The following is a 72089-nucleotide window of genomic DNA, read 5'->3' as shown; positions in this document are numbered from 1 at the left end:
CAGTATAACTTGTATAATTTCTTTGTTCTGCTGACTTTAATAAAGAATTTAATAAGAGATCTGGGACACCATTCACTTTATTTTTTTTCTTCCTATGGAAGTCAATGGTTCCCCAGATCTGCTTGGTTTACAAATATTTTGATTTTTGAGTACAAAGTCCAACATGTAAATGTGCCAGATTTAGGTTAGCCATACAGGCTAATTTTCATCTGCAGTCACTTCATATTCGTCAAAATTTCTTCCTAACACACTATAGTGTTCATCAGAACAAAGAAAATTATACAGGTTTGACTATTTGAGTAACTGATGACAGAATGTTAATTTTTGGATGAACTATCCCTAAACATTTTGTAATACAACCAATTATATACAATACATGTATAACGTTATACCGTTAAGTTTTCTGTGTTTAAAACGGTTATACTGGTTGTCCGTTAAATGGCGCTATGGGGTGATTTTCCCTGAGAAATTGCGCCAAAATAACACTAGTGAGTTTGATTAAAATCTTCAATTTAGTTTGATATATTTCTTTATTTTAACTAGAAATTAAAATGAAACTGAATAACATTAATTAGCTAGAATTAGTAATGAATTTTAGTTAAGAACCACTGATGTAAATAATTAAAACGATTATAGCTTAGCCCTTATATCCATAAGCCAACTAAAAATACGTTTTATTACTATATTGTTACTAAAATAAAAATGAGGAGGTAGAGGTAAAAACAAACAAAACAAATATAAACCACAAATTGTTCTTGTTTTTTTTCTTACCTTTTTTCAGTGTTCTGAATCCAATCAATTTTGCGATCTTACTGTCGATAGAAGAGTCATAAAATGAGCTCAAACCTTATTATGACACACTACACTCATTATGTTATCGCAGATATCAAGGTTTAAAGTTATTTTGACATTTTATTTGTGACTTAGGCCTACCTAAAATATTTCCTGTCCATCCTCTTGTAGTCCATCAGCTGACATCTCGCGAGTCGTGCATCAAAGTAACGGTTTAAACGTTTTTTTTTTTGTTTTTGTTTTTTTGCACAGACCATTGAAGATTTTGTGACTTACTAAAAATTCTATTAAATTACTAATGAATTGTTATTATTTAGTATTGGCACAATTAAAGTGGCTAAACAATAATGAATATGTTATTGAGCCGAGGTTTATGTGTTCTGATTTTTTGTGGAAACAAATACATTGTTACAATTTTCAAAACTTTTAATAATAATAGGTAGGCTATACATGTTATTAGCCTACTATTAATATGGGGAAAAAAATAGTAGGCTATTCAGAACAGTATTATTGTTATGCATAATAAAAAATGATAATAATAATAATTATTATTGATATTATTATTTCTTCTTGGATGTCATTTTTGCTAAGAATCCAAGAGTAATTAATTAATAGCGGTTCAACGGTTAAATAACGGTTCAATAGTCTAGGCCTATATATATATATATATATATATATATATAAAAAGAGCAAAGGTTTGTAGTTCACTTTGCAATTTACAGAAATTCTTTTTTGATGTTTACTGAATTATAATTATTGACTTCTCTATATAAAAAAATTCCATTTATCAACCTGAAAGCAGGGGTGTTTCAGGGCTGCAGTTTTGCTTATAATTGTGCAAAGTATTTTTAAACTAACAGGTGAACAACAATAATGGAGCATCTTTAATGATCAAGTGCTATGAATGTGTATACATTTAAAAGTTCCATTCTTGTATGTTCAGGGCCTAATAACAAAATAGTCTTTTTTTTTTTACAGTCCATCTTATAAGGTTCAAAAAGGAGCCTTGACAACAGCCCAGGTTCTTATATGAACCCTTCTGCCACAACAGAGGTTCTAAAATGAACTGACAACATGTGTCATTATAACAGTTCTGTTAAACTGTAAAAAAAACGGTTATGACAGCCATTGATCCGGTTGGGACTATGTTACGTGGACTGGAACTGAATATTGTGCCAAAACGCTCTTATTCAGTTCCAGCACCTCTCTCCCTGCGGCATATTGATGGCAACCATAAACTCATCCGGTAATCATTTTCTGTCAGAGCGCGAGAGCTACATCATGGGCAAGAGCGTCCATAATCAACGCATAGAGAGGCTATGGCGGGACTTATGGTGCACAGTCATCCATATTTACTATGCGGCCTTCCGGCACCTGGAGGACATTGCAGTTCTTGACCCGAACAGTGATGTTCATATCACATGCCTACACTATGTGATGATTCCGAGGCTGAACTGGCATCTGAAGTTCTTTTCTGACAGCTGGGCCCGACATCCCCTGTCTTCGGAGGGCTACAGGTCTCCCCAGCAGTGTCATGACTTCGGTCTGATCGGCTGTGTTCTTGTCTTTTCCCTGTGTGCCTTGTTGTCTATGAGCGCATGTGCTTGTTTTGACAGCTTGACATGTGCTCCGCTGTTACTGTGGTGTCTTCCCTCCCACTCGTTAACTATAACTTAACTTATGATTTAACTATCCTTGTTCTCTTCACACCTGTTGTGAATTAATCCCTCATTATCTACCCTATTTTAGATCATTTTGTGTTCAGTCCTTTGTCAGACTGTTTTTGTGAGTAAGGCTTTTCCTGAGTTTGACTCTTGCGTTGTCTTGCGTTAACATCAGCAAAGGTCAAAATCTTGACATCAAAATTGACATCGACACTTGACTTTCATTTTTGACCTATTTCGTGACATAATTTTGACATCAATGTTGATGTAATATTGATGTTAAATTGACATCAAATGCCCACTGGGGTATTATGGTTGGCTGGGTCATTTATGAGACGTGCTCCTGTTCATGTGCCGGCGCCTCCGTGTCGTGCTTTATCTATAATCTGCTATATTTACTTATCTATTAAATCCAGGTAATTGGTTGATAAAACATTGATTAAAATTAAGATACAATTCATACAAAATGAAATTCACTTTAAAGATTTCGGTTTCATGTCGCGTAGGCCTATCGTTACAGCCCTATTAATAAACATTGTATTTTTTTTTTTTTTTTTTTGTTCATATATCAATACTTTTAGCATTATTTATTACAGTTGTGTATCTGTATGTTCTTTGTATAGTTGGTTTTGTCAACATGATTGGAAATTAACTTTTGTTATACAATGTATTTTCTTTGTTGATTAAATTTATTTTACTATATTGGTTATAATATATAATATAATAAAAGTTCTAATATATTTTATATTGTTTTTTTTTGTATTAATACATTTTTCTTTTCTTTTTTGAGTACACTTTTGTTTTTTGGACACCTTTGCTTGAAGGAAATTTTGGTTAGTTACATAATGGTGAATTAATAAATCAATCCATAACTTTGAATGTAATAAGTTAAGTAAATTCAGTTCCTAAGAATGAACTTACCTCTATATTTCTTGTCCAGTGACGTTTCAGTGTTTTTAACGGGTCGACTACGCTTCACAATGGAATCACAAAAGACCATGTCGAACACATGCAGTGTGTGAGGAACACTTCAAGGTCATTTACATCCAAAGCACAACCTGGAAACCTCGTTTTGGTGATTTCGTGTGAATGTGTTAGAAACCAAGAGGCCATCCAGAAGGTAAGACGTGATATTTACATTTTAAGAATGTTGCATTAACAATGTTAAACAACGTTTATGCAACGTTGTTAAAAACTTATTTATAACGTAAAAAAAACCCCTGACATCTCTCGTATTAAATATGTCAGATAAAAACGTTATCACAAAACTTTTCACAACGTGAAATAAATGTTTTTAAAAAGTTTTTGTGTTTGCTGGGATGTCAGCACAAATTTCGTTCACCAATTTTATTAAAGTTTGACATTAAAGTGTCATTTAGAAGAAAATATTTCAACCATTATAATTTAAGTTTTCCACTCAGACAGTCAAAATGAATTGTTTTAAACCTACAATCAGTGTAATACTTTACAGTCAAGGCCATTTTAATAAAATGCACTTTAACGAAACAAAGCTGAAATGTGCTTATGTGGATAAACTGAGATGAAATAAGATGATATATTCATCATGATAAGGATTCAGTTTTAGTTAATAAATTAAACAGTAGATCTTTCTCTGCAACCACAAACTTAATTGTTTAGCTTCAAATGCTCAGTATTTGGTATAATTATACATAATATAAATATATATAGTATAATAATATTTAGATATAGGCCAGAAGCTTTTGATAAAATCTCAGTGGCATTGAAAGAATCTGCACTGGGAATCTGCGATTCTTACTTTGAATCCTTTATCTTATCATTTGAATGTGTTTTCTGTGTGTGAATTTCTATTTCGTGTGAACGGGACTTTTATTTTGGCGTGACAACATGACGTCATAAGGCTGCGCCGCTCCTGCATCTGTGATTCTGCTGAAGAAAGGTTTGTTTTTTTAATCATTTAAAGTATTTAAACCAATGTAACCAGTTCGGATAATTATATAGAAATTAAATATAACATGTTATTTTTTAAATGTAACATTACTTAATAACATTAATGAACATAGTTTTTATGAGTAGAGTGCATAGATAACATTAATGAAATTTTTTTGTGAGTAAACATGTATAACACAAAAAAATGCGTCTCATTTCGCTCCCTATATTGTGAATCAGTTCATCATAAACACGCTGTTTGTTCTCTGGAGAGTAATGATAGAGAAGCGGAGCTTTTTGAAACCGGTTAAGATTCAAATGAATCAAATGATTCAGAGTTTGTAAGCGTTCGAATCACCGAATCCCGCTGACGACTCCTGCAGTTCACCAGTGTAAATGCAGCAAGAACAACAACACACACACACATGTGGAATGACAACTGACAGTTTTTTCCACGGTGTAATCCATTAAATATTATTTACAAATGCCAAAATATTTTTTTGTCTGTATAATATGTGTTCCTTTGTCCAGTTTTCAGTCTAATCAAATCATTTAAGTCCATTAACTCTCTCTCTGACTGACTCTCTTACCAGTGAACTGAACTACTGAACTAGATCTGATTGACACACACTCAGAGATTTAGTTTAGTGTGTTTTTCTTTCTGTTAACTATTCTCCTCTTAAACAGGACAGAGTGTCCAAACACACAGAAAAACTCCTGGTGAAGCGACTGAGATCCACGTGACACACTATTATAAAGATGGCGTTTATTAAAGAGGAGAGTGAAGACGTGAAGATTGAAGAAACATTCAGAGTCAAACATGAAGATACTGAGGAACAAACAGGTTAGTTTGTGTGTTTCATGTGTGTGTTTCACTCCTGTCGATCCCACAATGTGTGTTTCACGTATTCAACCGAAAACTTCTGTTAAAAGGTGTTGTGTAAATACCCCTAAACATTCAGGGGTGCATTTCCCAAAAGCAGGACCGGTGTTGTGCCGAATTTCGACTCCCTGCCAGAATCTGACTCCCCCTCACGTGCATGGGCAATGACGTCGGTGCGACTGTTTTATTTTTTGTCTGTTTGTGTTACTTAATAAAGTTTGGTGTCTTTTTTATTTATTTATTTTTTATTTTTATTATCAGTGTTTTCCGGAAAGCGTTGCGAAAACTGATCACTGGCATACAGGACATTATGTTTAAGTGCACTATACTTACCAAGTCAAAAATGAAATGTTAATATTTAACATTTATTCCCATTGTGCACCGTTTACTACTATAGACAGTCCAATAATACCATGTGCAACAAGTTCTACTTAATTCTGCACATAGATTATTCTTAGATATACTCTGCCAGTACATTTATTTAAATCAAACCCCAGGATTATTAACAGGTGTAAGCAAATTATATAAATCATAATTACCTAATTTTTCAGGTTTGCAAAATCAAAGACACATGAAACTCATGCTGGTTAAACCTCTTACTATGGATGCTAAAAAAAATTCTCTGTTTTACACTTGATATTGTATTGTGATAAGCACTTTCAGTTCATTCTGGCTGATAATTGCCAGTATAACTGGGTGGCTAGTCATCTGAAGTGGACATAACACTTGTTGTCCATTTTAACATTTACCTACAACTTTAAATGTATTTTAAAAAGTGCACACTTTCTGTTTTCAGGATGATTAACTGCATTTTGGTGATAAAAAAACAAATACATGTAAAATGCTTATAACTGTGAAATCATTCAGGAATGTTATTATTATTTAGCCTAGAAATCTAGACGCACCATAGCGGCAGCAAAATGCATTTTGCAGCCAGGGCAGTCTAGAAACTCTCCATGGACTTTCGAGCTGCAAAAACCTAAATTGGGTCAGGCCAATCACGTTGCGTATAGAGTAGGCGGGGCGGGCTTAATATATGACGACAGAGTTGCGACGGTTACCTGGCTGCGACTTGAAAACACTGAATGACGGCTGCTGGAGAACAGTCTTTCGAATCGGCTTTGGCCGCGACTCTGGAGGACTTGGAGTTAAGTTTTTCTTTGAGAAAAGAGCAAAGAACGGCACTTAAGTCATTCTTAAAAAAGGAAGATGTGTTCGTAGTTTTGCCGGCCAGATTCAAAAGTTGAATCTATCTAACGTTAGCTCCGCTGTTGGGAAAACGCTCTGGTTGGTTGAAGCGCTGTCCTATTGCATGCAGAGGGAATTTGAAAGACAGTCGTTTATCCCGCCCCTCAGATTAAACCGCGTCTATGGTGAGTTTCCAGACCTAACATCTTGATGTAGGTCTGGCTTGCCAGGCTAATTATTATTATTAGCTCAATGAAAATGTCATTTCATTGCATTCACTATTGGTCCCCCTTTTATGTACATGTGTCACAGTAAAATAATAATTTTTATTGTATGTGCAAAGTTGTTGTCTTTAATTGTGGTCTCCAATGAGCTGGTCAAAAACGCATAAGTTGGAGAATAATAACTTAAAGGGATAGTTCACCCAAAAATGAAAATTCTGTCATCATTTACTCACCCTCAAGTTGTTTCAAACCTATAAGAATTTATTGTTTCTGCTGAACACAAAAGATATTTTGAAAAATGTCTGTAACCAAACAGTTGATGGACCCCATTGACTAGTAGGAAGAAAAAAATACTATGGAAGTCAATGGGGTCCATCAACCCCTGGTTACAGACATTTTTCAAAATATCTTCTTTTGTGTTCAGCAGAAAAAATAAATTCTTACAGGTCTGAAACAACTTGAGGGTGAGTAAATGATGACAGAATTTTCATTTTTGGGTGAACTATCCCATTAAATAGGATTACAAACTAAACCATAATAAAAAAAAAGAGAAACTACTGCTCAACACTTGAAAATAAATACATTTAAGCTTTATTTAATACATATTTAAATAAAGCTTTAATTAATATTATTTAATACAAGCTGGACACAAGTAGTTGGTAACTTCCATCTATGTTTTTGCGCAGTCACAGTGGTACCACCGAGGGCACACGCCACAGCCAATCTTAAAGGTCCCGTTGCATGCGATTCCATGTTTCAAACTTTAGTTAGTGTGTAATGTTGCTGTTAGAGCATAAATAATATCTGTTAAATTATAAAGCTCAAAGTTCAATGCCAAGCGAGATATTTTATTTAACAGAAGTTGACTACAAAAAAACGGCTCGATTGGACTACACCCCTCTACATCTATGAAGGTAAAACAGTAGCAAAACTCGAGAGCATGTAAATGTGAATTTGAGAACTTGTACAATAAATATTCGTACTTGTACATGAACATTTACACTCACAGCTCCAATGTGAAAACCTGTAAAATAAAAATCTGAAGTTGAATGTTGAAATTTGCACTCGCAAACAATAGTCACAAACCTGTATTCTGAATCTGAAGCTGCAGACAAGTAGACACAAATGTGTAAAATGCCATTCACAGAAATACAACGACAGACACAAACTTGTAATATATATTTTGCGTTTAATCTTACGTTCACATTCGCGGTACTTCCTCAATTAAGCACTTGCAGCTTCTCAAATCTGTCACTGCAATTTCAAATTTCGCGCCTTGACTTTTGCTACTCTTTTCGCGACATATCAGGTGCAAAACTAACTTGTGCACTTGAAACTCAGAGGCGGTGAGAGGGAAAGGGGGGCGGGAGAAGGGGGGGTCAAAGGAGCCGTTTTATTGGTTGGCACCTAGCCAATGAAATGGGAGTTCGATGATGTCACGAAACCCGCGTGCACTGAAACACTAACATGGCTTAATGCATTAGACTGATATTAAAATAAATAAACGAAATTATCAAACTCAGTAGGCACAATGCTAATGCATACTACAGAAAAGCAGATGAGCACAGAATATGACGTAAAACATATGACGTATGCCATATATATATATGCCCTATATATGGTATATATACCATATAGACTGTAAAAGAGTTTTGTGTGTCCAACAGTTAGGCTAGGGTGAATATTTAAAACATTTACATTTTTCCAAAGCGACTTACATTGCATATTAAGGTATACATTTTACATTCTTATCAGATAATTTAGGTGCATTTTCATATTGCAATGGAATTGGCACACACACACACACACACACATATATATATATATATGTATATATATATATATATATAGGCTATATATATATATATATATATATATATATATATATATATATATATATATATATATATATATATATATATATGAAGAGTTCAGATGCAAAAGCCTCTAAATGCCATTTGAAATTTTCTTATAGAATGATCATTTTTATCAAGCTTGTATATTTAAGTTCAGTAATTTCACTTAAATGATAATTAATAGGTAATCTTCACTGCCATTTAAGTGAAATTATTGAATTTAAATATATGAGCATCTGAACTCTTCATTATATATATATATATATATATATATATATATATATATATATATATATAAGCAAATGTGTGTTCAGTGCAAATAAACTTGCTGCCTAGTGTTTTATTAATAAAGTAACAAATTATGTGGGTTTTTTATTGTTTTTAATTTTTATTTTATAACTGTTGGTCCATTAAGCCTCATTAAGCGTTTTCTTGGGTTTCGAGGAAAACGTACAATTAAACGCGTTGCGTTCATATTCTGTGCTCAATTTTTTTCTGTATAGGCTATGCTTTATGGTGTTTCCTGTTTGGTCTTTTAATACCACTGTCTCAATTAAACGCGTTGCGTTCATATTCTGTTCATTGGTGAGGCATCGACCAATAAAATGACTTCATTCCGACCCCAGCCCCGCCCCCGACTCTGCTCTCGCAAGTCTGCATTTACAAGTGCACGAGTGAGTTTTGCTACAGGCATATCGCAAAAAGAGTAGCAAAAGTCAAAGCGCTAGGATTTGAAGTTGTACTGCCAGATATGAGAGGTTGTGAGTGCCGACTTGTGGTTGTACAACGAAACTGAACTAAAGCACAAAGATAAATGTGTAGTACACAATTGTGCCTGTCATTTTGTTTATGTAAATGACACTTTACACATTTGTAACTATTAATCTGCAACTTCGAATTCAAAACACAGGTGTTCTGAGTATTGTCTGTGTGTGCAAATCGATAGATGCAGCTTTTCACATCAGAGCTGCAAGTATAAATTTCAACTTACAAATACAAATATTAATTTTACAAGTTCTCACATTCAAATTAGCAAGCTCTCGAGTTTTGCTACTGTTTTACCTTCATATACATCCTGCATTAGTGACATCACCAGAACCGTTTCTTGACTAACCTCCGCCCACAGGAATGCTCCCTCAACTCTACTGGCTACCTGCACACTTCTTATAACTTAGCCTACTGTGTTTACTCAGCTCTTACGGTGATTTTCTGAAGTAAAACTGACGCTTCATCTTTTGTGTGATGTACAATAAACTTTATTAAACTCATCAGTACATGTTTGATCATCATTCAGACAGCAGACTTGTAGGCTATTAATAAATAATGGATACATAGCCTACAAGCAGATGACAAATACGTTATAATAACCGTAATTAAACTACTAAACCATACCTGTTTCATCTCTATACAGCACTCTGACTCTGTAGGCATTATTGTCCGACTCGAAATGAACGCCGTTACTGAGAGTTTCTGATATTATCATCATTCTGTGAGATGAATTTTTCCTGACAGACTGAGCACGAGCTCATGAAGCTCCGCCCCCTGTGTCGTCCAGCAGCACCTCATTTGCATTTAAAGGGGACACACTGAAACGGCTCGTTTTTCTGAGCCCCAAAAAATGTCAATTTAAACATGCTGTAAAATATGATCTGTTGGGTATTTTGAGCTCAAACTTCACATACACACTCTGGGGACATCAGAGACTTATTTTACATCTTGTGAAAAGGGGCATAGAACGGGACCTTTAACATAGGGACAAAGTGAATATTAGTATGCAACACAATTATCTTTGAAAATCCATTATGATGAAAAAATAAATATGGTGTACTTAAAGACTACTCTTTTCAACAACAAAAAAAAGGATCAAATAAAAAGTACAGTTAGAGTACTCACCCAGTCAGTGCCATTGTCAGGACTTTCACAGAGAAAGCACAAATCTTTTAGATCATCTATGACAATGCCAGGGGAGAAGAGCCAATATAATATGACACAAGGCCAAACCTCACAATTACTTTAAAGGCACAATATGTAACTTTTTTGCTTTAAAAATAGCAAAAATCACTATATCTATGTTATATATATTTTTTTTTTAGCGGTGTACTTACATTATCCTGACTGTTTCCAACAACTTTCAAACCAGGAGAAATTTTAATTTAATTCGAAGCACGTTTCTTTATTTCCGTTTTGTCGCCATCAATGGCATCATATCCGCATTGTCCCTGGTTTCCGCTCGTACTGCCATGGTAACCAGAGCTATGAACCAGAGCCCTCTGATAGTAACCAAGGCGACAGACATGGACCACTGTGTAGTTCGTAATGTCTATTTGCACGCTGTTGTTGTTTCGTTCAAACATTACAGACCATGGCAAGCAGACATTGGATAAAAAAGGAGAACTAAACGAGAATCAATATCAGCGCTGTGTTTTCGAGATGCCGAGAGCTCCCATAGACATTATATAAACGAGAGCTCCACGTCCGAGACTTCGACCGCTCCTACATGTACTTTATTAAACAGGTGAGTACATTTACATAAAACTAATCAATGTTATATAGTCCAACAATGATAAAATGTTAGAATATGATCTGTATGTTATTCTAATATTGATCTAGCTTACTGCTAGTCTTATACAGACAAACTCTCACAAGTTTAATTTGTCTAATAAACTGACCTGTGAGTTGTAATTCTGCACTTGCGTGTAGTTCGGTAGAATAAAATGTCCATATTCCTTTTATATCCGCGGGAATCGCGTCGCTTGTGGAGCTGATAGCTGTCTCTTAGCAATCCCGACCTGCTTCATGTCACAGTCATGATAAAAACATCGATGTATTCACTCATCCATAAACATTATTAGATTGGTCGGCTTGACGTTGACGACAAGATCCATAATTCTTAGCAAATGTTGCGTCATCAAACTACGCCTTTGTTATTGTATGAGGTTAGCGACCCCTAGTGGCGAAAAAATGACATACTGTACGTTTAAACAGGCTGAATATTTGGATTTTTTGGCAAGGTGATAGTATTCCACACTTACTTGTGTTTTGTAGGAGGCAAGTAGCTATGGCCAATCTGATAGAATTCACATTTGTTTTGCTTGTTGAAAACAGAACTGGCTTTTTGTCCAGCAAACTTCTGTTAACTGTCAGTGAGTGGTGAATGTGGTCAGCATATTAACGCTGGAGTTTGAACTGATTTTTATGCCATTCATTAGGGACTACTGTCTTTTTAATCAGTACTCTTAGCCAATTCCTTTTCCAAATCCAAATACTTTTCCGACAAAGGCCCCACAGGAACTGCTGTCCTTTTGGTCTGGGTGTGGCAGTGTGTCATATGCCCACGTGGACACATGGATGCCTTTTTGATTCATGAATGACCTGTAATCAAAAAAAAAAAAGCTCAGAACAGCACCATTTTTTTTTCTATTCAACATTCATTGATAATTTGCCCCATCATAGGACTTGTTTAGAATAGAATAGAATAGAATGAGGCATTTATATAGCGCTTTCATATGTACTACTGTACACCCAAAGCGCTTTACAATCATATCAGGGGTCTCTCCTCAACCACCACCAGTGTGCAGCATCCACTTGGATGATGCGACGGCAGCCACAGAACAACGGCGCCAGTGCGCTCACCACACACCAGCTATAGGTGGAGAGAGGGTTTAAAAGGTGTAATTAACTTGTCACTTCCTGGCATCTTTTAAGGTCAGGTTGCCTCTCCCCAAGAGGATCCAAATACAGAACCCACTGTTCCTTTGGGATCATAACCTTAAAGGTCCCATGACATGAAATTTTCACTTTCTGAGGTTTTTTAACATTAATATGAGTTCCCCTAGCCTGTATATGGTCCCCAAGTTTCTAGAAATTTCAATCGGTGTAAATCGAGCTTTTGCTATCTTTCTCTGCCTTTGAGAAAATGGAAGCTCAATCGCGCTGATCTTGAATCTCCTCCTTGTGACGTTATAAGGAGGAATGTTACCTCCCCTGTCTCTGCTTTGCCCGCCCAGAGAATATTTCCGCCCATGAGAAAATGAGCTAGGAAGGAAGTAGGAACGCGCGCGCGCGATTTTAGTTTGTCCACGAGAGATATCATGGCTTTTGAGCGAGCGAAGCATAACAATTGCTCAATAATTGGATGTACAAATGAACACCGAAGGGTTAATACAGAGCTGGGCTTGCTGAACGTCTGAAACTAAAGTCTGGATCACTCTCTTTGGCTCAGCTACACACCTCGGAACAGTAAGTCAACTAATGATATAAGTGTGTTGCTTTACTGTTTATGTTTGCCTAGACTGTTACATGTAGAATGTGGCTGTCACATTAGCTATGCAGCCATGCAGTTTATGTGTGTGAATACACACACTGTAACGCGAGTGTTGTACACTTCTTTGTTATTTGGATAACCGTTTTCCTGTTGGTTAAATGGCGCGCGCCATATCTGCATTTCAAGATCGCAGAGCTTGATGATGCAATTGTAATAAGATAAATTACAGACGTTACAGATCTCCCGTGAAAAGGCAACAGTAGGTTAGCGTTAGCTACATGATATTAACTGTAAACCATCCGAATAAAGTACCGTATCCAGACATAATATTTTAAACTAACCATTCGTAAATGTCCTGCTGGAACTGCTGAGTTGTTGCTTCTCCATCCGGATCAGATTCTGGGTCAAACTGAAATGCTTGAACGACTGCGTGTCCTCGTGCCATTGCTATATCCAACGTTAACATGCACGGACCGGTACCGTTGCGCAAGATGGTCAAGGCCACACCCACCCTCCACCTTGCTCCGCCTTTCTCCTCCTCATTAGTATTTAAAGCTACAGACACCGAAACGGCCTGTTGGAAGGAAGCTCATTCTGGGACTGGCTTGTAGTGGCTATAATTCTGCACCGAGGCTGAATTTTTGAAAAGAGATTTCAGATACAGTACTAGGGGCCACTAAGGCCTATATTAAAGCCTACAAAAAATAGCATGTCATGGGACCTTTAATAATTGGATTAATAATTGGATTATTACAAATGTTTTTTTACAAAATCCACAAAAAAGTCCCACCTACTCACACATTAGATGTTGCATTATAGGCAAAATTATTATTTAAGCTGTATATATAATATATAAAGTTACCAAGTTGCTACAAAATATTACCAACAAAGTCCAGTGATGACAGTCATTGATGATCCCAAATATATATTGGTACAGCATTGGATCCATCTAAAATTTAAACAGTTGTAATCTTACATGTAGTTCTGAAATGTCTAAAAGTTACAATGAAGATTTGAGAGTTTAATTAAAAAAAGAAATCCACCAACCTTCACTTTTGCTGTTTCCCCTTCCCAAATGCGCGTCATTTCAAATGAATCAATTGCTGAAGCCCTTTCTGTTGTCTCCCTATTAAATTTTTGTACTAGATAGTACATATAGGCGTTCATGACCTTACCGGAATCAATGGAGTAAGATGATCCGTTTCAGGTAAAATAGGATAACACACTACCCTGGTAATCCAGAGTTCTCGTGAGAGCACAAGTTGAATTTGCTCAGAGAGTTACTCTGGTGTCGAGCAATGGAGCTCATTAAATATGCCCCTCGATCTGAGCTGCACCAATCACAGTGGGTTATCTGATATAGGCGGGCCAGAGGCAAGCTAAACAGAAACATTGCAAGATGGCTATGGATGAATAGCAGTTGTTTGAAATGGCTTTGGCCACTACAATGAACGAGTTAGAATTGGCTTTTTATCTAAAAGAGGAACAGAAGATGGCGCTCGAATCGTTCCTTTGCAAGAAGGACGTTTTTGCTGTTTTGCCGACCGGATATGGTAAGAGTCTAATCTACCAGTTAGCTCCGCTGGTAGCTAAGCGTATGGGGTTTATTGTTGTGGTTGGTCGTAGTGTTATCCAATTGCGTGCAGTGAGATTTTCAAATGCATGCTTGATGCCGCCCCTCGAGCTGGGCGATTTTCATTGACCGATGCCAGACCATTAACCTTTTAGATTTAGGTCTGGATTTCCAGGCTAATAACACACAGTAATAGACAGTAAATAAATAGTAGATTTTGATGATCTTTGCAATAGAAGTGAATTAATCAAAACTAACTTTAGCTGGACAATAACTTTATTCTAGAGCTGCTGTAAAGCCAAAACAATCTCTGTTACTGTAATTTCCTATTATCACTGTAAAACTGCTTTGAAACAATCTATATTGTTAAACGCGCTATATAAATGAAGGTGACTTGACTTGATACATTTTACGTTTAATGCTTTGGAACAATTTATGTGGATGCAATAAAGGCATTGCACCAAGTACAAATATGAATACCAGACCCATGAAACAGCTAAGACTAACCTCACTTTCAATTTGTAGAGAGGGAGCAGTTTTCCATATGTCTTCAAAGAAAATTTTAAATGGCCCCAATTTTGAGAGGACATGAACATTCTTTCCTTCCCAGGCTTCTCTCACACCTGTAAAATTAATAATATAGAGAAGCATGGTCTTCCTCTGTACATTTTATGATACTGAATATGAAAGGCAAGAGAAAACAAATGTTGGTCTTACATCATTTTGTTTTTCACTTATGGTGAAACAGTGCCATAACGACAAAAAAAACAATTCTACAAAAATTAAGATGGATCTCGTTTCACTACTTACATACATTGGTCGATGTCAATTGTGGAGTCTGACAATGCTGGGGCTGGTGTGGAGGCTGGAGCAACAGGAGAGGGACTTGCCAGAGAGGAGCAGACAGTGGAGGCTGGAGCAACAGGAGAGGGACTTGCCAGAGAGGAGCAGACAGTGGAGGCTGGAGCAACAGGAGAGGGACTTGCCAGGGAGGAGCAGACAAGAGGGAGTCTGTGGTGACAGGAACTGCAGATGGGTTGGAAGGCTTTTGTAATCTTTGGGGAACTCTGATCACTTGAAGCACCATATTGATGATCTACCCAATGTTAATTTTGGGGAAAGTCACACCCCTTGCATTTTCAAGATCGGCACTCTTGCCTTCCAAGCAAGGGATTGTAAATGGCCCAAAGTAGTTGGATTCAGGTTTTCTCCCTTTCCGTTGTTCGGCTCTGATGTTTCTCCTCCACACCTTGTCCCCAACTTTGAAAGTTGTGAGAGGTTACTTTAGAAAAAGCCATGAAACTGTAAAAAAAAGACTAATGTTCCCCTTAACATCCATTAAAATTTTACTTAAATTAAGAGTGGACTCTGTAACCTCCTCAGTGGACACCGTGTCCTCCACAGTCTTGTCAATCTGAAAAGAAAGTTCTTATCTTGGTTAGTATATTGAAACATGTAAGGTGATCGTTAACATATCTTTCAAAAGTAAAAAAAAAAAATGTCCAGTTACCCTGTAGTGCTCTGCAATTTGAGAGGGATAACGTGCCTCTCTCCCAAACATTGAAAAAAAATGGCGAGTATTTGGTTGTCATTTGAACTTTTGTTCGTAAACCAAACATGACTGTGTCCAGGTGCCTGTCCCAGTTTTTGGCTGGTCTTTCACCAGTTTGCAGATAGCTCTGTATATCAATACAGTATATTATTACATTTAAAACCTTTCAATTTTAAAACATTTAACGCTTGCACCATGCTCTCTGATTTTATAAATTTTAAATGTGTTCTATTATGAATGCATAAATCTAAAACATTATAAATACATTGACTTAGAATGAGTCTTAGATATGCCATTCCATGTTGGAACTAAGCTGACCTCCAGTGTGCGTCCTGGGAATCAAACACATTACCTTAATATCATTCTTCATCTGCTAAACTACAGCAATGTACACAGCTGACTTATGCAGCAGCCAGACAAGGGCAACATCTGCACTGGCAACTTTTAATTACAATCAGTATACAATATTTAAAACCCACCTCTGGATCGTTCCATTCATTCTTTCCACGAGTCCATTGGTCTGCGGGTGGTACGGGGCGCAGAGGGACCTTTCAATATTCAGCACCTTGCAGACATGTGCATTAAGCTGCAATTTTAAAAGAAAGATGTTTAAAGGGACAAGGACAACACTTCATGAGATCAGTGTATTTATGTAAATGTTTGCATGTAAACTAACCTCATTGACAAACTCTTTTCCTTGGTCGGTGAGTACCCTTTGAGGGGCCTCAAACTGATGCACAAATTTTAGTAAACAGTCTGTGACTTCTTGCGCTGTTTTTGTTTTCAGTGGGTATGCCTGGGGCCACTTTGTAAGGTAGTCGATTATAACGCAAATATACTGGTTTCCATTACTCGTAACTGCGAGCTTGCCTATCAGGTCCATGCCAATCAATTCAAAGGGTTGTGTAACCTAGTAAAGAAACCAACAACCATACTTTAGTAATATTTTGAGCATTATCAACATCATTAGGCCTACAGTCTGTCTCTTATTTAAAATGTTCATATTTCAATATTCAATTTTCTGTTTAATCTGCATGTACATATATAGAGCTTATTTCTGTAGCTTCTTTATGCTGTATTATTCATTATTAGTTATTTAGGGTTGTGATAGGGAAAAAAAAGCATACCACAATAGGCGTGTACTCAGTCTCCTTTTTTATTGAGGATCTGCTGGCCTGGCATGGTCCACACTGCTTCACCTTGCCAAAGCATACAACATTTAAATAGTAAATAAATAAATAAATAAAGAGAATACAAATAATGCACTACATATGAATCCACTTCAACTGGACATCAGTAAATACATGATTAAACTCCTGGAATCAACAACATAACATAAAATATTAAAGTACTGTGAAGTAAACTCTACAATATAATATACAATATTACTTTGACAATATCAGTAGATGCGTTACCCATCTGACATGCCAGGCCAATAAAATCTTCTGCTGATGGCATCTCTGGTCTTCTTTTGGCCAGTATGAGCTCCATGGCTGCTGGCATGGAAGTCTTTGAATATTTCATCTGCCTGTTGTGCTCCACAAACAAATTTTGCTTTTATTTCGGATGGAGTGCCTTTGTGGCGTTTGTAAAGCAGTTCACCATCTAGGAAAAAAAATCTATTTGACATTTGTAAATTACCCTCACTGACACTAATGTGACTCACACTTCACCCGACACCTATATTACTATCAAATCAATCTTACCTTGAATGTCAAATGTGTTTGCTCTTTTTCGTGTGAAAAAGTGTTTTTTTCCGTCTTTGTGAATCCATCAGGGTATTTTCCAGTGCTCTTGTAATTTGTAATTTGTCTATAAATGGAAGGATCCATGTCAATCAATGAACCAAACAAACAAGCACAATAGATAAGCACACCTAATTGTACGTTGACTATAAGGATGAGCTCTCCTCCGCCCTTAAAAGCTTTCCTAAGCAGATGCAGGTGCTCTTCAATTACAAAATAATCAAATAATTAAATAATCAAAATCAGAATCACTTTTATTGCCAAGTACCTTGGGTTTGCATGTACAATTAATTTGTCTTGGTGTACTAATGTTTCCAATAGTAGCAGAGAATCAAGGGATGATATCAATAATAATAAGATTAATTCAGATGAATCAGACATCTGTGAGATAAGATAGTGAGTGAAAGATAAAGTTATGAAAAAAAATATATAAGTACAAATAATCACGTAATACGAGTTTCATGTGTTTTTTTCTTGCAAAGCTGACATTGGAGGGGGAGTATAAATTCGGCAGGTGCTGTGATTAAAAATTATAGCGATTTTATGTGTGTCACTGCATAAATACATATAGTTATAATTTATGCTGCCCCCAACCCCAACCAAACATTTTCCTCCCAGCCATTAGATATAATAAACAGGTTATGTTTATATCAGTTTCACTTCCTATTTATATGTGTCACTGCATAAATACATATAGTTATAATTTATGCTTGTCAGGAATTACAGGTATGGAAACTATAGATGAACAGTAAAGGATTTCGTTTTTTACTTTTTTTATTAAATGCCAATCAAATTACAAATAATAAACATTACAATAGTCTAACACATATACAAATGTAGTCAACAACAAATAGTAAAAGAACATGTACAGTATAAAATAATAATAGCCTATAAGTAAAAGAAAGAGATAAAATGATATAAACAGAAACAGGAACAGGTGAGATCATCATATAAATAGCATAAAAGCTTCACATAGAGACCTAGTTCGTTTTGTTTTACTATTTATTGAATCCAAGTAGGCCTAGTAACTCAATATAATTTGTCATATCTATCTGAAATAACAAAAAGTTGGGATTTCCTTTAGCCCATTTTTGTTAATGGTATTTCCCCATAATCAAACTAAGATTAACAATAAAGGCCACATTTGGTGGTTAACTTTGTATATCAAAATAAAAAAAATACATATTATTCAGAAAAGTAAACTTTCATGCCTAAGCAATTTACAAAGCAAACATATGAGCAGTAAAGTAATTGACCGCCGCGTCTAGTTTGCACGCGAGGGGAGTCAGATTCTGCCAGGGAGTCGAAATTCGGCGACTAGTGAGGTGACGTCATTGCACGTGTACGCGAGGGGGAGTCAGATTCTGGCAGGGAGTCGAAATTCGGCGACTAGTGTGGTGACGTCATTGCGCGTACACACGAGGGGGAATCAGAAATTCGGCACAACACCGGCCCGTGGCTTAGGAGACGATGGTCAATCAGAGGCATTTAAGTTAGTCAAATTCCATTCACCGCTCAAAATGCTGGGCTTCCCGAGTTCTTCCTGCATGTTAAATACTATATGTTGAGTGGTGATTGCCTAGAACTGTGGTTAATGAACAATGTGATTAATGAATGAGAGTCTTCTCGGCAGAACTTGCGGTAGAGCTCCCATTTCCTGGAGGGCCACAGCCAGGCAGAGTTTAGCTTAAAGCCTAATTAAACACAACCTATGCAAGGAATCAAGACCTATTTGAAAACTACAGGGGTGTGTGTTGAAGCAGGAATGAAGCTAAACTCTGCAGGGCTGTGGCCCTCCAGGAACTGAGATTTACAACCCTGTTTTAAGGGAAACGCACCTCAGAATTACAAACATAAAGTATTACATTCAATTAAACAACTGGACCAGTTCACCTACAAAACCCTGGTCCTCACTTACAAAGCCCTCCACCATCTGGCCCCCTCATACCCCACTGACCTCATTTCCCCCTACCAACCCTCACGGTCCCTCAGATCCACCTCAGCCGGTCTCCTCTGCATCTGCAAGTCAAACCTCCGCAGTTTTGGGGACAGAGCCTTCTCCAGGGCAGCTCCCAGGCTCTGGAACTCCCTCCCCCAAGAGATCCGCACCTCTGAGTCCCTCACCATCCTTTAGTCCCGCCTCAAGACCCATCTCTTCACCTCTGCCTACCCCTAGCCCCATACCCCCTCCATTTTCATCTATGCCTGCATCTTGTTTTGTTTTGTTTCTTTTTCTTATTATCTACCTGCCCTGTAAAGTGACTTTGAGTTCGTGAAAAGCACTATATAAATTCAATTTATTATTATTATTATTATTATTATTATTAGGTTCAGATATAACAGGTTATTAGGTTCCGATATAGCCGGTTACACCTTTGTTAGTTGTTTAGTGGATATAGGATTCAGCAAACGTGTTGTAGGATTTGATGTTTTACATGTTTAAATGTGTTCATGTCTCTGTGTCATTAAACTGGTATTAACTTGATTTGTTTCTTTTTACCCTAGACCTGATGGAGCTGAAACAGGAGAGTCAAGAACTGAATGAAATGAATGAGAAATATTGTGATTTCATGACTGGGGAGAAATCTTTTAGTTGTTCACAGACACATAAAACAGAAACTAGAAACCTCCAGATGAGAGTTCACTCTGGAGAGAAGCCTTTGACCTGCCAACAGTGTGGAAAGAGCTTCAGTAGAAAAGACAGCCTTAAAATTCACTTGAAAATCCACGCTGGAGAGAAGCCGTTCATATGCCCTCAGTGTGGAAAGAGGTTTACACAGAAAAAAAACCTTAATGTTCACTTGAGTGTTCACACTGGAGAGAAGCCTCACACCTGCCAACAGTGTGGAAAGAGATTCACACTACAAGCAAATCTTACGACTCACATGAGAATTCACACCGGAGAGAAACCCTTCATATGCCCTCAGTGTGGAAAGAGTTTCAGATATAATGAAAGCTTTAATCATCACATAAGGATTCACTCAGGAGGGAACTGTTTTACATGTAATCAGTGTGAAAAAAGTTTCACAGACATGAATCACCTTGAGAATCATGTAAAAATTCACACCGTAGTAAAGCCTTACATATGCCATCAGTGTGGAAAGAGTTTCAAACACAGAGCAAACCTTGAGGATCACATGAGAATTCACACTGGAGAAAAGCCTTTCACCTGCCCTCAGTGTGGAAAGAGCTTCACGGTTAGGGGAAGCCTTAGGATTCACATAAGGGTTCACACTGGAGAGAAACCTTACAAGTGTCTTCAGTGTGAGAAGAGTTTCAAATATCACTCAGACCTGAAACGACATTTACAAACTCATTCTGAAAAGAAAATGTTGTTTTCCTCTGTGTGACAAGAGGTTTAGAAAAAGGAGAAATTTCAAGAATCATCTGCGCATTCACTCTGGAGAAAGATGATTCAGTTGTGATCCGTGTAATAAAAACATCACACTTACAAACATTAATAAAAATACATAAAATCATGTAAATGTGAGACCCTGTTTGTGTTCTTTGTTAAAGAGTACGGCAATAGATAATGTGTATCTGTTTGAAATCAAGGTCATTTTACCGCAGCTGAATGTGGGCTTCATCTGACTGTTAACCTTCATTACCACTGCTTTTATTTGTATTATTATTTGTTATTTATATTCTTCATCTCTTTATACTTTCCCTTGAGGCTTTTTCTTTTCTTTTTGTGGTTGAGGTAGACGACCTTTAATTTAGACTGTGTGGGGGCATTACGTCATTCAGTTGTAATCAAAGTAATTAAAATTGTGGTTGAGTACGATTTGACTTTTCTAACTTTAGTTAGTGTGTAATGTTGCTGTTTGATCATAAACAACATCTGCGAAGTTACAACGGCCAAAGTTCAAAGCAAAGGGAGATATTTGCTTTTAAAGAAAATTTTTTTAAGGACTACAAAAAAGTCAGGTAGGGACTACACAACATTTCTCCTGGGTTAGTGACATCACCAATCCTAAAATTTACATAAACCCTGCCCCCGGGAACACGCAGTCCATGTTAAGAGTTGTTGTAGTCTAGCACATTTGTGAGTCAGCTCAAACTGTAGCATCCGTCTTTTCACATGCAGTAGAAAGTCACTCTGTGTGCATCTCCCAACAGTTCCTATACGAGCGATTTCTAGATTATCATGACAGAATACGCTAATTGAAGATAGTTAACTCCACATAGGCAACATAAATTCAACATAACCATTCAGAGACGTCCTGTTGCATTCTGCGTGTTGTCACTTCTTGAGTCTCTCCATCTTTGTCTGACTCCGTTTAAACATAAAAGGCAGAGCAGTTTCTGTCATTTTAGCGTGTGTCTGCGAGAGGTAATCAGAGCTGCTAACACACTCAAACTCTTGAAGCTCCGCCCTCTCCGCCGGGAGCAGCAGCTCATTTGCATTTAAAGGGACAGGCACAAAACGGTGCGTATTTGCTAAACCTCAAAAAGTGACATCTTTAACATGCTATACTTTATAAACATATCTGTGGGGTATTTTGAGATAAATCTTCTCACACACACACTCTGTGTAGATGTATTTTACATATTGTAAAAAAAGGGCATTATTCCACCCATTTAAACCCCCATTGCAAATAATGTTTATTTGCTACATTTACAGACTTTCAGCTGTTTGCATTTAACAAATCAAGCAAAAGTAATTGAAATACCTCCACACAACAAATGTTCAAGTGGTTTCACCAAATTCAACTGAAAATGCAACTTTTAATGGCTTTTTCAGGCTCAAAATTAATTAGCCCCTTCATGGCAAGCATCTGTAGTTCTTAGTAGAACACCCTTTTGCTGTTCTGACTTGCTGCAAGCGAGATGTATAACCAGACACCAGCTTCTGGAAGCATTTCTGAGGAATCTGAGCCCATTCTTCATGAGCAATGGCCTCCGGTTCAGGAATATTCTGGGGTTTGCGTGCTGCAACCACCTTCTTCAAATCCCACCAGAGGTTATCTATGAGGTTCAAGTCAGGTGGGTTTGATGCCACTGTATCTTCCAGGACTTCTGCAACCAAGCCTTGGTAGAATTTGAGGGATGCTTACACAGTTGAGTTTGCTTCACATACTTCAACTTTGCCCAAATCAGAGTCTGTTCAAACTGACACTGTGACTTTTCAACAATGATTGTATGATTTCTGAGATCCATCTTTTCACACAAAGGGCAACTGATGACCTGATGGACTCACACATAACTATTACAAAGGGTAAAAACCATGGGCATCGGAACCATCTGTGGGTCCTCCCCCAGAAAAATTGTATCTTTTAACCCTCTGGGGACCAAGCTGTTTTTGGGGTCCTTGAGATGTTCTGACATGCCTTGACATTTGTGCTTTTTTCAGTAATTTATAAACATGTTAATGGCAAAGTTGTAAATTCACTCTATATAACACAAACAGGGCTACCATAATATGCGAGCAACGTGTATGTAGATGTTTGTATTTTTAAGAGAATAATGTTTATGCGTGGTTATTGGAAAAAATTAAAATGAAAGTTGCTGAATTAAGACCACAAAACACACATTAAATATGTGTCCACAAGACTTTTGACTAATGGATGTTGTCCCTTTGAGTTCTAGCTTCAAAATGATGTAAAAATAGTCTTGCTTTATCGTTCACGAAAAAAAAATACATTGATTTAAATGGTGTAAAACAGGTTTTGCTTGGAAAGCCAATATGCGAGGGGGAGGAGTAGTTTACACCTTAGATTACAATGTCCCACCCACTCTGCATAATGATGAGCCATTCACTCAGGTGTGACACTGACTGAGCCACAATGCAAGGACAAAAGATATATTTAGAAGAAGACTTATATTGACCATTTAAGATTTCGCTTACATCTCTCTTGTAAATATGTTTTGCTATTTTATTAAAAATGTTACAATTACAACAATAATTACAATTTCAACAATATTTCAAGTGTACTCTTTCTTTGTAAAAAAAATAAATAAATGTATCATATGTATTCATTAGTTTGAATATAGCCAACATTGGAACATCTAACATCTTAGTCTATGAATTTATTTTTGACAAAAATTTTATTTTTTTTGCAGTTTAATACGTTGCTTATACAAATACATTTTATTTCAACATATTCCAGTCGATTTTTACTCATCTCAGTAGGCTATAGCAAAGCAGTTTATTCTTTCACACACAGACGCGCGATTCATATTTAGGCTGAACAGTCTTTACAAATATGTCCCCTTCATTCATCTCACAGAAAGGCGAGTCATATTATAGAAATGCGATTCATCTTTTTGCGGTTTACATAGGCCTACACTAACGTTATTCCATAACGTTATTCCACACGTGAGAAAAGAAAACAGCCTACCTCACTCCTCAGCGGAATCTGCTCCTCATTTCAGGAGATATTGCTCCTCATCAGCACTGTTCTGAGGAATCTTTTCTCCATAAGGTAGGCTATAATGTCTCACTCGCGAGGAGTCGCGACGCGCTTTGTTTACAGCTGATGTGGGCGTTTCACAGATCTTCAATAGTTCTCAGAATTTGCGTTTGAATAGCACGCGCTCTCCGGGGAGTGGTCACATTACTGTGAATTAGCTCGTAATGAGCTTGACAGGAGTCGCTCTCTTTTTATACAGATTACAGAAGCTGAGAATATTTGTTTTTTATATAAATGACTTCATTTAAAAGATGTGATCTCAAGCTTTATGCCCGTGGGTCTGTTTGCCTGTTTGACTGAATTTTCGAGGAGTTATAGATCAATTTCGAACGCGTTTCAAATGGGAGTTTACTGACGGAGAGAAGGCAGAAATCGCATCATGTTAATTTTTCTTTATTTGTCAAAAAGCAAAACACTTTATCTTTATTGTGAGTATACAGAAAAAAAAAATAGAAACTGAACAGGATCGATTGATGTATTACACGAAAATGAAAGATCAAAATTAACAGAGCATTTAGTGTTTATTTTCATTGCTAAAAAAAAAAAAACGAGCAAAACGCGCGGGCGCGTTTGTGGTCCCCAGAGGGTTAATTAAACAAGTAAACTAAACTCCGCTTAACGTCAGGCGGTTCTTCGCCTCCACGTCGTGCATTAAATGCACAGCTATCCGTAGATTATCCCGCTGATACCATGGTCATTTGCCACTGACAACTTAAAGCTGTTATTGATGTTTGCAACGCAATATTTCACTAAATATTTTGGTCAAATATTTCCCCATGACGTTCAGTATTCTTCGGTGGATTTTCATATATACCGTGGATTATCTGAGCCCACCAGATTATAATCTGTACCAATCCAGATCAGTAATCTGTACTAGTCACCACAGTGTTCTCTTGATAATCCGTACCAGACCAGTAATCTGTGCTAGTCACCACAGTATTCCCTTGACCGTCATGAGTCGATCCCTCTCAAACTCCTCCACAGAAAGGTGAGCACTTGCTCACAAATTTGGTCATCAGGACCATCAGGGTTTCCCCCACTACTACAATACCCTTCACAAAATGCCGGTTATCAATCAGTGCCATTTGAGTTCAGTTTAGAGTAAAAAGGAGAATGCAGAGATAAAATACAGTGTAATCAGTCGGATGAATATTGGCACAGTGCTCATTCAGTAAATGCACAGCTAAACAGAAGTGTTTTGAGTCTGGATTTGAATGTGATACTGTAGGAGCACATCTGATCTCTTCTGGAAGCTGGTTCCAGCATAATAGCCCATGCTTTGAGTGAACCCTTGGTATTTCTAGCTGATATGATCCTAATGGTCTGAGTGATCTGTTGGGTTTATATTCAGTGAGCATATCTGCAATGTATTGAGGTCCTAGGCCACTGAATGATTTATATACCAGTAATAATACTAGGGATGCACCGAAATGAAAATTCTTGGCCGAAACCGAAAACCGAAAAAGAGGAAACCAAGGCCGAAAACCGAAAAACCGAAAGAAATTATGCCAATTATTGTTAGTACCATTGCATTTATGGCTATGACTGTGTACTAAGTTTACTAAAATCAAGGCATTGCAATTGCATAAATTAATATTAAAGTTTCAAAGAATAAATCCATTAAAATTTTATGCAAATATTTATTAAGCATTTGCAAAGTATAAAATTAAATGTTTAACTTGACCCCACTCATGTGTACATTAAATAATAATGTAAAAGCCTACTGGCCTGGAGAAAGGTTTAAAAATTAAATGTTCTCTCATAAAAACAAAGTGCATTTAGGTCAATACTGCCATAGCCTAAAATAATATCTGCAGTTATATGCTCATGGACGTGAGTTGCAAAAACCATGAACAGTTTAGGTAAACCTCTGAGAAATGACGGCTGCTCTGCACACACACGCAAAGGTCTCTCGCTCCCTCTCTCTGACGCTCCCTCTCGTATGCGCGCTCATGCTCGCTCGCGATTCCGGGAGATTTAAACTAATTTGCGGGCATTAGGGAGCCGGTATCAATACGCGGGAGACTCCCGGAACTTCCGGAAGACTTGGGATGTCTGTTTTGAAAATCGCTGTCCGTGGGTCACTCTTAGATATATTTAAATACGTCCACACCGCAGATATGTAATGTTGCTTCAGACAAGCACGTGCAGGTCGCGGTGTCTGCTGTTTACGTCATCACAACATTTCGGCCGTATTGTTTCGGTGATAAAAGTCTTTCGGCCGAAAACCGAAAATGCACTTTTGGGCCATTTTCGGTGGCCGAATATTCGGTGCATCCCTAAATAATACTTTAAAAGCAATCCTAAATCTAACTGGGAGCCAGTGTAAAGACCTGAGGACTGGTGTGATATGTTCATATGTTCTGGTTCTGACAACTGACTCTGTCTTATGGTCTTTATAATAGATCATTCCTCAAGTGGAATGGATTTGACTGACGGCGCTCTGAAAAGTGAACAAACATATGCACTGAATTACAGACAGTAAAGTGAGTGGGTAAAATATCATTGGTCTTAAAAAGTGATATTTGCTTCATATTAATTAAATCCAGGCAATTGGTTGATGAAAAATGTATTAAAATTAAGATACAATTTATACAAAACGAAATTCACTTTAAAGAAAGGTTTTCTACAAAACAAAACTTAATGAAGTGCTCAAAATCACGTCTATCGACCCACTCCATGTCTCTCGATATATTGCGTATACTTTTCACAATCAACATAGATGGAAAAAAATAACATAACAAATATGAAACTAAATGCACTTATTTAATGGCTACAACACATATAGTAGGCCTACAGACTCTATTTGTACAAATTGCTGCACATTCATTTAATTCAGAATTTTGCACACATAAGTTGAAAGGCATTTGTTTGTGCATAGTAAACATATCTGCAACATTTATCAAGTTCACAGATAATTGTGAATGGATTTATTAATCATTATGATACTAAAATCATAATAAAGTAGGCTATGCTATGTACAAAATATCAGCTGAGCCCAGAATATGAATGCAATGCGTTTAATTACACGTTATTAAGCATTTTCCTCCCATTGAAAATCATTATAAGAACGCTTAATGTGGTTTAATGCAGATTAGAATGTCCCGTTATTATGTCAAAATAACGAGATATGTCAAAATAACAGATAATTATGTCGAAATAACGACTTATGTTGAAATAACGACTTAATATCTTGAAATAGAATGTTTTCTTGTTTTTCCTGCACCATTTGTTTCAGGGCTTCCATTGAACACATAGCCTGAATATAATTGATTCCAGAAATAATTGTTGAGGGTGCTATGGGGGTGCTTTGGTCTTTCTTGGGGGTGCTGAAGTACCTGCTAGCCCCTCCCTAGCGCCACCCATAGTTCTGAGTTTGTCACCCCACAGAAAAATGTGTTATTAGTCACCCAGCCAAATCTGAGTGATAAAAAAGCCGGCAAATAAATAAAATAAGCTATCAAAATCTTGAAAAAATGAGCTGTATTCTTTACTGCTCTCAAGCGCTGGGGGCGTGTCCGCTGGCTGCGCTGAAACCACGCCCACTCGTGGGAGGATGAAGCCCGAGGAGGGAGATAGTTGATTCTCCAGTAACAGCGGATTATCAGAGAATCCCAGTTGTCTCCGACGAAAGTTTATAAAACTACCCTGTGTAAAATGATTACTACAGAGGCGGGTTCTGGTGGTGATTCTCAGCTCTCCATCAAGGTGGCTCTTCACAATATGAATCCACCTCTTCTTGATGTGATCGTTTTCAGAAATTTAAATAAGGACACCGATCTGTTTTGTAAGTGATCGCATCTAGGTAATACGAATTTCCGTGATGAAGGCATAGCTAGCTAGCAAACTGTAGGCTGTAGTAATAGTAGGGGAGAGCCGGAACGGTTGAAACACTTTTCAGATGCACGTCGTTTTCTAAGATAAGGTTAAGATAGATTTTTTTTTTTAATTAACAACTCACATATGTGTTCTCTTAGTATCATGTGTTATTCGGTACAAATATAGAATGATTTAAGTAAAATTTGACTTTGAACGGTAGTTGTGCTTTGTTTCAATCGCAACACAGGGGTGGGACGGATGAAACATAACAGTTTAAACGGCTCATTATTCATCTAATGCTTGTTTTTGTGAACAATACCTGACAAGTAACTTATGTACATATTGTTACAAACATATTTTGTAATTTATTTTAATTTAAAGGTTCATATTAACCATTTGTGTTCTGTCACAAATGCACATTGCACATTTTGTGTAATCTTTCTAATGGGCTATTTTGACGAAGACAGACAAATCCGTTTACAATTCATATTCTTACATTTCTTCCTTGAGTCTTATTGAGTATTTGCTATATACTATATAAATAACAGGTTCAATTCATGTCACAAATATCACATATGTAGTGCTCTGCACCATTAGTTAGGCCTCATGGGACCAGTGGAGGCAGAACAGGCATTGCACCCACACTTCCCCAGGCATGGAGGAATTAAAGGCCTCGCCACACACCACATATTCCTCCTCCTGAAGACCTGCGGTGGCAGAAGCGGTGGCCGGAGCGGCTGCAGCAAAGGCGGCGTTGTCAGGGATGGAGAAGAGTCTCTTTTGACAGCGGCGCTTCTTCAGAGCCGGAGCAACTGCTGCTGGGGTGGAGGCAGGGGCGACTGCAGCAGTGGCGGTGGCAGGGATGAGAAGTCGCTTCTTCTGTGCTTTGGAGGACTTCTTCAGAAGACGCTGCTCCTCTTCCTCCTGGACAGGGAGGTATGGCACGCTGGAGAAAGGATGTCAGCCAGTCCTTCCCTGCCATCTCCTTGTTCTTCCAGGAGGCAGGGCATCTGCAGTGAAATCGTTCTGCTAGCTGGTATGCAAGCCTGCGTACCTGAGCTCATGGAACATTTTTATAATGAAACAACATTTTTATTACTTATCTTGGTAATTGTGCGTTTTGTATTCATATTTAACTGTATATGGTTCTGTATTTATTGGTGTTCATGTGTGAATGTAGGATGTAGTTTAATTTTGTGTTTCCCTGTTTTCTTCACACTGACCTCTTTAGGGCTCAAGCCAAAGTAAATGGCAGCTGCTCTTTTAAGATAGGCCTGCAGCTTGCCCTCCTGCTCTGGGTTGAACACCCTATTATTCGGGTTCAAGTAGCCTGGAGGCCTAACTCGCCGTTGAGGCCGTGTATTTCAGCTGCACACCTAATGTTGACCTCCCTAGACACTATATCTAAACAGGCCCTTTCATATACCTCTGGCTCAACCTCTCCTCTCCTTGTAGGTTTTCTCCTTGTTCTTGGCATTTTCTGTAGGTTCATATGAAAATAGTTAAACAGGGTTCTCAAGTCTCACGCATTGGCCGTGAGACACACGCAATTCAACCAGTTCACACGCTCACACGCCACACCGTGTATTTCTCACGCTGAAAAGGCAATGTCAACCAAGTTGTCCTACAAGCTTTATATATAACGTTGTATATGAGGCGCGGGCACACAAAGTGAAGTTTCCTGCCGCCAGCACGTATCTCGGCCAGATTGCGTTCGTTAATAGGCAACATAGATGCGCGAACACACGGAAGTTGACGGAACATTCTCGGCCACCGTACGTTCGTTACTAGGTAACCAACAACATCGCACGAACACACGTCGTGATGGAGAAGGTAAGTTGGACGAAAGCTCGTCTAACATTTTTAAGGCTGGAACATTTCATATATAGCCCATCGTATACATTATTATTGATGCAGTCAAAAACTCTACAACTACTTTGCAACCAGGCCAGAAGCTTTGGCTCAGTTTGGCTATCTTACGTTATCTGAAACTAAGGGAAATGTTAGTGGGTATGGGAAGGAATGAAGATGTATTTCTTCATTTTATTTTAAATAAATTTAAATGTATTTATTTTATTTTGAATTATATTATATATTATACTGTATTAATAGTATTTCTGGTTACATTAAGGCTACATACATATTACAGCAGAGTGCTCTGGGTAATATTTTATATCCTGTCAAAACACAACGTTACTTTAATCATTGATTGCCATGCATTTGTATTTTTCAAACACTAGCAACACAAAACACATTTCATAAGCTGGAGTGTGTACTCTTGTGTACACACACACACACACACACACACACAAACACACTAACATACTTTAATAATATGTCATTTGTTCTCAATGTCCCACCACACAATAAATCATTATACCATTTCGACTAGACACATTCAAAATGCAAAAATATTTGTTTTGAGCAATTTGTTATATTTTTGTAATTTTTGTAACTTAGTTGTAATTTTGAAATATAACATTAAAGAGTATATTTGATGTGATTAATTGCTCTGTCATTTATCAGATTTACCAATTGTTATTTTTAATTTGTGCTGGTTAATTATGAACAATGGGTAAAATTTGGGGGCGGGGGACAGGTGGGGGCGGGGCTCCATTAGGGCTCCTCCCCCAACCGCATGTGATCTCACTCCAAGATTTTGATAAAACTTGAGAACCCTGTTAAATATGATAATATAATAATAATATAATAATATAGTATGACCATGTTTAACTGGCCGGAGGCAACACTGTTCCAACAGTCCCGACAGCGCCTCCTGTCAGTTAAACCTGTTTTGTCCTTAAAGGGGGGGGTGAATTGCTGTTTCATGCATACTGAGTTTTTTACACTGTTAAAGAGTTGGATTCCCATGCTAAACATGGACAAAGTTTCAAAAGTTAAGTTGTACGTTTGAAGGAGTATTTTTGTTTCAAAAATACTCCTTCCGGTTTGTCACAAGTTTCGGAAAGTTTTTTTCGAGTATGGCTCTGTCTTACGTAAGATAGGGCGGAATTTCCTTATATGGGTCCTAAGGGCTCTTCTTCCGGAAGGGCGCGCGCGCACTCGTAGACCACCAGAGCGAGAGAGCGAAAGCAGTACCTCAGCGCTGTGCTCGCTGCAGTCACAGGACTTTGTTTGTTCCCTGCATTTCGACGATGATTGTTTTATAAACAAGGCCCAGTTCAATGCCGGATTTTGCAGTCCCAACGATAAAGGTTCACGGTCGTGCGTTGGAACCGCAGGTAGTGAGAAACTCATAGACAAACTGCTTCAAATGTCTCTGTGTTGTTAGATATCGGCGCGTTAGCACCGCCTACACGGCACGCCTCCAGCTGCTCGTTTTTTTCCGGAAAGACTCGGTACAGCCTATCTTTCTTTTATAAATATAATAAAACTAAAGACTTTTTGGAGATACGAAGGATGCAGTAATACTCTACAGCAGGGGTCGGCAATAGGCGGCCCGCGGGCCAAAAGTGGCCCGCCAGCAATATTTTTTGGCCCGCCGGATTATTTTGGAAGTCCGTTTTTTTTTTTTTTTTAATCAGCCTATTTTTATTTTACAATAACGGTTTGCAAATAGTAACAAGGGTATGCTAAGGATATGCCTGCCCCACATATCATTCGTTCAATCGTATTTTTTTTTTTTTTTTTTTTTTTTTCAAATTAAAACTAAAAATAGAAAAAATGAAAAACAACTTGTTTTTCCATTATTTATTTCCTGAACTAAAATGAAAAAACGAATAACGACTCGTTTTCCGATTTTCTGATTGTGCGTTCAGATCAAAAATATAAAAAATAAATAACAGGTTTAGACGAATTTTAATTATTCGGGTATAACACACTGATAAATAATGTGTATTATAATATATATATATATATATATATATATATTTGGTTCAAACACGCGCCGCTGCACACCACACATAGTACTTAACAGTGTTAAATTTGAAAAATACTGTTCGATAGAACTGCTTTGTTATCACAATTATCTGCGTGCTTCCTGCGGTGAAGTTCCACATTTGCGGCTATCCAACACGAAAATGCAGCAAAGCCTTTCACAATATTGTTTTCTTCAGATAACTCCAAATTTCTCCCACTGGACTTGATTTTTGATGACTATTGTCGACAACTTTACAATCTCCACCAGCTATTCTTTTCTTCAACTCCTCAGCATCCATCTCGACAAGTGCAGATCGCGCGCGGTTATGAGGAATTTTTAAAACTGAAAGTAGGTAACGTTATAGATTCCTGGGAAGGCGTGGCGCGTGGGCACAAATAAACTGATGTGGATTTTAAATTATTTTATAAACTTGAAATACAGGCATATTTTTGTAGATGTCTTCCTAAAAATATGCATAGGCCTATATTTTTACGTTTGAATGTTATTGTTTTAAACCCCTTGTTTCCCCCGTGTCTGATCTGACCCGCACCCGTATCCGACACAGTTGGATATTTTTCACCCAATTGAGCAAAAATTTGCGGGTTACCCGTCGGCTACCCGAACCCGTGCAGGACTCTATTTTAAAGTATAAGTAGCGGTCAGAACTCAGGTGTAGTTTGGACAGAGCGGGCGATCTGACTGACAATAGCCCACTCCCGACATGTTTTGACAGCGCATCCGCACTTCATTCTGATCACCTGTAGCCTACACCTAGATGTGAGGAGCTGAAACCATTGTCAGTCAGCAACATTCTTTCTTTTTTTTTTGCAATGATGTTTGAAATAGTTTGGCAGAAAATAGCCTTCTTCATTTGTCAGTAGGGCAATATGTTGCTTGAGTGATTTGTTATTTATATTTCATTATTTTTTCTCTGCTGACAGTTGGCTACAATGTTAAAATAGCCTAATATTTATATTGACACGAACACAATATTTGTATAGCATTTATAATTGTTATAGGCTACTTAATCTCTCTCTTTCCGTTAGAGACATTTTAATGTGAGATTCTGGAAGTGAGATCTAAATTTTGCGGACCGTCAGGTCGGAATATAAAGCGGGTGAATACAGAGTGTATTTTAAGCGTTTAATTTGTGTAGCTACGTGTAGCTGGCCCGGCACCTACTGGCTAAAAAAAATATTGGCCCGCGGCCATAGTTATTTGCCGACCCCTGCTCTACAGGTACTCAAGATTAACATGAGATTGACTGAAACTGAGTGTTTCACCCCCCCTTTAAACTAAAAAACTCTGATATTACACACTTAAAGGTGAACTAAGTAACTGTTTTACCTTAACTGAACAGCTTCGGAGTCATTGGAATGGTTATATTACTTATTTCGGGTTGAATGGTGGTCGTTTCGCACCCCCCTGGTGCCCGTGAGCGGAAAATACGCACTTGCAACTTTGAGACGGCGGGCCGCCGGCCGCCGCGGCAGGAAGTCTCGCGTGATATCAGGTCTCGCGATGTAAACAATTGCTTTACGGCCAAAAGAAATCTGCTCAAATATTGTCATTATTGCGCTCCCTCACGCTGTCCGAACCCGAATGAAGAAGACGTTTTAAAGGATGTCCCATCTGCTTTGATGTCGTTGATCTACTAGCCTCTGGTGTCTGAGAATCACCAACGAGTTTTTACAACAGTGTTGTCAAATATCTATTCCGAAGCTGTGGGGGGAGCTCTAGAGAGAAACCTGCGAGCAAAAAGCGAGAATACAGCAAAGAAATCCCAAAGCTACTGAGTGCTGCTTTAAGGGTGTGTTGCAGTACTAATACACCTTCCATATTATCATTACAATGGCACATGAAACAATAAATACAACTTGTCAGTCAAAAAAAGGTACTGCACGAAATAATTCACTCACCACATTCAAAATCAGCTTTCCCGCACTAACTATAAAACGGCACAACGTAAAGAAGAAATGTTTTCGCGGGTCGGGTAGGCATTGCGTGCTGTACGTGCTGATGAAATTTGACGTACATGAAGTGAGTGTTTTTCAAAGAATTCTCAGTGTTTCATCTATCCCGCGTTTCAATCGTCCCGGCTCATTACCAGCATGTCATTATTAGGTCATCCGTGTCAGCTGTGTTAGTTTATCTTGTTTGAGTTTGTGTATATATGTCACCTTATCCTGCACTTGTTGTCTAGTATGGTTAACACTATGGTGTGTGTTTTCTGTGTATGGATCGCTACCTGTTGGATTATTATTAGTTACCCGTTTATACCTACATCTTCTGTGTCTCCGTCTTCCTAACAGCATGCACTAGGGATGAGCAAATGAAGCCTCATGAAGCACTGAGGCTTTCCCCTGAATGTTTCGGGAAAAGATTCGAAGCATCAAGAGTGTTGAAAACAGCGCCATTTACAGCAGCCATGTGTATGAGCAGCTGAGTGCGCAGCGCCGTTGTTTTATCCATTAAGCACAAATAAAAGCCTGACAATGCTAAATGTTCAGTTTTCTGATAATATAATTCACATATTAAAGTGTGGCAATACATTAAATGTAACAATAATACTAATGATAAAAATACCAACCATTGATTGATGCAAGTAAATGTTGGTCTAATTATTTTATGGTTTCTTTGCTGTTTATGTGTCAGAATATATGAGCATGTAACATAGGCTATAGACTTATATATATATATATATATATATATATATATATATATATATATATATATAAAAAATGTTTGTAAATGGACTTGAACTTCCAAAACACTGTCAGTTTACAGTCAAGGCCATTTTAATAAAATGCACTTTAACGAAACAAAGCTGAAATGTGCTTATATTATGTAGATAAACTTGTAGAAATAAGATGATATATTCATCATGATAAGGATTCAGTTTTAGTTAATAAATTAAACTGCAGATCTTTCTCTGCAACCACAAAGTTAATTGTTTAGCTACAACTGCTCACTATTTGGTATAATTATATTTAGATATAAGCCAGAAGCTTTTGATAAAATCTCAGTGGCATTTAAATAATCTGCACTGGGAACCTGCGATTCTTCATTTGTTTTCTGTGTGTGAATTTCTATTTCGTGTGAACGGGACTTTTATTTTGGCGTGACAACATGACGTCATAAGGCTGCGCCGCTCCTGCATCTGTGATTCTGCTGAAGAAAGGTTTGTGTTTTAATCATTTAAAGTATTTAAACCAATGTAACCAGTTCGGACAATTATATAGAAATATAACATGTTATTTTTTTGGTAACATTATGTATTTAATGACATTAATGAACATACTTCATAGTAGAACATAATAGAGTGCATAAATAACATTAAAGAACAGTTTTTGTGAGCAAACATGTAACGTTAGAAAAATGCGTCTCATTTCGCTCCCTATATTGTGAATCAGTTCATCATAAACACGCTGTTTGTTATCTGGCAAGTAATGATAGAGAAACGGAGCTCTTTGAAACCGGTTCAGATTCAAATTAATCAAATGATTCAGAGTTTGTAAGCGCTCGAATCACCGAATCCCGCTGACGACTCCTGCAGTTCACCAGTGTAAATGCAGCAAGAACAACAACACACACATGTGGAATGCCAACTTCTACAAATCAACTGAAAATGTTTTCATCACAGTTTAATCTAGAAATAAATGCATACCACATGTAAATCATAATTCCTAAATATTAATTGCCTGTATAGTCTAATCTGATCATTTAAGTCCATTAACTCTCTCTGACTGACTCTCTTACCAGTGAACTGAACTACTGAACTAGATCTGATTGAGACACACTCAGAGATTTAGTTTAGAGTGTTTTTAGTCTAATCTGATCATTTAAGTATATTAACTCTCTCTCTCTGACTGACTCTCTTACCAGTGAACTGAACTACTGAACTAGATCTGATTGAGACGCTCTCAGAGATTTAGTTTAGAGTGTTTTAGTCTAATCAGATCATTTAAGTCCATTAACTCTCTCTCTGACTGACTCTCTTACCAGTGAACTGAACTACTGAACTAGATCTGATTGAGACACACTCAGAGATTTAGTTTAGAGTGTTTTTAGTCTAATCTGATCATTTAAGTATATTAACTCTCTCTCTCTGACTGACTCTCTTACCAGTGAACTGAACTACTGAACTAGATCTGATTGACACACACTCAGAGATTTAGTTTAGTGTGTTTTTCTTTCTGTTAAATATTCTCCTCTTAAACAGGACAGAGTGTCCAAACACACAGAAAAACTCCTGGTGAAGTGACTGAGATCCACGTGACACACTATTATAAAGATGGCGTTTATTAAAGAGGAGAGTGAAGACGTGAAGATTGAAGAAACATTCAGAGTCCAACATGAAGAAACTGAGGAACAAACAGGTTAGTTTGTGTGTTTTACTGTGTGTTTCATGTGTGTGTTTCACTCCTGTCGATCCCACAATGTGTGTTTCACGTTTTCAACTAAAAACTTCTGTTAAAAGGTGTTGTGTAAATACCCCTAAACATCCCAAAAGCAGGACCGGCCCGTGGCTAAGGAGACGATGGTCAATCAGAGGCGTTAGTCAAATTCCATTCACTGCTCAAAATGCTGGGCTTTCCGAGTTCTTTCTGCATGTTCACGAATCCTTTCATTATAACAAAGTGTTGACACTATGTAAATAAGAGATTAATTATGCAGTGTAGACATCTTACCCATAACGCAGGCTCTGTGTGCACGCACTAAACAGCGTGCAAGTTCCAGTCTTGTTCTTGCGCTTGATGTTTAAAATGACAGGACTTGCAAAAACACATGCAAATGATAAACTTTCACTCCACGATGGGTAAACTTTGCAATTAATCCGCGAATCGCATGCGTTCCAAACCTAAACCGGTCAACTTACATATGTGCATGACATCACTCATCCTGTGATGTGACTTTTTTGCGGATTCGCACATCGTGATATTGATACTAAAATGTTATATTGTGTTGCCCTAATCATGATTGCTATATTACCAGAGATGGAGAAAAATCTTACTCCAGTAAGTAAACGTGTCCTTGTCCCCAAAAATGTTGGTACTCAAAACTCCACGTTTTCTGGTGCGCATTGTTAATTTTTTCAGTTAAAAAAAGGTCTAAAGTACCATGACGATTAGGCAAATTAGTCTGATGATGTAGGACTGCGTGCTTTTTTACAGTTCCCACTGGATTTCATCCTCTGAATTTAAGCTTAATAAAGCCTGAACCTCGTCGTAAGCCCCATCCGTAATCCAAATCCAGAGGGTAGCAGATGCTTTTCATCCATTCATTTGTCACGATGGAACTTCATTCAAAGCAGAGCTCCACCAAAGAGCCTGCACTCGTTGCGGAAGGTTATCTAAAGTGTGCTAAGAATTTTGGACGTGTGGGGCAAACTGTTTCTTTTCTTATCTGAAGCCGACAACAGGACAAAATAAACGTAAAGAGAGACATATTGGGGTTTCTATTTTCGTTTTGACAAGTATAATAAATTCTGTTGTCTATCCCCTAACATGACCTGGCAAGTGACATTATTCTAAAACGCATAAGAATAACTCTCCCGACATAGTAAGAAAATACTGCCTCTAGAGCCAGCTGCACAACAAGAAAATGTCATGGCATGATCAGAATAGCCTACGGAAGCCCTGAACCGCAACCAGAAACAAAGAAATCCGAGGAAAAAAAAATTATTTCGAGAATAAAGTCGAAACTATTTCGAGAATAAAGACGAAACCCATTTTGAGAATACAGTCCTCCGTAGAACTTACGCGTGTGCTTGCCGTTGTTTCACGTTGCCGCACAGGCATTCATAACAGTGCGCGTCCACTGGCGCAGAGCGAGTGTTTCCAATTCATTACTCACGAGCGTGTGTGTGTACGTGTGTAAAGAAATGTGCTTGTGAAGTCGAACTGCCTCGTACATGGCTCTACACAAAATAATAGCTTTTTACTTTTATCTGGGCTTTCAACAAAGTGGTTCCTTATTATATCTGAGGAAACCACGGGATCCGGCCAAATGATTGGACACACACACACACACACACACACACACACACACGCACAATTACGTGAGTAATGAATTGGAAACACGCGCTCGGCGCCAGTGGATGCGCACCAACATGAATGCACACACACACACTCGGCTGTCGCCGCATCATGGTAGGTGCACTGTATATTTTTCTGCTTTTTTGTCCTTTGGCTATCACACCTATGATCACGTGTTTCGTGTTTATTCTCACACCTGCAGTTCCACTAATGCTCACAAATCTGTTTTAAAAACAGTAAAGCTCTTTTCATGCAGTCACGATGGTATAATGTGTCATAAAGTGGCTGGTGGAACAAGTGCCTACCGAAAACTTGAGAACCGCCACGCGCTGGCTTCCTACTCAAGGGTCTCGCTCTGCTCGGGCCTGGGGCTCGAGAACGTGCGGCCGCACGTGAGATCAGAATCAACAATATGATTCTGTGTCGTTATGGTTGCAATCGAGACGCGGGTGAGTGAATGTAGGCATCAGTTTCTGCGAACATAGTAAGGGGTGTTAACCGGACTTAAATACTATATGTTGAGTGGTGATTGCCTAGAACTGTGGTTAATGAATAACGTGATTAATGAATGAGAGTCTTCTCGGCAGAACTTGCGGTAGAGCTCCCATTTCCTGGAGGGCCACAGCCAGGCAGAGTTTAGCTTAAAGCCTAATTAAACACGACCTATGCAGGGAATCAAGGCCTATTTGAAAACTACAGGGGTGTGTGTTGAAGCAGGAATGAAGCTAAACTCTGCAGGGCTGTGGCCCTCCAGGAACTGAGATTTACAACCCTATTTTAAGGGAAACGCACCTCAGAATTACATACTTAAAGCATTGCATTCAGTTAAACATACCATTAGATAAATGTGTTTAAATTAAAGAACCACGCATGACAAATGACTTGGGCCTACACTGCAAAAAATGCTGTTCTTACTTAGTATTTTTGTGTTGTTTCCAGTCCAAAAATCTAAAAATTCTTAAATCAAGAAGTATTTACTAGAGAAGTAAAACTACATAAGAAATTATTTTTTGTTTTCAGATAAACAGTAAGTAACTTAAGTAATTTTTGCTTAAAACAAGCTAAATTATCTGCCAGTGCAGTAAGAAAAAAAAACTTAATTCAAAAAAACTTAATAAAAACATGTTGTTCTTAAAACAAGATTATTTTCCTTACTGCACTGGCAGATAATTTAGCTTGTTTTAAGCAAAAATCACTTAAGATACTTTCTGTTTATCTGAAAACAAAATAGAATTTCTTATGTAGTTTTACTTCTCTAGTAAATGCTTCTTGATTTAAGAATTTTTAGATTTTTGGACTGGAAACAACACAAAAATACTAAGTAAGAACAGCATTTTTTGCAGTGTAGTAGTGGGCCTCAACTTTTTTTAGGCTACAACAGTTTGGCTGCAGCGGAGCCTACAAAACATAATATTAAAAGTTATGTGCAATAACACACACTTATATTTGACAAATAACAATAACAGTTAAACTCTGTGATAACACATTTCTCAGTAGTATTTTTAGTATGTGGAAGAAGGAGGAAGGATTAGGTTACAACAGTTTGGCTGCAGCGGAGCCTACAAAACATAATATTAATGTATGTTGTATTTCTATACCACTGTAACCAATAAATCATACTCAGACATATCCATAATCTGCTGCAATTAAATATTGCTCTTACCTGTTATATCAAGGATGTAGGATGTCGATTCAGGGTCCTCGGCGGAGCCTCTAACCAGATCAATCATGAATTCGAATGCACTGGGTGTTTGCCAGTATTAATATTTCATGACCAAAATCATGAAATATTTATAGTAAAAAAATGACTCTGAGACTTATTGAAAAAAGTTTTATGAATCACAACATGATTTTGTTATTTTAAAGATTCAGAATAATACAAAGACAAAATTTTCAAAGGCAAAAATAACATAAACACGTAAAAGTCTTCACCCGAAATGCAGCCCCGAAAAAAAACCCTTCTAAGCTTTTTATACTAACCCTATTTTCTGGGCCGCCTTCTAATTATGGGCTGTCATTATAGTACAGCTAATTCCCTTATAAGGTTAATACTTGGGACTTATCCTAGTCCCTCTATTAGCATTAGCTTGCACAAGCACATGTTCAAGTTATCTGTTATTTTTTCCACACATATTCTATGCAGTACGTACATTAAAAGCTTTATATGGTAAGTTCCTCTATCACAGCCCTTTTGACCCCTCTCTAACCTCACACATTTTCTATGTTTGAAGCAAGAGACGTCAAAAGTTCTCTTCAAAACTATATAGGATTTTAACACCCCTAAACATGTCATGTCCATATAGCTACACACATACATCACACTTCTAACAATGACCCTTAAGTCATGCCGGCCAAGCTCAAACTAGGGTTTAAGTAACTTGAGCTTGCTCTGCAAATTCAACACATCCTCATTTGAACATTTTATTTCATTTTCAACCTTAAAACTGTTTGCAATGTCTATTATCTTCTTATTTAATCGTTCGGCTTGTCTGATCATTTGTATGGACGATGAATTGGTTCGTCTCGAGGGAGTTGAGCCTTAGTGGAAGACATTTGCCAACATTTTTCTCTCCGTCTTGCGAGCTTGCGTTGTCCCTCTGGAGGTGTTGAACTATAAGATCGTCCATAAAAATCTCAACTTTACCTGTGACCTTAACATTTTTGTTTTTTGTTTTTTGTTTTGACCTTAACAAATTTCTGTTTCATCTTCATCTGTTACAATCAATGCATTCAACCAGTCTTTAAAGGGGCATTCCACCCATTTGAACATTGTTTTTATTGAAAGTGGGTCATATATGTAGTCGAAATGTAAAATAAATTTTGAATTTGGTGCCTTCGTGACCGAGGAAAGACAAAAAATAACTTCAGGACGCATTTGTATGAAAGACAACAACTCCCACAATGCACCACATTGCACAGCTCCGCAAGCCACTCCCACTAATCCAGAAAAGAAAGATGAGGAACGAGTGTCTGTAGTCTCAACAGAAATCCCCCCCCTCTTACACTTCCTCCTACAATGACGCAAAATGACGATTTTTGCGTCATTGTAGGAGGAAGTGTAAGAGGTCAATAACGGATTTCTCCCGTCTCAGGGGAAAATGAGAGAGTGTTGCACGACCATTCAATAGTATGACTGGGTTTCTAACAATGCAAAGCTTAATGCAAATGGGTGGAGTGTCCCTTTAATATATTCAATTTCTGGGGGGGTTTCAGAAGAAGATTTATCAGAAAAATTCATAATCAATTGTTCCCCAAGATTTATTACAAGTAACTACTGGGAAATTTGTCAGAGTATCAGACTTTTCTTATTTTGGTTTTGTGTAGTAAAAACACGCTTTCATATTTTCGGAACATTTGTTGACTAAATAGTTCTTGTTAAATCCCTGGACCTGCTGTATATTTTTGACCTCCCACTCCCACCTGCAGCAAAGGTAAAAATGCCTGATCTTGCTAGATTTGTGTTGGGACCAGTGGGATCCCAAGCCAGTGTTCTATTGTGGGATTTAAAACTGCCAGCTTGTAATTATTTGGGATGTGTCCTAAAGAAAGCAAAGAATTAACAATATTGACAAGAGGTTCTCATTTCACTCTACACTGTTACTGTGTGTCATCAATTGAGTCGTGTCTTTCAGTATTCTTGAGAGGACGCTGGCGCTGTTTAATCGCCGCTTCTCCGTCTACTATTGCCTCTTGTGTTCCTGTTTCTTTGTGTTCGCTGTACCCCTACCTCTGGACAGCCTCTCTGCTGATTCCCAAAACTGCTTGGGCCCTTCTACTGGACTGTCACCTCGTCAGTTAGCCACTATCTGGCTGCCCTCGTTCACCCAATGCGTGGCGGCTAATCCTAGCTGCTTCAGCAGCTAACCCGATTGCCTACCTCCTTCTCACAGGCTACCTCCACCAGATGCAAGCCGTGACCTAGACTGGACTTTCATCTCCCCCTGTCATGCCATGGATCATTTTGGCACTCACATCAGTTATCCACCTCTGTGCTTCTAGTCCATGACTAACTGCTATCACGGAGCTCTCAGTCCCTCTATCATGTTCAAATATTCAACTCTGCAACTGGTCGAACTAATTAACTACTCCACTACATCCCAGTCATCAAACAGCTCAGACTTCTTCGTCGACCCCGTTACATCCCCAGAAGCTTTCGGCGCAAGTTTGTTTACTTCCATCACGGACAATCCATTCCATCAATCTGGTCACCTGCACGCTCTGTCGCACCTCTCCCGAGTCATCAGAATCCTTCCCCCACTGGATCACATAGGGCTGAACGCACCGTCAGGCTGCACAGTAAACCCAGTCTGGACTACAGTGCTATCCGCACTTCACATACACCTATTCTCCAATCATTTGCAAATTCACTCACTGTCCACACGCACTGTGAATTGGGACAACCTCAGATCTTTCCAGCCTGCCATTCCTGATGGAATTGAACATCCACCCTCTCACCGTGCCAACTTTGCCCTCCTCAACACTTAATCGCTCAACAATAAAGTCCCTGTTTTCCAAGAACTCATTCTTGGAAAACACTCTGGATTTCCTTCTGCTCACCTAAACCTGGCAACAACCCAATGATTTCTTCTCCCTCAACCAAGCATCCCCCCCCTGGCTACAACTACATCTGCAAACCCTGCCCCTCCCGCCGTGCCGGTGGCCTCGCCGTTATTTTCAATAAGGGCGCTTTCACACTAGCACTTTTGGTGCGCACCCGGGTTTGAATGACGTCAGAGTTCGGTTCGTTTGGATGATGTGAACGCTGTCTTCTGAACTCGGGTGCGCACCCACGAACCGTACTCGAGTCCGATTAAAAAGGTGGTCTGGGGTACGGTTCATGTGAACTCGGGTACGGTTCGCTGCTGATATGAACACAATCGAACCAAACCGTGGAAGTGAACCGCTATTGATGTCGTATAATGTGTCTTCGGCAGACAGCCCGCTGTCTTTGAAACATTTTCTGAATTTTTGCGGCAGACAGACACAAGTGTGTTTCTGTATGTCTATGTTAAAAAACAAAGGATCAAAAAATCGCGGATCGCAGAACTCACCCTCCCCTCAGTATCATCATTTGAATATCTCGCCTTCACAGCTGTTTCCTCCTTGACAGTCATCCTCATTTTCCGGCCACCTAAACCAAATCCCTCTTTCCTCTCTGATTTTACTGAACTCCTTACACTAGTCTCATATTTCTTCACGTCTGCAGTTACTCTGTGACTTAAACATCCACATAGACTCTCCCACCTGCAAGCTGTCATCAGAATTCACCATTTTACTCTCACCCAACATGTCACATTCCCCACCCATGAAAAAGGATACATCCTCGACCTGATCTGCTCCACAAACCAACCGGTGCTCGACCTCCATCCATGCCTCTTTCCCCTCTCTGATTACAAACTGATACGGTTCACCATCCATTCTCCAAACCCACGCCCCCACCTCCTCAGAAAAATCATCTTCCGCAACCTTAAATATATCGATCCCCGCCATCTTTCTGACCTGCTCTCCACCACTCTCCACCTAGACTCAACCCTCACCTCACCTGATGATCTCACAAACCACCTTAACTCCACCTTGTCTACCTCCCTCAGCACTCTGGCCCCCCTCAAAACAAAAACCGTCACTTTTAACACCTCTTCACCATGGTACACACCTGCACTCCGGAAATGAAAACAAACTGGCTGCCAACTTGAACGTCTGGCAAAAAAATAATCTCTCACATGATTGATCTCCACCATGAAGCCTATAAACTCAACCTTATTGCCAACAAAGACGCCCTCATTGCTGCCAAATCTGCCTACCTCTCCACCATCCTCACCAACCTCTGTCAAAACCCCAGAACCCTCTTCTCCACAATAAACAACCTCATCAAGCCTCGGATCAACACCCTCCTTACCTCTACTCCGGATCTCTGCAACTCATTCCTACACTTTTTCGCTGAGAAAATCAACATCATTTACCAATCTCTATCCCCTGTACCTGACCTCCCAGTATCTACTCCGGCACCTACCACGGCCCCTCTTCTCCCCATCCTTCCTGACCTGGTCTGGATCCCTTTTCCCTCAACACCTCCCGGCCAATATCCAACCTCCCCTTTCTGTCTAAAACCCTGGAACATATAGTCACCTCAACTACAAACCCATCTTCATGCCAATAACCAATTTGAACCTCTCCAATCTGGTTTTCACCCCCTCCACAGCACAGAAACCGCTCTCCTCAAAGTCCTCAACAACCTCCTCATCTCCGCTAACACTGGTTCCCTCAATATCCTTATCCTCCTCGACTTGAGTGCAAGCCTTCGATACCGTGAGCCACAACATCCTGCTCACCAGACTCAAAGACCTTGGTATCGAAGGTACTGCACTCAGCTGACTCCTCTCCAATCTTTCAAACAGATCCCACTTCTTCTTTCTCCATAACCACATCTCTACCACAGCCACAGTCACCCAAGGTGTTCCCCAAGGCTCTGTACTCTGCCCCCTCCTCTTCATCATCTACATCTTCCCCCTTGGTCAGATACTTCGCCACTTCAACGCCGATGACACCCAGATCTACCTCAGCACCAAATCCCCCCACAATCCTCCCCTCTCCCTCATCAATCCTGTCTGTCAGCTATTAAAACCTGGATGCAACACAACTTCCTCAAACTCAACAGCGATAAAACAGAATTCCTCCTCATAGGCTCTAAATCCACACTCAGCAAAACCAATAACCCCACTCTCACCATCGACGGCACCATTGTCTGCCCATGTCCCCAGGCCCGCAACCTTGGCGTGATCTTTGATTCCACCATCTCCCTTGAGCAACACACCCGTCATGTCATCAAAACCTCCTTCTTTCATCTCCGCAACATCGCCAAACTCAGACCCTGCTGCTAAAAGAGTCATTCATGCCTTCATCTCCTCCCGACTGGACTACTGCGACTCACTTCTCCTTAGCATCAGCTCTACCTACATCAAACGACTCCAACTGGTCCAGAACGCAGCTGCCCGACTCATCACCCGCTCCAAGTCCTGGCACCACAACAACTCCACTGGCTTTCTATCTCCCACCGGTTCACCTACAAAACCCTGGTCCTCACTTACAAAGCCCTCCACCATCTTGGCCCCCTCATACCCCACTGACCTCATTTCCCCCTACCAACCCTCACGGTCCCTCAGATCCACCTCAGCCAGTCTCCTCTGCATCCTCAAGTCCAACCTCCGCAGTTTTGGGGATGGAGCCTTCTCCAGGGCAGCTCCCAGGCTCTGGAACTCCCTCCCCCAAGAGATCCGCACCTCTTGAGTCCCTCACCATCTTTCAGTCCCGTCTCAAGACGCATCTCTTCACCTCTACCTTTTTTTTTTTTTTTTTCATTTTTCTTATTATTGTAAGCTTGCGCTTATTCGGCCCAAAACTGGCATCCGACCAGCACGGAAGGTCTCTACGTGTTACTGTCCTTTTCTCTAGGCAAAGTATTTTTTGATGAAATGCAATACATTTGAATGTGTATTCTCTCATTATTTCATCTGACTCCATAAATGAAAAGGATTTAATGATATCTTTGGATCATTAATTGTGAGCGAATGTTTGACTATTCCTTTTAACTCTTTAATGAAAATAATGTCAAAGTCTGTTAGAATAATCAAATGTAACAATTTATTATGTCAGGTAAATGTATCATGCCAATTTCATAATCAATTCAAAGATAATTGATACAAAACATCAAATGCTCTGGAATAGAGAGAAGAGATGCAACCTAACATTAAGAAATACATGAGGCTGGGACGTCTCACTCTCATGGGCTAATCTGAAATACAGAAAAGGCCCCGAATTCCCCTTGATCACATGGAAACATGTTCTAACAAAAGAAATTTGCATTCAGAGGTTACACCTTTTGGGGGGGTAGGAGACCATTTGTCAGGAGATCATCTTTCTTTGTCTGCCAGATATATTTAAACTCTTAAAAACCTTAATACCTTTTGTTTACTTGTTTGGAAATGAGACATTTATACCAGTCGCACTGTAACATTTTAAATGATACCAAACATGTATTAAACTTGATGATAATTGTTAACATTAAACCATATGGATTTCTGGGTGATTTACATGTGGTCTTAGAATGAGAGAGGGGGAGTGGGGAAGAGGGGGAGAGATGTATTCTGAAGTGAGACTCTTCAAATGGTGAGTTCAAATAGTAATTTCAAGAGAGGTCCATTGTTCTCTCGGGGTCTGGTTCGCTCTTCAACCAGACTGTCCGGTATTTCCTAATTTCTCAATTCTTACATTATCTACCTGCCCTGTAAAGCGACTTTGAGTTTGTGAAAAGCGCTATATAAATTATATTTATTAGGGGCCAAGCCCCGAAGGGGCTATGGCACCTATTGTATCTGTTAGTTTTCTTATTATTATTATTAGGGGCCAAGCCCCGAAGGGGCTAAGGCACCTATTGTATCTGTTAGTTTTCTTCTTCTTCTTCTTCTTCTTCTTCTTCTTCTTCTTCTTCTTCTTCTTCTTCTTCTTCTTCTTCTTCTTCTTCTTCTTCTTCTTCTTCTTCTTCTTCTTCTTCTTCTTCTTCTTCTTCTTCTTCTTCTTCTTCTTCTTCTTCTTCTTCTTCTTCTTCTTCTTCTTCTTCTTCTTCTTCTTCTTCTTCTTCTTCTTCTTCTTCTTCTTCTTCTTCTTCTTCTTCTTCTTCTTCTTCTTCTTCTTCTTCTTCTTCTTCTTCTTCTTCTTCTTCTTCTTCTTCTTCTTCTTCTTCTTCCGCCAATGGAAGTCTATGGCAGCCCTATGAACCGTACATAGGAAAATGATGAAATTTGGCACACTTGTAGTGATGGTAATGAAAAGTAATTGTAGCAATTTTTGAGTCTCTAGGACCAACTCTATAGCGCCACCAGCAGTTCAAAAATTCAACATTGAAATGGTTATAACTTTTGAACCCTTTGATCTAGAAAAATGAAACTTAGTACACCTGATTCATCTCATCATGCTGATCAGAACCAATATCTTACATCAAGACTCCGCCCATTACAGTAGTGGCCATTTTGAAAAGTACAGTATGAAGTTTTTTTGCTACTCCCCCTTCAAAATTGGTCTAATTTTGTCCAAACATATGCTCAAATGATCTTCGGACTGAGCCGCATAAAAGTACTGTCCCCGATTTTTTTGCTATACTGGAAAAAAAAAGTTATGATGTCGCAAACTTAATGAGGTCGACCCAAAATTGGTTCAGAAGCTATAGTTCGGCCAAACTTTGATCAATCGAAACGAAAATTGGTACACTTCATCGGAAGCATGATCTGAGGTTCCATGCCAAAGTTGGGAACAGCGCCACCTACGGGTCATGAGATATGGAAAATGCATATTTTGGCCAATAACTTGTGAACGGTTTGTCAGAAAATTATAAACTTGGTGTCTATCGATTCCTTGGATCATAACGAATCCGTGGATATCGATTTTGCCATGATGGGAAGTACCACGTGTCCGCCATTTTAAATTTTGTCATAATTTGCAATATCTTTTAAACTATTTGAAATTTCTTCACCAAATTTGGTATGGATCGTCATTAGCATGGCCCGAAGGTACCTGAGAAGTTTGATCACAGCGCCACCTAGTGTTCCATAGATATCATTGTTTTTTGAAAAAACGCTTATAACTTTTGCTAACATTACTTGAAATTTGATTTATTTATGTCAATATATTCCTTGGCTTATGCCGATTTCAACGATATCTCATATGTTATTTTTCAACAATGTGACTGGCCGCCATATTGGAGCGAATGTAAAACAGTTTTTTCGCTACTCCTCCTTCAAAATTGGTCTAATTTTGTCCAAAGATGTACTCAAATGATCTTCAGACTGAGCCACATAAAAGTACTGTCCCCGTTTTTTTTGCTATACTGAAAAAAAAAAGTTATGATGTCGCAAACTTAATGAGGTCGACCCATAATTGGTTCAGAGGCGGTAACTTGTGAACAGTTTGTCACAAAATCATAAAATTGGTGTCTATTGATTTCTTGCATCATGTCGAATCTGAGGATATCTATTTTGCCAGGATTGGATGTACCACATCATAAGCTACATTAGCATTAAGTTAGCTTAGCATGCTAATCTGGTTAACTTGCTTTTGTGTGCTCATTCTTACACTGAAGCCTCTCCTCTGCAGTCTGTGATTGTACATCCTCTGAGTGGCGCAATGTGCTAAACCATGTGTCATGAATCCTTAACCAATATGGTTATGGGTTCGAGTCCTGTGTAGGGCAACTTAAAAATTTTGTATAAAGTTGTCATTTCAATTCCTTCTGGCTCTGCACTGCTGTTGGTGCTTAAATGCTTCCTGCACTGCTGTGCTTATACATTTACATGTATATTCAATTTCTGCTCTTTTTGTTCTTCTGGCTCCGCACTGCTGTTGTTGCTTAAATGCTTGCTGCGCTGCTGTGCTTACAGTACTTGTAGATTGCTGTATTTTGTCTGCTTGCTGTGCCTTGCAGGGCTTGGCCCCGTATTGCTGCTTGCAGCTATATTAGCAATTGTTATTGTCAGAATAACAATTTTCTTCTTCTTCCGCAAATGGAAGTCTATGGCAGCCCTATGAACCGTACATAGGAAAATGATGAAATTTCGCACACTTGTAGTGATGCTAATGAAAAGTAATTGTAGCAATTTTTGAGTCTCTAGGACCAACGCTATAGCGCCACCAGCAGTTCAAAAAATCAACATTGAAATGGTTATAACTTTTGAACCCTTTGATCTAGAAAAATGAAACTTAGTACACCTGATTCATCTCATCATGCTGATCAGAACCAATATCTTACATTAAGACTCCGCCCATTACAGTAGAGGCCATTTTGAAAAGTACAATATTCAGTTTTTTCGCTACTCCTCCTTCAAAATTGGTCTAATTTTGTCCAAACATATTCTCAAATGATATTTGAACTGAGCCGGACAGAAATGACTGAACAGAATTTTTTGCTATTCTGGAAAAAAAAAAGTTATGATGTCGCAAAGTTAACGAGGTCGACCCAAAATTGGTTCAGGGGCTGTATCTCAGCCAAAAATTCATCAATCGAAACGAAAATTGGTACAGTTCATCAGAAGCATGACCTGAGGTTCCATGCCAAATTTGGAAACAGCGCCACCTACGGGTAATGAGATATGAAAAATTGCTATTTTGGCCAATAACCTTTGAACAGTTTGTAAGAGAATCATAAATGTGGTATCTATGGATTCCTTGCATCATGCCGAATCCGTGGATACCGAATTATCCAAGATCGGATAAACAACATGTCCGCCATTTTTAATTTTGTCATAATTTGCAATAACTTATTAAGTATTTGACATATCGGCACCAAAATTGGTAAGGATCATCATTAGCATGGCCTGAAGGTACATGAGAAGATTGAGCACAGCACCACCTAGTGTTCCAGAGATATAAGGTCTTTTGTAAAAACGCTTATAACTTTTGTAAATATTGTTCAAATTTTTATTTCTTTATGTCATTACATTCTTTGGCTTATGCCGATTCCGTCGATATCTCATTTGTCATTTTACAACAATGTGACTATCCGCCATATTTGAACAAATGAAAAACATTTTTTTCGCTACTCCTCCTTCAAATCTTGCTCAATTTTGTCCAAAATTTGATCAGATGATCTTTGGACCGAGCCGCACAGAAATGACTGAACAGATTTTTGATATTCGCTACCGTTCCCGAGATATTCATCTTCGAAGTTGACCTAGCCTGTGTTTTTTGCCTTATGCTAGTTAACTTAGCATAATAATTGGTTAGCATGCTAACCAGATGCCATTCTTTCTAATGTGGCTCTTCAGCTATCAGGATAACCATAAGCTACATTAGCATTAAGATAGCTTAGCATGCTAATCTCGTTAACATGATTTTGTGTGCTTATTCTTACACTGAAGGCTCTGCTCTGAAGCTTTGTAAAACAAGTCCTCTGGGTGGCGCAATCTGTTCAACCATGCGTCATGAATCCCGAACCATTCCGGTCGTGGGTTCGAGACCAGTTTGGGGCGACTTTGAAATTGTGTTTAAAATTGTCATTTGAACTCCTTTATCATCTGGGTAAAAGCTGTACTAATGTTTCTAACACTGGGATTAGAAATGTGTTTTTTTTTCTACATTCTGTGTTTGTTCTCATCAGAACTTTTGTTCATTTTGATTTCATCCTATCTGTACTTCTGAACCCATCTGTTCTTCATATACATTCTATTTCTGCTGTTTTTGCTCTTCTGGCTCCGCATTGCGCTACAGCCCTACTGTGCTACAGCGGCTTGGCCCCTGTATCGCTGCTTGCAGCTATATTAGCAATTGTTATTGTCAGAATAACAATTCTTCTTCTTCCGCCAATGGATGTCTATGGCAGCCCTATGAACCGTAAGTAGGAAAATGATGAAATTTGGCACACTTGTAGTGATGGCCATGAATAGTAAAAGTAGCAATTTTTGAGTCTCTAGGACCAACTCTATAGCGCCACCAGCAGTTCAAAAATTCAACATTGAAATGGTTATTACTTTTGAACCCTTTGATCTAGAAAAATGAAACTTAGTACACTTGATTCATCTCATCATGCTGATAAGAACCAATATCTTACATTAAGACTCCGCCCATTACAGTAGTGGCCATTTTGAAAAGTACAGTATGCAGTTTTTTTGCTACTCCTCCTTCAAAATTGGTCTAATTTTGTCCAAACATGTGCTCAAATGATCTTTGGACTGAGCCGCATAAAAGTACTGTCCCCGATTTTTTTGCTATACTGGAAAAAAAAAAGTTATGATGTCGCAAACTTAATGAGGTTGACCCAAAATTGGTTCAAAAGCTATAGCTCAACCAAACTTTGATCAATCGAAACGAAAATTGGTACGCTTCATTGGAAGCTTGATCTGAGGTTACATGCCAAAGTTGGGATCAGCGCCACCTACGGGTCATGAGATATGGAAAATGCATATTTTGGCCAATAACCTGTGAACGGTTTGTCAGAATATTATAAACTTGGTGTCTTTCGATTCCTTGGGTCATGTCGAATCCGTAGATATCGATTTTGCCATGATGGGATGTACCACGTGTCCGCCATTTTGAATTTTGTCATAATTTGCAATATCTTTTAAACTATTTGAAATTTCACCAAATTTGGTATAGATCATCATTAGCATGGCCCGAAGGTACCTGAGACGTTTGATCACAGCGCCACCTAATGATCCATAGATATAATTGTTTTTTGAAAAAACGCTTATAACTTTTGCTAACATTGCTTGAAATTTGATTTCTTTATGTCAATATATTCCTTGGCTTATGCCGATTTCAACGATATCTCATATGTTATTTTTCAACAATGTGACTGGCCGCCATATTGGAGCGAATGTAAAACAGTTTTTTCGCTACTCCTCCTTCAAAATTGGTCTAATTTTGTCCAAACATGTACTCAAATGATCTTCGGACTGAGCCGCATAAAAGTACTGTCCCCGATTTTTTTGCTATACTGGAAAAAAAAAAGTTATGATGTCGCAAACTTAATGAGGTCGACCCATAATTGGTTCAGAGGCTGTAACTTGTGAACAGTTTGTCACAAAATCATAAAATTGGTGTCTATCGATTCCTTGCATCATGTCGAATCTGAGGATATCTATTTTGCCAAGATTGGATGTACCACATCATAAGCTACATTAGCATTAAGTTAGCTTAGCATGCTAATCTGGTTAACTTGCTTTTGTGTGCTCATTCTTACACTGAAGCCTCTCCTCTGCAGTCTGTGATTGTACATCCTCTGAGTGGCGCAATGTGCTAAACCATGTGTCATGAATCCTTAACCAATATGGTTATGGGTTCGAGTCCTGTGTGGGGCAACTTTAAAATTTTGTATAAAGTTGTCATTTCAATTCCTTCTGGCTCTGCACTGCTGTTGGTGCTTAAATGCTTCCTGCACTGCTGTGCTTGGTGTACATTTACATGTATATTCAATTTCTGCTCTTTTTGTTCTTCTGGCTCCGCACTGCTGTTGTTGCTTAAATGCTTGCTGCGCTGCTGTGCTTACAGTACTTGTAGATTGCTGTATTTTGTCTGCTTGCTGTGCCTTGCAGGGCTTGGCCCCGTATTGCTGCTTGCAGCTATATTTATTATTATTATTATTATTCTTCTTCCTCCTCTTGAAGTCTATGGCAGCCCTATGAACCATACATAGGAAAATGATGAAATTTGGCACACTTGTAGTGATGGTAATGAAAAGTAATTGTAGCAATTTTTGAGTCTCTAGGTCCAACTCTATAGCGCCACCAGCAGTTCAAAAATTCAACATTGAAATGGTTATAACTTTTGAACCCTTTGATCTAGAAAAATGAAACTTAGTACACCTGATTCATCTCATCATGCTGATTAGAACCAATATCTTACATTAAGACTCCGCCCATTACAGTAGTGGCCATTTTGAAAAGTACAGTATGCAGTTTTTTTGCTACTCCTTCAAAATTGGTCTAATTTTGTCCAAACATGTACTCAAATGATCTTCGGACTGAGCCGCATAAAAGTACTGTCCCCGATTTTTTTGCTATATTGGAAAAAAAAAAGTTATGATGTCGCAAACTTAACGAGGTCGACCCAAAATTGGTTCAGAAGCTATAGCTCGGCCAAACTTTGATCAATCGAAACGAAAATTGGTACACTTCATCGGAAGCATGATCTGAGGTTCCATGCCAAAGTTGGGAACAGCGCCACCTACGGGTCATGAGATATGGAAAATGCATATTTTGGCCAATAACTTATGAACAGTTTGTCAGAAAATTATAAACTTGGTGTCTATCGATTCCTTGGGTCATGACAAATCCGTGGATATCGATTTTGCCATGATGGGATGTACCACGTGTCCGCCATTTTGAATGATGTCATAATTTGCAATATCTTTTAAACTATTTGAAATTTCTTCACCAAATTTGGTATGGATCATCATTAGCATGGCCCGAAGGTACCTGAGAAATTTGATCACAGCGCCACCTAGTGTTCCAGAGATATCATTGTTTTTTGAAAAAACGCTTATAACTTTTGCTAACATTGCTTGAAATTTGATTTCTTTATGTCAATATATTCCTTGGCTTATGCCGATTTCAACGATATCTCATATGTTATTTATCAACAATGTGACTGGCCGCCATATTGGAGTGAATGTAAAACAGTTTTTTCGCTACTCCTCCTTCAAAATTGGTCTAATTTTGTCCAAACATGTACTCAAATGATCTTCGGACTGAGCCGCATAAAAGTACTGTCCCCGATTTTTTTGCTCTACTGGAAAAAAAAAGTTATGATGTCGCAAACTTAATGAGGTCAACCCATAATTGGTTCAGAGGCTGTAACTTGTGAACAGTTTGTCACAAAATCATAAAATTGGTGTCTATCGATTCCTTGCGTCATGTCGAATCTGAGGATATCTATTTTGCCAGGATTGGATGTACCACATCATAAGCTATATTAGCATTAAGTTAGCTTAGCATGCTAATCTCGTTAACATGATTTTGTGTGCTCATTCACACACTGAAGCCTCTCCTCTGCAGCTTTGTAAAACATGTCCTCTGGGTGGCGCAAGTGGTTCAACCATGCGTCATGAATCCCGAACCATTGTGGTCGTGGGTTCGAGACCAGTGTGGGGCGACTTTGAAATTGTGTATAAAATAATAATTTAAATTCCTTCCGGCTCTGCACTGCTGTTGGTGCTTAAATGCTAGCTGTGCTGCTGTAATTGATGTGCTTACTGTGCTTGATGTACATTACATTTCTGATGTTTTGCTCTTCTGGCTCCGCATTGTGCTACAGCGATTCTACCTTCAACATCTTAAGTCTCTGTAAAATTATTAAGCAAACCACAGTGTATGAGTGTAAACCAAATACTAAGTATAGCAAAAGGCTTTAACTTTGAAAATTGTTAAATCGTTTCCAATGTGTAGCAAATGTTAAACCATGTGAATTGTGCAATGTTCAAAAGATTCCTAGTAAAAAAGAATGTATCCAAACAAGCCAAACAACCAGAAGGGCTTGGCCCCGGAAAGGCTGCTTGCAGCTTTTTAGGGGCCAAGCCCCGAAGGGGCAAGGCACCTATTGTATCTGTTAGTTTTCTTCTTATTATTATTATTATTAGGGGCCAAGCCCCGAAGGGGCAAGGCACCTATTGTATCTGTTAGTTTTCTTATTAGGGGCCAAGCCCCGAAGGGGCAAGGCACCTATTGTATCTGTTAGTTTTCTTATTATTATTATTATTATTAGGGGCCAAGCCCCGAAGGGGCAAGGCACCTATTGTATCTGTTAGTTTTCTTATAGTTCAAGCAGAAAATCAACAATATCATCATTAGATCTGTTGCATTTTACATCAACCAGTGTGCAAACAATGCTATTTCAATGCTATTACTGTAAAAATGTTGTCAGAGGTAGATTTTTATGATGAGGTTTCTATGTTTTAACTTCTATTGCAGTTGGTTTGAATTGAGTTTAACATTTTGGACACTATGCCACTTATGCCACTTTTTGGACGCTTATAGCCACAAACTGAATAGTGGCATGTTACTAATGTGATGGTTTAATTGACAGACACGTTAGTTATTTGTGCACCAATTATTTCACAATTTTGAATACCCTTTTGTAATTGTTTTAAATAATCATTGTATTTGTTTTTTTTTCATTTACTCAAAATAGTTTTTTAACCCCTAATGTTTTTAAATACACTTTATAATTAAATTGATCACCTCAGCACAGACAATACAAATTTGAATCATTTTAAACCCCTAATCTTGTATTAATGTAATTCTTAACATTGTCTACATTCAAAATTGTCATATGATACCATTGTCAAGACAATGTTCATGTTCAATGTTCAATGACTGAATTATACTGCTGTTTTGTCACATGCTGTAAATAGTTTTCTAATCTGTTTTTAAATGCACAATTATTTTAATTCAAAAGTTTTTAAAATGGAGTTTTCTTATCCATATGATTAATGCTGAAAAAAATCAAGGTTTATTCACATCCATCTTTCAAATATAATTGTATTTATTTGTATATTAAACACAACAAAATGGTACAATTGACTTTTGTTTATTTAAATAGTCAACAATTTCATACATCACACATTTTATCTATTTATACTATATATTCAAATTTACCAACACAATTCAATACTACAGCAGGGCTCAAAATACATACATAGAAAGTAATACTTCACAATTCAGCACCATATGTATAAAAACCAATGTGTGAACAATAACAAAACATGTCTTCAAGTTAGCACATGACATTGAGCATAAAGTAATTTCAACTAAACATATCTGATATACTATATATGTTCATCACCTTCACGTCATCAGCCATCACTGATAACTCATCACCTGCTTGTCATTTATCACCATAGACACTAATATTCATCACAGCTGTCTCTCTTTGTCTCATCATCACCTTTTGTAGTTCCATTCTGATCAATCATCCTTTGTGCATTCTTGTCTATTTAATGTGTCTGTATCCTGCCATATGTTCACCTTGATTAAGAGAAAACTGTTCCACACAAAACGTTCTAGCTTTGTTCAGAAGGAGATTTGTTCAGAAGGAGATTTGTTCAGAAGGAGATTTGTTCAGAAGGAGATTTGTTCAGAAGGAGATTTGTTCAGAAGGAGAAAGATTGTTCAGCCTGCACCCTGACACACAGGTTAGTCTAAATATACTTTTAATGATTTTTAAATTCAGAATATGACTTTAATATTTTATTTATAATATTTTGTGTAATTTCAAAGATACTCAAACTAAATCACAAAACATATGTCTGATAATTATAACCACATGTTAAATCATGTGACTCCTGTAAGTGATAATCATATTATTAAATCTGAATTTTTTATTTATTTTTATTTTATTTTTTTAATGTGCATACAATATTTCTTATAGATATGGCAAGTCCATCAAATGTTGTTGGATATATACACAACGTCACTGACATAAAACAGGGCCCCAAGAAACATTTTTTTGACGCAACATTACAACAAAAAGACATCACATCAACAATCAGAATATTCAGGCCTGAACTACACGGGCAATTCAAATCATCAGAAAATGATCGGTGAGTCAGTTACATATGTTGTTCTTATGAAAAGTACATTCACAATGACCTTTTAGCTCTAAACGCATTCTTAAAAATGGTTCTAAACCATACCATGTTAAAATTATTTGATTCATAAAAATTGCAGAACCCTTCCAGCTAAATAAACAATATTTGTAATGAAAGCGCTAGAACCCATGGTGTTATAAAAATACTTTTATTATGTTAGATTATTCTCATTAAAATTAATAACTGTATGTGATAAATATTTATTTGATTAATATTAATTTATATTTTTTCCTTTTTGAATTTATTAATATTGGGGTTTGTTTCACCCCTCAATCTTTGAGATGTAATTTTAATTTAGAGCCTCAAGATTGATTTAGTGGCTTTAATGATCTTGTGACTGGGATTGTTTATGCATGAAGATTGTATGAAAATTTGAAATTTAATATAAAAATACATTTTAAGATGCTTTAAATTGTTAGAATTCGAGTCTATAATATTTGTTTTAATTATGAATCTTTGATAAAGACATTTATTTTATTTAAAAAAAGAGGGAACAGACAACCATGAACTGTAACCTAAAGATCCATTTTAGTATATGACGATTTATTAGTACCATACAGTTATAAAAAGAAATGTTACTAAAGTGCAAGAAAACTTAAAACAATCATCTTTTTAGATTGTGTGACTTTACTCTTTAAACTGTATACCAGACAACTAACTATATTTCCTTAATCCATGCAACTCCTAGGAGACCCATTAAGCTGGAGAATATTGTGATACAACCTTCGCAGCTGTATTCCGGGAAAGTAGACATTCTTTTCACAAACACGTCTAAATTATTGTGTATAAGAGATGTTGGATTCATTTACAACACGCAAAAAACAGATCTGAAAGTGTTTACATTGGAGCACATCCTTAAAACCAGCTCCCAATATGAACGAGTAAGTACATTTTTATAAGAAAATTTGAATGTACAGTATCTATTTTAAATGGACTTAATCACATATTACTTAAACATTAACCACTATAACAGAAATACCCTTATAAACTTTGATTCCACAACTTGAATTTATATTGAACTAAATTTATGTGTGCATGCTGACACGAGAGAATTTTCAAGTTTGGTCCTAACATTAGGGGCTGTTTAGCCACACTTGCACATTTTACACTTCAAAAGAACATTGAAGCTGCATTGCACACCACTGTCTTTCAAATATATGGTGTGACTTGGCAGTATGATTTGAAAATGTATCCACAGTCTGCTTTTAAAGATAACTCCTATGCTTATTTATATGCATATAAAAAAATAACATTATTTTAAATATACATACATGTAATTGAAATAAACATGTTACTGAAATTGAAAACGAGCTTTAACATACTGTTTTACTAATCTGTGTAAATTTCTCTTTCAATAGGTACTACTCAATGTCAAAATCGCTCAACAGGAGAGCGAGGGCCACAATATAATGAGAGATGGAACTTTCCTGGAAAAAACCATTTACACTGTTTGTGACGCAACATCATCTGCAGAACTGACTGTGTGGGGCGAGCACTGCCTTGAAGTTGACCGGTGGTACAGCATGTCAAATATCTCCGTAAGACAATACAACAACAAACCATATTTGACTACAACCAAAGACACAGAATTCAGAATCATTAATTCTCAAGACACTGCAGTCCTTCTTCCAACCACATCTTCAAACAGTCAAAACTGTGAAATAATTGGCGCACAAATTACAAATACGTATATCTGTCCATTAAAACACCCTATCAATATGTCACTATCAAGCTCAAAAATACTGTGTGAGAAATGTAAAACTCAATTCAAATCAGCTGCAATACAAATGAAAACTTTCGGGAACTTAACAATGAAATCTACATCTGGCAAAATATTTACAGCCAAAATTGGCAATAACATTATTGGCACAATCGTTGACTTAAAACGCAGTAGATCTGACGACGATATTGTTGATGCACTACTTGAATTACCAGAAATGAAAGTCACAACACATAATGATTTTATCATAAAGATTGAGCCAATTAACACCAACACAATAACTGATGATAGAGCTGGACCATCTACACTGTAAAAAATCCAACTCACAAAAAGTTAGACTAATTATTATATTTAAGTTAACTGGACAATTAAATGCAAAAATGTTGGCTTAACTAGTGAAAAGTCGTTGGTTCAACAATTGTTGAACCAACATAGTATTAGTTGTAAATTCGATTTGTAAATGCGAGTTAACAAGCATTCAAGTTGTGTTGGAAGTTGGAGCATGCGCACTGTAACGACCACGAAGTTGGCGCATGTGCAGTGAAGCGCGCGAACACCGAATAGTGGAAAGACGAAGGAGCCATTTTGACCATCAGCGTGCGAGACCTACGGATTTACTTGCATCCAACGTGTTTCTTCTCAAAGTCATCGTTTTATGTAAGTAATAAGTAGAATATATGCATTATTTTGAAGTTGTTTGTAAAATTAGTATGTATTATTGATCGCAAAGCCCTGTTAACGTATGCATGGTATGATATTTTTTTTCTACGAGCAAGATTAACTGTTAAACAAGTCTCCTAACTTCAGCATTCAGCATGTAAAATGTTTATAATAGAATCTGAGGTAATCGTTTTGAGTTAAGAAGTTCGAAATCGCCACTTATTTTAAACTAACTTTATTTAGTTTGGGATTTTTTGCAATAACGTGACACCAAAGAAATATTTTAAAGTCGACTCTTTATCTTGAATTTATAGGCTAACTAATGTTATTCACACACGCGTTGCCGTGGGCTAATTTAAATTTCCCATTTCAGACAACTCAAAGTCAGTGAAAATCTGCACATTTTGTCCTTGTGCCCTTTGCCTGGCTAGGCATTCTCACGTGTTTCTACTCATCGGAATCGACAAGACTGCTAAGTTAACGGCTCATTTAAAGTAAGTATCATTTTATGGAGATTTTATGCACATAAAATCAATGAATTTGCAAATGTATTTTGCTCTCCACAAACATGCATTTCAACTTGAGTCTGTAATTAATTTGATCTAATGCAAAGTAACGTTACCACAAATTGTATTAACAAACATGTCTTTTTTGTAACAGTCTCATCCCAAAACGTCATATACTATAACGTCAATATGAGACGGTTCGGGTTATGGTTAGGTTTAGGTATGGGTTAGGGGTACCGCAATGTCTGTTGTAAGCCATTTGAAGCCAGTTAGTCAATGTTACAACCAAGACCTGTTTTATTTCTATCAACAGTTATGTAATGAATTCAAACGCATTACCAGTGTGGACCTCCTCGATACTTTCAGATCAGCAATACACCAGCACACTCCACAACTCCTCAAGTTGTACAGAGCAAGAAAGGGGGCATTTGGAAACGAAATAGAAGATCTTCTCAACAAGCTTGATCAGCAGGTAACTTGTTAAGGTTACCAATAGATAGATGTTTTTAAAAAACGATTTATAAGAGCCATTTGATATTTTATTTTCAGAAGATATTTTTGAAGAATTATGACAATGTTTCAAGTGTTCACTAGCTGATTAGATTTTGGTTCTGAACTTACTGCATACAATACTGATTTCCTATTAAAGCCATCTATTTTGATTCATGGGCTCATTAGCAGAGGCTCTGTGACTTAAAAAATACATGCAAACTCATAACAAAATTAAATTAATAACAGTGCATTACAATATTTTTGTTGTTGTTTTGTACCCATTTTTTTTTTTTAGACCACAAATATTGTGTCTCATAGAAGGCAAACCGTCCTGGAAGGTCTCCCAGTGTTTCTCAGAGAAGACTCTTCAGCACTTTTTAGAACATGCCAGGTGAGTCATGTGTCATTACTTATACATCATCTTGCCATGGTAATGGGGATTTTTGTGTTAAAGGGATGGTTCTGAGTAATTTCAACCTTAGGGTCCGTTGCACCATGACCTTGAGCCAAACCCCCCCCCACCCCCACCCCCCCCAGGTGGATGTTTGACTCATGGTCATAGTGCAAAGGACTCTAGGTTGAAATTACTCTGAACAACCTGTTTAAAGGAGAACTCCAATTAATTTTAACATGGAGATATTTTTTATTTTATTTTTTTATAAATTTGGAGTGTACAACGTCAAAAATCAGTGTTGCCTACACGTGTTATCCTCTTTTTAAAATTTGCACCCTGTTGACTTAAATGGGACTAGTTTTAAACCTGCTTTTAGCCTCTTAACATCCTTGATATGACATTTCAAGTGCCCAGCCATTATGAGTGATTCCTTCAAGAGGGAGTACGGTGAATATGACTGACTGCATTAGATGTAAAAGATATGAATAAAAGTGATGTTAATTCAGGCAGCACACATCGTGTTTACATCCTGTTTTCGGTCGACTGTTCGACAGTACCCAACAGTGTACACTGTTCTATGTACTGTAAAATTATCTCAATGTTAAAATTGACTGAAGTTCTCCTTTAACAACAAACCGATTGTTTTGATTATTCATTAGTTATTGATTTAAAGTATATTTTTGCAAATACACCATGATTCAGTCAATGATTTTGTATGCAATTTGTTAATCTCTAATATTTTGAATTTGAATGAAACTGAAAATATACCATCTTGGTTATTATAATTGCTTTTTTGTGATGTAGCTTATTCAGGGCAGTACTAAATTGAAAAATAGCCAATTGTATTTTGTGTATTTATGTACTTTATAAAATTATTAACATCTTGCAGATTCTGCAGGTGGGATTGCAAAATTTAGAGCACATCAATTACTTAATAGTTCATTTTTTGTTGTTGTTGTTGTTGTTGTTGTTGTTGTTGTTGGTGTCAAGTGATACTGATTTATTCTTTTTTTATTATTATTATTATCATCAGGACAAGACTCCAGAGGACAGACAGACCAGAGGGATGAAGGTGGGAATCCTTATTGTAATTGAAGATGATGCCTGCCCCAGCACACTGCCCAGTGTCATCAAATTTTCTGTTGTGTTGGAGGAGGTAATTGTACTGAAAGATTTGATTTTGAGTACCCAGAGAAACTGAAATACTCTTTTGAGGTTATTGAAGGTGTTCAAGGAGATGAGCTCTCATTGTTCTGCTAGTACCTCAAAACTAAGATTTTACTGTGACTTGTTTTTAAACTGTAAACTTGAGGTTGTGAAAAACATTGTGCCACTGTTTCAGCAATTTAAGCCCAAACGTTGAAGGAACACGCCAACTTTTTAGGCCATTAGCTTATTCACAGTATACCCCAGAGTTAAATAAGTCCATACATACCCTTCTCATCTCTGTGTGTGCTGTAACTGTCTGACGATCCCACTGCCAGCCTAGCTTAGCACAAAGACTGGAGGCAAATGGCTCCAGCTAGCATACTGCTCCCAATATGTGACCAAAAAAAAAAAAAACAGACCTTCTTATTTATACTAGCTGTAACTATACAAATCTTAACATGTAAATAGGAAAATGTTGGTGTTATTTTGTCACTTATTTGGGATTGGTATGCTAGTTTGAATCATTTACCTCCAGTCTGTGTGCGAAGCTAGGCTAGTGGTAGGTGTGTCAGACAGAGTTACGGCATGCACAGAGATGAAAAGGGTGTGTATGGACTTATCTAACTCTGGGGAAACAGTAAATAAGCTAAAGTCCCAAAAAGTCAGCGTGCTGCTTTAACTTGCACTTACATTGCTCATTTGTGTTTCATATTAACAATGTTAAATGTTACGCATAGAAATTGTCAATGTGATAACACTTTGAATGTTAAAGAAAAAGTGTTTTTTCTGCATTTTGTTTTATTACTTTAAGAATAAGTATAGCTGTTGAACATTGTTTTTTGCTGTTATGAAATAAAACTTCCAACAAAATTTCAAGAATGTAGTAGTTTTATTTTTTTAAACCTGTAATGTTTAAAAACACATTTTTAGTCCACTTAACATACTTTATTAAGTTAAGTTAACATAACATTAAAAGTTGAAATTTTAGAATTTTCTAAGTTTTTTTAACTACAAAAACTCAATCAGCTGAACAAAAGATCTTAAGTTGGGAGAAATGTGACTTTACTTAGTGAATTGAGTTAAGTGAACTACTTGATTTAAAAGTTGAGTAAACTCAAAAAAGTCATGCAGCAAGTTGCCTCGAAATTTTAAGTTAAGTCAACTTTTTTTTTTTTACAGTGTACACCTTTCTTCCAAGATACAGACTTGGATCAAGACATGCTTCAAATTCATACACCACCACAGAGTACACATCCTACACCAACTGACACATCTGATTATGCAATTCAAGACACACAAACTGACATTGAGACGCCATCACCACCAGTACAAGAGCCAAAACACACAAATAAAAAGTTGAGATCTGTAGGCATGCAATTAAAAACAAAAAAATGATTTTTTTTCCCGCTAATATATATATATATATATATATATATATATATATATATATATATATATATATATATATATATATATTTTTTTTATATACCTTTGCAGGTATTTCTCATTACCATTGTTGGTATGATTATATTTGATGCATCTAATGTGTTTTTTTTTTTTAAATTTGTAAATTTATAATTTAAATGATAGTGTGGAAGAGAATTTTTAATTTCTTGTTGAAAATATACTTTGTATTTAATTGGTTAAACTAAGACCAAAAGTATCTCTTAAACAATATATTTTGTTTATTCTTGTGATCATATTGTCAAGTGTTTATAGGTAGTGTTATATTATATATGTTGATGTTACCCTTTTGTTTGATACCTTTGCAGGTATTTGTGATTACCATTGTTGGTATGATTTATCATTTATTTATGTAATGTGTTATTTGTATTAGTTTTTTACTTTTGCAAATATTGATAATTGATTGCATGGAAGAGAACTTTTTGATTTCTTGTTGAAAACATACTATGTATTAAATTGGTTTAAACTAAAAGCAAAACTGTCCCTTTTTATAATACAATCTACTTTGTTCATTCTTGTAATGCAAATTTGAATTTTCAGCATCATTACTCTAGTCTATAATGTCATATGGTTTACAAATCATTTTAATATACTTATTTTCTGCTCAAGAAATGTTTCTTATTACAGAAAACAGCAATGCTCCTTATTGTAGTTTGAAAACTGAAATACAGAATATTTTAGACATGTTCAAAAAAATTGTTAGCTGATAAATAAAAAAAAAAAAAGAAGAATTTTCTGCATGAAAATGTTTTTCATTTCATTTGGCATAAACATCTTGTCAAGTATTTATGTATTCATAGGTAGTGTTATGATACATATTTTGATTACCTTTGCAGGTATTTGTGATTACCATTGTTGGTATGTATCTAATGTGTATTTCGTATTTTGATTACTATTTGTAGGTATTTGCGATTACCATTGTTGGTATGATTATATAATATATATAATTTTTTTTCATGTAAACATGTTTAAATAATGATTGAAATGACTTTATGGGAAAAAAATCTATTTATTTTTGCCAAATATATTTTGCATTAAATTGATCTAAACTGAGTAAAACTGTCCCTTATTTTTACTACGATATATTTTGTTCATTCTTATAATGCAAAATTGAATTTTCAGGATCTTATCTCTAGTCTTTAATGTCATATGTTTTAGAATTAATTTTAATATGCTGATTTACTGCTCAAATGTTTTTATCACTAACAGCGCCACCTATGGGTCATGAGATATGGAAAATGGCTGTTTTGGCCAAAAACTTTTGAACAGTGTCAGAAAATCATGAAATTTGGTATCTATGGATTCCTTGGGTCATGCTGAATCCGTGGATACTGATTTTGCCAGGATTGGAAGAACCACTTGTCCGCCATTTTGATTTTTGTCATAAATTGCAATATCTTATAAAGCATTTGACATATCGGCACCAAAATTGGTAAGGATCATCATTAGCATGGCCTGAAGGTACCTGAGAACTTTGAACACAGTGCCACCTAGTGTTCCAGAGATATAAGATATTTTGCAAAAACGCTTATAACTCTTGAAAACATTGTTCAAATTTTGATTTCTTTGCTTCATTATTTTCCTTGGCTTATGCCGATTCGGTCGAAATCTCATTTGTCATTTTCCAACAATGTGACTGTCCACCATATTGGAACAAATGAAAAACAGTTTTTTCGCTACTCCTCCTTCAAATTTTGCTCAATTTTGTCCAAACATGTGCTCAAATGATCTTTGGACTTAGCCGCATAGAAATGACTGAACAGAATTTTTTGCTATACTGGAAAAAAAAAAGTTATGATGTCGCAAACTTAATGAGGTCGACCCATAATTGGTTTAGAGGCTGTAACTTGGGAACAGATTGTCACAAAATCATAAAATTGGTGTCTATCGATTCCTTGCGTCATGTCGAATCCGAGGATATCTTTTTTGCCAGGATTGGATATACCAGATCATAAGCTACATTAGCATTAAGATAGCTTAGCATGCTAATCTGGTTAACTTGCTTTTGTGTGCTCATTCTTACACTGAAGCTCTCCTCTGCAGTTAATGATTGTACGTCCTCTGAGTGGTGCAATCTGCTAAACCATGTATCTAGAATCCTGAACCATTCTGGTCGTGGGTTCGAGTCCCATGTGGGATGACTTTAAAGTTGTGTATAAAGTTGTCATTTAAATTCCTTCCGGCTCTGCACTGCTGTTGGTGCTTAAATGCTCGCTGTGCTATATTTAATTTCTGCTGTTTTTGTTCTTGCGGCTCTGCACTGCTGTTGGTGCTTAAATGCTTGCTGCCCTGCTGTGCTTCATGTACATTTACATGTATATTCAATTTCTGCTCTTTTTGTTCTTCTGGCTCCGCACTGCTGTTGGTGCTTAAATGCTTGCTGTGCTGCTGTAATTGATGTGCGTACAGAACTTGCTGTGCTTGATGTACATTAAATTTCTGATGTTTTGCTCTTCTGGCTCCGCATTGCGCTACAGCGGCTGTTGCTTGCTCTGCCTTGCAGGGCTTGGCCCCGTATTGCTGCTTGCAGCTATATTTATAATTATTATTATTATTAGGTTCAGATATAACAGGTTATTAGGTTCCGATATAGCCGGTTACACCTTTGTTAGTTGTTTAGTGGATATAGGATTCAGCAAACGTGTTGTAGGATTTGATGTTTTACATGTTTAAATGTGTTCATGTCTCTGTGCCATTAAACTGGTATTAACTTGATTTGTTTCTTTTACCCTAGACCTGATGGAGCTGAAACAGGAGAGCCAAGAACTGAATGAGAAGCCGTTCATAGCCCCTCAGTGTGGAAAGGGGTTTACAAAGAAAAAAAACCTTGATGTTCACTTGAGTGTTCACACTGGAGAGAAGCTTCACACCTGCCGACATTGTGGAAAGAGATTCACACTACAAGCAAATCTTACGACTCACATGAGAATTCACACCGGAGAGAAACCCTTCATATGCCCTCAGTGTGGAAAGAGTTTCAGATATAATGAAAGCTTTAATCATCACATGAAGATTCACTCAGGAGGGAACTGTTTTACATGTAATCAGTGTGAAAGGAGTTTCTCAGACATGAATCAACTTAAGAATCATGTAAAAATTCACACTGTAATGAAGCCTTACATATGCCATCAGTGTGGAAAGAGTTTCAAACACAGAGCAAACCTTGAGGATCACATGAGAATTCACACCGGAGAAAAGCCTTTCACTTGTCCTCAGTGTGGAAAGAGCTTCACGGTTAGGGGAAGCCTTAGGCTTCACATAAGGGTTCACACTGGAGAGAAGCCTTACACCTGTCCTCAGTGTGGAAAGAGCTTCAGGGTTAAAGGAAGCCTTAGAAGTCACTTGAGAGTTCACACTGGAGAGAAGCCTTACAAGTGTCTTCAGTGTGAGAAGAGTTTCAAATCTCACTCAGACCTAAAACGGCATTTGCAAACTCATTCAGAAAAGAAAATGTTGTTTCCCTCAGTGTGACAAGGTTTAGAAAAAGGAGAAATTTCAAGAATCATCTGCGCATTCACTCTGGAGAAAGATGATTCAGTTGAGATCCTTCTAATAAAAACATCATACTTACAAATACATAAATAAAAATACATAGTCATGTAAATGTGAGACCCTGTTTGTGTTCTTTGTTAAAGAGTACGGCAATAGCTGTTAACCTTCATTACAACTTCTTTTATTTGTATTATTATTTGTTATTTATATTCTTCATCTCTTTATGCTTTCCCTTGAGGCTTTTTCTTTTCTTTTTGTGGTTGAGGTAGACGACCTTTAATTTAGACTGTGTGGGGGCGTTACGTCATTCAGTTGTAATCAAAGTAATTAAAGGTGTGGTTGAGTATGATTAGGCCTGTCATGATAACATATTTTGCTGGACGATAAATTGTCCAAGAAATTATTGCGATAAACGATAATATTGTCGTTCTGAGACCATTTTCATCTAAAATAATGATAATGGCATAATAATGCAGGTACAACTTTTCAAAGATCTATAAACTTTTATTTCTAAAGAATATTAAACATTGAAAGCGGAAAACATTTTAAATATTCACAAAAAATGAACAAAACAACCAAAAACAATAAAAGCAATGGACTCTCAGTGTCTGTTAACAAAAAAAAAATAACTTGAATAAATACCAAATACAATAAAAAAAAATGGATGTAAACAAAATAGTGAATAAATAGTGATACATTCCATAACAGGCAAAACTGCTTGTTAGGACCTTTGTAAACAAATAAAAAAGCCTCATAAGGCCATATCACACCATTTTGCACTGTCCTCCTGTTACTTTGTCGACTAAACGCTCGAGTGTACTGTTGGGAAGACGGAGACGCACTTTATTGCGTGTTTGCTACGTACTAAAAATACTTGGTTAGGATTAGGGGTGAGGAGTGCGTGCGTATTACACGGCATAAAGTGCGTATCATAGGAAAACTATTTTTGGCGTATAAATGGCACGAGAAATAACATTCGTGGTATAAATACGCATTTTCATGAGATCGGGCTCGCTGTTGCATTTGGCTTTGAAACCAATTCCATCTTTTTCTTTTTTTTTTCCTCTCCAACTCACAACTAGCGTCTTCTCTCTCTCCCGGCAGTCGCCGCAAGCAGTCCCGCTTTCCCATACAAAGACCATGCAACTGACAAGAGGGTTCACTCCTCCTATACGCTAAGGAACCGAGAGTGGTCAGCCAGTCTCTTTGGTAGAGAGATGAGGAAAACAAACAAGCATGCAAATGGAATTATTGTGGCCGGAAAAATTATCGAGCTCATTTTTTTACGTGCGCTTAATTGATTTATTGACTCTCGCGACAGGCCTAAAGCCCCGTTCACACTACAAGCGACTTTATCGCTGCATGTCGCCAGTGGCTGGCGATGAAGTCGTTAGTGGGCGTTCTCACTTCTGGTTGCCTAGGTAATGTTTGTGAGTGACATTCACGGATGTTATGTGTTGTAGACAACAAAACTGTTTTCTTGCGCTACAAGCTAACATTTTGGAAGGTAAAAACTAAATATAAATGGGATAAAATGCATAATATTAAAGATGAATGAGAAACAGCGAGTGCCCTGTGCTATCGCGGCTATTTAACTGCAGAAAATGGGCAAATACTGGTCTTTCTGAGTTCACGAAACCATTCGGGCGAAACGAGTCAGCACGGCGAGTACCACTGTATTTACACAGAGACATATCATAAACTATTGGACAGTTTCTGACTGCTAAAATAAACTTCTCATTCATCTTGCCTCGGTCAGACGCTGCACTGAAGAGTGACGGATCACGTTTGCTCCACTGACTTCACTCCTATTGGTTGTCGCTTGCGAAAGTCGCTCTTTATTTGCATAAAGTTAAACATTTCTCAACTTTGTCGCGTCGCCAGACACGCCCCATCCAGTCGCCAACGGTCGCGACTGCGCGTGTCGCCGGAAGTCGCCTGCTCCCCATTGAAAATGAATGGTATCGCGTCGCTTGGTCGCGTGTAGTGTGAACGTACCTTAAGTATGATTTGACTTTTCTAACTTTAGTTAGTGTGTAATGTTGCTGTTTGAGCATTAACAACATCTGCAAAGTTACAACGCTCAAAGTTCAAAGCTAAAGGAGATATTTGCTTTTAAAGAAATAGTTTTTTAAGGACTACAACAAATGGCTGGTAGGGACTACACGACAATCCTGCTGGGTTAGTTACATCATCAGCCCTAAAATTTACATAAACCCCGCCCCGGGAACACGCAGTCCATGTTAAGAGTTGTTGTAGTTGAGCACATTTGTGAGTCAGCTCAAACTGTAGAATCCGTCTTTTCACATGCAGTAGAAAGTCACTCTGTGTGCATCTCCCAACAGTTCCTATACGAGTGATTTATAGATTAACATGACAGAATACGCTAATTGAAGATAGTTAACTCCACATAGGCAACATAAATTCAACATAACCAAATCAGAGACGTCCTGTTGCATTCTGCGGGTTGTCACTTCTTCTTGAGTCTCTCCATCTTTGTCTGACTCCGTTTAAACATAAAAGGCAGAGCAGTTTCTGTTATTTTAGCGTGTGTCTGCGAGAGGTAATCAGAGCTGCTAACACACTCAAACTCTTGAAGCTCCGCCCTCTGCGCCGGGAGCAGCAGCTCATTTGCATTTAAAGGGACAGGCACAAAACGGTGCGTATTTGCTAAACCTCAAAAAGTGACATCTTTAACATGCTATACTGTATAAACATATCTGTGGGGTATTTTGAGATAAAACTTCACACACACACACTCTGGGGACATCAGAGATTTATTTTACATCTTGTAAAAAAGGGCATTATACAACCCCTTTAAACCCCCATTGCAAATAATGTTTATTTGCAAAATGTACAGTCTTTCAGCTGTTTGCATTTAACAAATCAAACAAAAGTAATTGAAATACCTCAACACAACAAATGTTCAAGTGGTTTCACCAAATTCAACTGAAAATGCAACTTTTAATGGCTTTTCAGGCTCAAAATTATTTAGCCCCTTCATGGCAAGCATCTTTAGTACTTAGTAGAACACCCTTTTGCTGTTCTGACCTGCTGCAAGCGAGATGTATTACCAGCCCAGGTGAAAAATAATTCTATTAAAAAAAATATACTTTAGTAAATTGTACTAAGTGTATCTTCTACATTTTGTACTATTTTCATCAAATCCAAGTATAGTTGTGTATAAATTTTATGTATTAACTTCAACTTAACATCTATTTGACTACACTTCAAGTGTAAATAGTACACTAAAATGGAACAACTTTTTTTAAACTTCAAGCTCACTAAAATACACAGATTCATGAGCAATTAAGCACACTTCCAGTACAAATGCATTATATCGCCATTCTAACGGAACTTTAAAAGACACTTAAAAGTCATTGCAGCGCAAATAATAGTTGTGTTTAAGTACATTGTGTGCATTCTGCTATCATACTTAATTACTATAAACTATGTTAATTTAGTATGCCTCTGTAATATTTCAAGTGATCTACAAATGCACTTCCTAACTATACTTAGTGCTTTTAAAGTGTCCCACTATGACAATAATAATGTTTTTGAAGTGAAGTTCAATTACAACCTAAACATCATAGACACATACTTTCAGTGCAATGTTATTATAGTGTAAGGTAGAAACAAATTGTTTGAAGTATATTTCATCTGTACTTTTATCCCCATTTTGTTATTTACATTTTACATTTATTCATTTAGCAGACGCTTTTATCCAAAGCGACTTACAAATGAGAACAATAGAAGCAGTTAAACTAGCAGTAGGACAACAAAATGCAAGTGCTATGACCCTTCTCAGTATAATTCAACGCAATTTTTTTTTTTTTTTTTTGTTATAGAACAGAATAGAGTAGTAGAGAGAAAGTGTTAGTATTACTGGATCAAGTAGTAGTAGTAGTAGTAGAACTTTATTATTCAGCCTTAGCTGAAAATTGGTCTTTGTGCTGTCGAAAAAGAAGTGTCTTCAGCCGTTTCTTAAAAGTGGCTATGGCCGCTCTGGTTGAGTTCGGCAGATCATTCCACCAGCAGGGAACAGTCATGGTAAAGGTCCGAGAAAGAGATTTTGTGCCTCTTTGAGATGGCACCACAAGACGCCGTTCACTTGCAGAGCGCAAGTTCCTGGATGGCACATAAGTCTGAAGTAAAGAGTTAAAGTAAAAGGGAGCAGAACCACTGGATGTTCTGTAGGCAAACGTCAGTGACTTGAATTTGATGCGAGCGGCAACTGGCAACCAGTGCAATTTTGTGAGGAGAGGAGTGACATGTGCCCTTTTCGGCTCGTTAAAGACCACTCTAGCTGCGGCGTTCTGGATCAGTTGCAGAGGTTTGACTGTGCAAGCTGGAAGACCAGCCAGGAGAGAGTTACAATAGTCAAGTCTGGATAAAACAAGCGCTTGGACAAGGAGTTGAGTAGCATGTTCTGATAGGAAGGGTCTGATCCTCCTGATGTTGTACAAGGCAAATCTACATGACTGGGCAGTTCTTGCAATGTGGTCTGTCTTCGCAAGGTTTAGTTGAAGGTGGTGGTCCTTCATCCAGCCAGAAATGTCTGTCAGGCAGGCTGAGATACGATCAGCTACCGTCGGATCGTCGGGCTGGAATGAGAGGTAGAGTTGTGTGTCATCAGCGTAGCAGTGATAGGAAAAAACATGTTTTTGAATCACAGATCCTAGTGATGTCATGTAGATGGAGAAGAGAAGCGGTCCCAGCACTGAGCCCTGAGGCACTCCAGTAGCTAGATGTTGTGTCTTAGACACCTCACCCCTCCACGAAACCCTAAAGGACCTACCTGAGAGGTAAGACTTGAACCATTGGAGTGCGGTTCCCGAGATGCCCTTCGTCTTTAGGATTGACAGGAGGATCTGGTGGTTAACTGTGTCAAAGGCAGCAGACAGATCCAGCAGGATGAGAACTGAGGATTTGGAGGCTGCTCTTGCCAGTCTCAGAGCTTCAATTACTGAGAGCAGGGCAGTCTCAGTTGAGTGTCCGCTTTTGAAACCAGATTGATTGTTGTCCAAGAGGTTGTTCTGTGTAAGGAAGGAAGAGATCTGGTTGAAAACAACTCGCTCAAGTGTTTTCGCGACGAATGGAAGGAGAGATACTGGTCTGTAATTCTCCAGATGTGCTGGATTTAGAGTGGGTTTCTTAAGCAGTGGGGTCACACGAGCCTGCTTAAATGCTGTGGGAAAGGTACCAGTGTGAAGAGAGGTGTTTATGATGTGTGTGAGTGTGGGTACAACTGAGGATGAAATGGCTTGAAGTAGGTTAGTGGGAATAGGATCAAGCAGACAGGTGGTAGGGCGATTGGAAAGGAGGAGATTGGAGACTTCTGTCTCTGAGAGTAGAGAGAAGGAGGGTAGAGAGTGCGTGTTAGCTGGAAAAGTGTGTGTGTCAATTTGTGGATTGCTAAATTGGCCGCTGATGGAGGTTGTTTTATTTATAAAGAATGTAGCAAAATCGTCAGCTTTTAGTGTTGATGAAGGAGGAGGAGGAGGAGGGTTGAGAAGAGAGGAGAAGGTTTTGAAAAGCATGCGAGAGTCTGAAGAATTGTTAATTTTGTTGTGATAGTAAGTCATTTTAGCAGTAGAGATATTATCAGAGAAGGAAGAGAGGAGGGACTGATAAAGACCAAGATCAGTAGGATCTTTTGATTTGCGCCACTTCCTCTCTGCACCCCTAAGTTTCGAACGATGTTCCCGGAGAACATCAGATAACCAGGGGGCAGAGGGTGTGGCGCGGGCTGGCCTGGAGGAAAGGGGGCAGAAGATGTCCAAGCAGGATGTTAAAGTGGAGAAAAGATTATCAGTTGCACTGTTAGTATCTAGTGTTGAAAGCTGATCAGGTGGAGGAAGTGTGGATGAGACCAGAGAGGATAGACGAGAGGGTGAGAGTGAGCGTAGGTTTCGCCGAAAAGTGACCTGTGGAGGGGTGTGTGTTGTGTTCCGTGGCAGGTTGATGTTGAGAGTGAGGAGGAAGTGATCTGAGGTGTGTAGTGGAGTGACCAGTGTATGGTCAGTGGAGCAGTAGCGTGTGTAGATAAGGTCCAATTTATTACCTGATCTGTGAGTAGTCGCAGTAGATACTCGCTTGAGGTCAAATGAGGCAAGCAGCCTGAGGTTTTTCTAGGTGGATGTTGAAGTCTCCAAGAACAACGAGAGGAGTACCATCCTCAGGGAAGGACGAGAGTAGCACATCAAGCTCTTCCAAGAAACTGCCGAGCTGCCCTGGGGGACGATATACAACTACAAAATGGATATTAATAGGGCTAGTGATAGTA

The 72089-nt window shown here is 37.9% G+C and overlaps 1 protein-coding gene and 2 long non-coding RNA genes across 3 annotated transcripts; all 3 read left to right on the top strand.

Moving 5' to 3' along the window:
- Positions 1-4306: 4306 nt before the first annotated feature.
- On the top strand, positions 4307-21138 carry LOC308689483 (uncharacterized protein). Its single transcript, XM_081363207.1, has 3 exons — positions 4307-4374; positions 5052-5208; positions 20155-21138. Exons 2-3 carry the CDS (start codon positions 5124-5126, stop codon positions 20997-20999), a joined length of 930 nt encoding a protein of 309 aa, XP_081219333.1. The 5' UTR covers positions 4307-4374; positions 5052-5123; the 3' UTR covers positions 21000-21138.
- A 13744-nt stretch (positions 21139-34882) lies between these two features.
- LOC308689398 lies at positions 34883-65912 on the top strand. The gene is made up of 3 exons (XR_014029999.1): positions 34883-34942; positions 35984-36140; positions 65046-65912. It is a non-coding gene; the product is annotated as an uncharacterized lncRNA (long non-coding RNA).
- On the top strand, positions 58144-61721 carry LOC308689726. The gene is made up of 5 exons (XR_014030045.1): positions 58144-58303; positions 58680-58800; positions 59126-59284; positions 59600-59695; positions 60732-61721. It is a non-coding gene; the product is annotated as an uncharacterized lncRNA (long non-coding RNA).
- Positions 65913-72089: the final 6177 nt, after the last annotated feature.

This window comes from Scardinius erythrophthalmus (assembly GCF_964197995.2).
Source record: "Scardinius erythrophthalmus genome assembly, chromosome: 4".
In the NCBI taxonomy this organism is placed as follows: Eukaryota; Metazoa; Chordata; class Actinopteri; order Cypriniformes; family Leuciscidae; genus Scardinius; species Scardinius erythrophthalmus.
The sequence above is the reverse complement of the archived record's forward strand: the minus strand, read 5'-3'. Positions and strand labels throughout refer to the sequence as shown.

Excerpts from the sequence above, each read along its gene's own strand:
- LOC308689483 (XM_081363207.1), top strand. The coding sequence starts at position 5,124 with ATGGCGTTTATTAAAGAGGAGAGTGAAGACGTGAAGATTGAAGAAACA. Across the intron at positions 5,209-20,154 it reads AGATACTGAGGAACAAACAG|ACCTGATGGAGCTGAAACAG; the intron begins GTTAGTTTGTGT and ends TTTTTACCCTAG.